Source organism: Silurus aristotelis (genome assembly GCF_946808225.1).
Source record: "Silurus aristotelis genome assembly, chromosome: 7".
NCBI classification, from domain to species: Eukaryota; Metazoa; Chordata; class Actinopteri; order Siluriformes; family Siluridae; genus Silurus; species Silurus aristotelis.
In genome coordinates, this window is record NC_139580.1 from 9,473,766 (window position 1) to 9,545,854 (window position 72,089).

Here is a 72,089-nt window from a genome sequence, read left to right on the forward strand (position 1 = left end):
AGAATTTTACAGGAGTCCAGGCAAACAGATGAAACAGGTGAAGCAGACAGATATACTTTACTGCAGTATTAGACACCTGTGCTTCCTCTATTTAAAACAAAACTCCCACCAGCTGCAACTGTTCTCATTATGGGAAACAAAAAAGTAATTATTACAGTCAGCCTCATAATTATTGGCAGTCTTGTCAATTGTATTATGTAAATAAACTTTTACACAAAATAATGAGTGGCATTTGAAAATTAATCTATGTGTATATAGAATAGGGGTGTAATGCAATGTTATTGTCTGTACATGTGTCTGTTCAGTTCCCCAAGATACACTTTCTGCTTTGATTTAACCCAAAAATCTGAGATGAAAATAAAAGATTTCACTTTGATCAGCAGCCTTTTACTGTATAATGAACCATGATCCTGACCAGGCAATTACTAAGAATGAATGAATGAACACTGTAAATACATCTTCTTCTTCTTCTTCTTCTTCTTCTTCTTCTTCTTTCAGCTTCTCCCATTAGGGGTCGCCACAGCGGATCATCCGTCTTCATACCCCTCTACATCTGCCTCTTTCAAACCAACTACCTGCATGTCTTCCCCTTACCACAACCATAAACTTCCTCCTTGGCCTTCCCCTTTGTCTCCTTCCTAGTGGCTTCATCTTCAGTATTCTTCTACCGATATACCCCATGTCTCTCCTCTGCACATGTCCAAACCATCTCAATCTTGTCCTCTCTCACTTTGTCTCCAAAGCGTCCTACATGCACCATCACTCTAATAAACTCGTTTTTAATCCTGTCCATCATCGTCACTCCCAACGAAAACCTCAAAATTTTCAGCTCTGCTACCTCCAGCTCCACCTGCTGTCTTTTACTCAATGCCACTGTCTCTAAACCAGACAACATCACAGGTCTCACCACAGTCCTATAAACTTTCACTTTCACTCTTGCAGATACCCTTCTATCACAAATCACTCCTGCCACTCTTCTCCACCCACTTCACCCTGCCTGCACTCTTTTTTTCATGAGTTGCCCAATCATCCAGCACCTCTTCACCACCACCGAGCCCCTTTCTGACCTTTCCCTGAACCTCACACTACAGTCTTCCTCCTTCAGTTTCCACCATCTTATTCTTCTTTCACTCTTCACTCTTCTCCTCTTCTTCTTCACCTCCAAAACCATCCTACAGACCACCATCTGATGCTGTCTAGCTACCTTACAGTTTTCAATCTTCTTCAGGTTGCACCTCCTGCGTAGAACATAGTCCACCTGTGTGCACCTTCCTCCACTCTTATACGTCACCCTATGCTCCTCCTTCTTCTTAAAAAAAGTATTTACCACTGCCTTTTCCATCCTTTTAGCAAAATCTACCACCATCTGCCCTTCTACATTCCTCTCCTTAAGGCCATACCTACCCATTAACTTCTGATCACCTCTGTTACCTTCACCAACATGCCCATTGAAATCTGCCCCAATCACTTACTCCCTTTCCACTTGGTCTCCTGAACACACAACATATCTACCTTTCTTTTCTTCATCATATCAGCTAACTCTCTCCTATTACCAGTCATAGTACCAACTTTTAAAGTACCAACCCGAACCTCCACTCTCCTACACTTCTCCTTTCCCTGCTGTTCAATTCAATTCAATTCATTTTTATTTGTATAGCGCTTTTAACAATGAACATTGTCTCAAAGCAGCTTTACACAGATAATGTGGTGATTAAACGTAAATATGTTCTTTGTAAGTATGTTTGTCCCTGATGAGCAACTGCGGCAAGGAAAACTCCCCGAGATGGCATAAGGAAGAAACCTTGAGAGGAACCAGACTCAAGAGGGAACCCATCCTCATCTGGGTTGCACCAAATGTCCATTTGAAGCAGATATACGATGCTGCGGGGTACAGTGATGACGATCAGAAGCAAACTGCATTTCGAAATCAGTGCAGCAGACCGCCGACACCAATTACAGTCCAATCCATCCTCAAAGCACCCGTTCTACTCCGGAATTACATGGAACCACCCAAGGTGTTGATGAGAGACCGTCCCAAGCTGCACAGAAGTGTGAAGTGAAGTGTGAGCATGTTTAACTCGACCGAGAGAGAGAGAGAGAGAGAGAGAGAGAGAGAGAGAGAGAGAGAAAGAGAGAGAGAGAGAGAGAGAGAGAGAGAGAGAGAGAGAGAGAGGGTGACAGGAAGAGAAGGATATGGATTATTAGGTGTCCCTATTGGTGTATGAAAGTTAATGTCACTGTGCAGTTTGGACTCCGGCAAGACTCGCTATGGCAGCATAACTAAAAGGAGGAACCAGAGGGTAACACAGACATGAGGGATCTCTGGGATAAGAGACGCCCCACCACACCACCGTCAACAAACCCGAGTGAACGTGTGAATGTGAGGGGACGACAGCATACAAATATACCAGTTCACCAAACACTCTATATCCATGCTCCCTCCAGATCTGCTCCTTTGCCTAAGAAAAATCTACTGATAAAAGGTTTGACTAAATAAATAAGTTTTCAAACTCGACTTGAACACTAAGACTGTGTCTGAGTCCCGAACACTGGTTGGAAGGCTGTTCCATAACTGTGGGGCTTTATAAAAAAAAAAAAGATCTGCCCCCTGCTGTAGTTTTTATTATTTGAGGAACCAACAGATAGCCAGCACCTTTTGATATAAGTAGGCGTGGAGGATCATATTGGTACAGAAGTTCACTCAGGTGCGAGACCGTTAAGTGCTTTATACGTCAGTAGCAATATTTTATAATCAATGCGAGATTTGATTGGGAGCCAGTGTAGACTGATTAAAACAGGGGTGATGTGGTCATATTTCCTAGATCTAGTGAGGACTCTTTAACGCTGCTGCATTCTGAACTAACTGAAGCTTATTTATACACTTACTCGCACACCCAGACAGTAAAGCATTACAGTAGTCTAATCTAGAAGTAACAAAAGCATGAACTAGTTTTTCTGCATCCTGTAACGACATCATATTTCTAATTTTAGCAATATTTCTAAGGTGAAATAAGGCGATCCTGGTAATATTATTCACGTGAGACTCAAAGGAAAGACTCGAGTCAATAATCACACCAAGGTCTTTGACAGCCGTACACGCTGAAACAGAAACACCATCCAGAGATGCTACGTAATCGGAAAGTTTACTTCTAGCTGCATGTGGTCCTAGTAAATGTACTTCCGTCTTATCTGAGTTGAGCAGAAGAAAGTTATTAAGCATCCACTGTCTAATGTCCTCTACACACTTCATTGTTAAGCTGATCTCGCTCATCTGGCTTTGCTGAAATATACAGCTGTGTGTCATCAGCATAGCAATGGAAGCGAATCCCATGTTTATGAATTATTTCACCAAGAGGCAGCATATATAAAGAGAAAAGCAGTGGCCCTAAGACAGATCCTTGAGGAACACCAAACTTTACCTCATAGAGTGTGGAGAACTCACCATTTACATCAACAAACTGATAGCGATCAGTCAAATAAGACCTGAGCCAAGAGAGAGCTGTTCCCTTTATTCCAACAACGTTCTCAAGTCTAGCAAGCAGTATAGTGTGATCAATGGTGTCAAAAGCTGCACTAAGGTCGAGCAAAACAAGTAAGGAGACAAAACCCTGATCAGAGGCCAATAACAGGTCATTTACCACCTTAACTAGCGCAGTCTCTGTGCTATGATGAGGCCGAAATCCTGACTGATACATTTAAAAAATGTTATTCATAAGTAGGTGTGAGCATAACTGCTGTGCTACAACCTTTTCTAAAATTTTGGATATAAAGGGGAGATTTGATATTGGTCTGTAGTTGGACAAATGACATGGGTCAAGGTCAGGTTTCTTAATAAGGGGGTGGATAACTGCCAGTTTGAAGGATTTTGGTACATAACCAGTGCTAATGGAAGAGTTAATTATTTTTAAAACAGGTTCAATCACCTCTGAAGCTATCTGTTTAAAGAAACTTGTAGGCAAGGGATCGAGAAAGCAGGTTGATGATTTTGATGAGGAGATTAATGAAATTAAGTCATACTCATGAATAGGAGTGAAGCTTTGTAGTTGATTGTCTGCTATAATTACACTGCTGTCTACAGGGTTACTTGTAAAATAATTTGGATTTATATTAACCGTCTGGATTTCTTGCCTGATGTTTTCAATTTTATTATTAAAAAAGTTCATGAAATCATTACTACCTAATGATGGTGTGCATGTTAGTGCAGTGCTTTTATTTCCTGTTAATTTTGCTACCGTGCTGAATAAAAATCTAGGATTATACTTGTTATTTTCTATGAGGGTGGAGAAATATGCTGATCTAGCAGCACTAAGAGATTTTCTATAATTTAAGAGGCTCTCCTTCCATGCTATTTGAAATACTGTTAATTTAGTTTGACGCCATTTACGTTTTAATTTTCGAGTGGTCTGTTTTAGGGTGCGCGTATGATCATTATACCATTATGCTAATTTTTTCTCCCTGATCATTTTGGTCTTAAGGGGAGCTACATCATCTAGAGTGTAACGTAACGTTGTTTCTAGATGTTCAGTGGCCCAGTGGAGCTCTGCGGGGTCTGACGGAGATCTATCTAATATCGTAATTTCTGGAAGATTATTAATAAAACACGCTGCTGTAGCTGACGTGAAAGTACGCTTAACACGGTAACTTGGTGAGGTAGAAATGCAATGACTGAGGCAAATTTTAAACGAGATTAGATAATGGTCTGAAATAGCGTCAGACTGTGGAATTATGACTAAGTTTTTTATTTTTAATCCAAATGTCCAAATCGAGAGTGTGTCCACCACTATGAGTGGGTCCTATAACTTTCTGATTAATTCCAACTGACTCTAGAATGGACACAACTGCTGCTCTTAAGGAGTCTTCCTGATTATCAAAATGAATATTAAAGTCACCAACAATTAATGCTTTGTCTAAAGAAGTAGCTAAATTTGTAATGAAATCTGCAAATTCTATCAGAAAATCAGAGTAGGGCCCTGGGGGTCTATAAATAATATTTAGTGGAATTAACTAGCTTGACCTGCTTTCAGACACTGAATATTTTATGTTGGTGTAAAGAACTTCAAATGTTTTTCATTTTTGTTTAGTCTTTTGTGTGACGTTTAGATTATTATTATAAATAGCTGCGACTCCACCTCCTCTGCCGTTTAGACGGGGTTGGTATATGTAACTATACCCAGGAGGACTCGCCTCATTTATTGCTACATTTTCATTCGATTTAATCCATGTTTCTGTCAAACACATTATATTAAACTCCTGGTCGGTAATAATTTCGTTTATAGTCAGCGCTTTTGGCGTGAGAGATCTAATATTCAACAATCCAATTTTTAGATCAGAGGTGCTGGCTGTGCATTCAGTCCTATTTAATTTAATGTTAATCAGGTTACTTAAACAGACTTTCTGATAATTCCTATATCTTGGTTTTGCTCGGGGGACAGACACAGTCTCAATATGGTGGATCCTGAGTGACGACTTTGTGCAGCCAGCAGACGGTCGGTTTAGCCTGTCTGTCTGCTCCCTGGCCTTGGCTCTAGACAGACACTTGTTAACTAGTGCTGTTCTGAGACTATTACCTATACGATAAGAAATGAGAGCAGCACCTTCCCGGGTGGGATGGATACCGTCCCGCCCTAACAGGCCAGCCTTGCCCTCAAAAATGCTCCAATTATTAATGAAGCCCACATTATTTTTGGAGCACCACTCGGACATCCAGTAGTTCAGCGACCATAACCTGCTGTAGGCTACATCGCCACGTCGCATTGGGATGGGGCCAGAGCATATTACAGCATCAGACATTGCCTTTGCTAATTTACACACGTCTATAATATTACTCTTAGTAACCTCTGACTGTCGAAGGCGTATATCATTAGCTCCTGTGTGAAAATCTTAGAGAACCTGTGCTTTCCTAAGAATCTAAGCTGACCTGCTATGTCCGGCGCCCTGGCTCCCGGTATACACATAAACTGTGCTGCTGGTGCCCCTAAAGGTCTAGCTAATTTCACGTGCCTTAGAATGGAGTCTCCTAAAACCAGAGCTCTTTCAGGTTTCTCAGCAGGTGCTTCACTGAGGGGAGCAAACCTGTTGGACACGCGAAGAGGAGAGGAATGGTGCTCCCGTGGGTGAGCCTTAGCGTTAGCTTTGGCTTTGCGAGTATGCCGCCGAGTCGTCACCCATTCGCCCCGCTGCGAGGGCTCTAATGCCGGAGTCGGGGGAATATTACCTTCACCTAGGGCATCCAGACTTTCCCCTGCAGAACCTGGACTGCTCTCACACTCACTACTTCTCTCTAGACTCTGGATGCGCTCCTCTAATGCTAAAATCTTCTCCGTCAAAGAGCAAACTAGCTTGCACTTCTCACAGATAAAATTATCGCTAACAACGGAGAAAGACTGACTAAACATGTCACACTTCACACACTGAGTGAACTGGATGTTCGCCATAGTAGAGAAATTACGTACCTTAATGTGTTTACTGTAGTGTGTGTTCGTAGTTCTGGTGAATGTCCTCCACTCACTGCTTTCAAACCCTCAAACAGGCTGTCTCTGTAGACGTCTTCCTGCTCTCCTTCTCCTCCTTCAGCCAACAGTAGCCCAGTTTCCACTGGTACCCTGTTGGCTAACGATACCTTTGGCGGTCGTTGGTAACCCAGTTCTCGACCGACACGGTATGAAATTCTAATTTGTGATCCGCATGTTTGATTTGGCACATGTTTTACGCTAGATGCCCTTCCTAACGAAACCCTCCTCATTTACTCGGGCTTGGGACCGGCACTAAGAGTGCACTGGCTTGTGCAACCCTAACATTGTAAATGCATTCATTTGTGCAAATACAGCATGCCCATGTTAATAAACTTTGTCTGTTTTGGCTGCATTAAATCAGTTAAAAAGAAAATGTATATATTAAGATTTCTGTCAAATCTTTAATTTCCTACATGAAATTACAATCTCTAATCTTTTTTCTTGTTGTATCCTGTGCTATCTCAATCTCAATGGACATGTCTACTCTCATTAGAAGCTCTATGAGCCTTTCTGGCAGGCTTTCCTACAAAAATGAATTGTATGCATATAACAGTTTGTATACTTGTCTGTATTTGTATCTGTTTAAAGCACAATATCTGCTCTTTCCGAATAATAAAATGCATTTTAATGTACAGTAATCCCCCGTTTATCGCGGTGGTCACGTTCCAAAACCGCCCATGATAAAGGAAAAAACGCGATAAAAAGGACGCCACCCCGAAAATGCTATTTTTATGAATACAGTACTGTAATGTATTAACATTTTTATTAATACATTTTTATTAATACATTTCCTTATTTTAACATAAAACTCGATAAAAACAATTCCCTATAAGTTTTTTGTTATATCGTGCTATCCACGAGAGACCGGGAAAATCAGCCAAACTAATTAGTTATGTGGCAAATGCAATTCCACGAAAAAAACGGGGGCCCCAGATTCGAACCAGGGTGAAGCGGGGGGGCTGTACTATTTAATTACTGTATTATTAGATTTTGAATGGTGAATAAATAAGAAGTGGAAGTTGCTTTAGTTGTTCTTCATTTATGATTTTTATATTAAAATAAAATTTAACTAAATTTAAAAGGCAGTAAAAACTTGCACTCATACCCAATTACATTTCTATTAAAATGTAATCACTTCTTTATCTTTCAAGTAGACCTGCTGAACAGAAATCTTAGTTACCATCAACTATTCTTGTCCTTGTTTTTCTCTGCACCACTTCTTTTGTTGTTAAAGCTAAATATGAAGGTCCCAATACCTTTTTCAGATTGTAATGTTTGCATTATATATTATGTATGTTATTTCAACAACTCGCCTTACATTATATACATTATTCACTCCTTTGTGAATGTTTTTCTTATTTCTATTTTCCCTTGGAAGAGGGAAATATGTTGAAAAGCTTGGGCACAGTAATTGTCCTTTTGCTATAGATGTAATTCATAGAGATTAGATCAAAAAATTATAAAAACTCTGGAGTATTCCTTTAATGGATGCTTACCTGCAGGTTTTGGCATCGCTGTATTCTGCAGTGTGAGGGCTCTCAGGAGAGAAGACCAGGAGGCGACTACTACTGCTGAGCTAAGAGAAAAAGGTGAGCCACATACAGTAGAAAGATTGCTGGAGTTCACTGCTCACCGTGGGGGAGGAAAAAGTGTGTGTGTGTATACATGTCTGTGTGTATGTGAGTGCTCTTGCTCTCTCACTGGTGCTGGAAGCTTATTGCTGTCAGAGGAGAAAATAGAGTGTCAGCACGGTGCAAGTACCGCAAGATCTGCTACTGTCAGCATCACAGATATGGAGCCAGATACACCTTTGACCCGCCCATTTATTGAAGCCTTCTCCTCTATTTTAGTCACACATGTGCATACATATGCACTCTGTCTTCTGTCTGTCTCTTTCTCTCTTTCTCCTTCTCTCTCTCTCTCTCTCTCTCTCTCTCTCTCTCTCTTTCTCTCTCTCTTTCTATCTCTCTCTCTCTCTCTCTCTCTCTCTCTCTCTCTCTCTCTCTCTCTCTTTCTAATTCAGACACATTCAAATTGATGTCATCCTGCAAACTTTTTCACTTCACCACAGGTTTTTTTCACTTTTTTATCAACCCCTTTTGTCTTCCAGTCTCTCTGAAACACTTGACAAGACCAATGAAAAGAGAAAAGAAGACAGACAGACCAGGGGGTTTCAGGGACACCCAAAAGAAACATAAGCCGGCAGAAAGACTCTAATTGGCTGCTGTTTTCGTTCATCCGAGAATAAAAAAAACTTCTGAAAAATGCTGAACCATGACCACCAGCAAGAACTCCAGCAAAGGCGGTACAAATACTGCTTTCTTAAATTAAACTGAAAAGGCAGACTGAACATTCAGTGGCATTCACAAGTCTTCAATTTTTTTTCAACTCCCACATCTCCTATCAATAGAGATTTGTCTACCCCAAACCTAATAATGTTCTATTGTGACGAAGGAACTGCAATAGGTAAGGATCTTCTCAAAGCCAGGGTGCAGTGACATAGCTAAAGCTAAAATTAATATCTTGCATAACCTGTTCCCTCTTCTCTTCGACTAGCATAGAACTTGTCACCCATGCGATATATCGGTTTTGACAAGCGCATGATTAAGGAAGCCTTTCTGTGAACACTAACTCTCGGCAGCCTGAAGCATAACCAAAGGAGGTGCAGAACTTTTATAGAATTGTTTCCATATTATATCTTTGAATTTATTTATTCGCTGCAAAGTGGTATTCAATTCATAGACTCTGGAGAATGGAAAGAGAGAGAAGGATGGTGCAAATGAGAGTAATATGTTAACGTCATCGTGTCTCCAACTCACAAGTCTCCAAGTTTACCCACACCTTCATTAAATCTCGATTTCTTCTAAGGTTTGCCAAAAGAAAGCCTTTTCTTTATCTAAAAACAAGTGTAAGCACCTGGCATTCACTAGACACACCGAGAAAATGTATAGTTAGATGAGATTAAAATAGAGCTTTTTGACCAATAATGGTTATACAGTTTTTTGGGTGATGAGTATGTTTTGTTCTCTAGGCAAGTAGTTACATTGCTTCATGGACACCATGAAATATCAGGAGATAAACTTTCTTTCCCATTAGGGGTCGCCAGAGCAGATCATCCGCATGTTTGATTTGGCACATGTTTTTACGCTGGATGCCCTTCCTAACGCAACCCTCCCCATTTATCTGGGTTTGGGACCGGCACTAAGGCTCGTGCAACCCTAATGGCTGGGGTTGGTTCCCTAACCGGGGATCAACCGAGGCCGCAGCGTTGAGAGCATCGCATCCTAACCACTAGACCACCAGGGAACCTATGAAATATCAGGAGATATGCGCTGAAAATCAGGTTGCCTCTGACAAGAACCTAAATTCTTATCTTCCAGTATGACAGTCATCCCAAATCTACATCCATATCCCACCAACAATAGTTACAAGACCAAGCATTTCAGATGGCCATCCCATCCCCCTGACCTACACCCCACTGAAATCCTGTATAAGCTGAAAAGCTGTAGAGTCCACAAGAGGGATTTAAGGACCTTTGCTCTGTAGTCTCCAATCTCATCAAGCCTTACAGGAGAAGACTCAGTGCTGTTATGCTGGCAAGAGAAGGTCACACAAACTGCTTTCAGATCTTTGCACAGACTTTCAGATCTTTAGACACTTGTCTACTTCCTGTCCCTTTTCTCTACTCAAGCATTAGTGCTTTTATTGTGGCTGGCCCTAAATTATGCAGTTCTCATACTTTTCTATGTCTGTATTTGCATTTTTTTACTTTTCCTGTTTACATTAGTACTATTATTATTATTATGATCCCTAGATAGATAGATAGATAGATAGATAGATAGATAGATAGATAGATAGATAGATAGATAGATAGACAGACAGACAGACAGACAGACAGACAGACAGACAGACAGACAGACAGACAGACAGACAGACAGACAGATAGATAGATAGATAGATAGATAGATAGATAGATAGATAGATCGCTATTTTTTATGTATTAAGCTAATTAAGCAAAAAGCCAATTTTCAGACCCTATAGCAATGGGTGTCAGTAATTCTAAAGCTGAGTATCTGTGAACCACAAATCTGTCCGAGGCAGTAAATTGGGTATTAGATTGAAAAAAAAAAAAGACTTAGGAGTTTCAGCAGGCAATTTGAGACTCTGGTATCAGCTCTGTTTCATCACTGTGCTCTGCTCACTGAAATTAGGAGCAGAGTCACTGGCAATTCATTCTAGACTGAACAGATCATGTGCCATTGATGCAGTCGACAGATTAGCAGCCAGTTCACAAGACCAAACTCCAAAGTTGATTTATGCTCTTGGCATCGATCAGTTCATACAGCACCTTCCACAATGATTGGCACTCCTGGTTAAGACATGCTTTTATAAATTCTTTTTTTTTTTTCAACTATATAGAACAACAATGCAAAAAAAAAATCCATCTTTCAATTGAAGTACAAGTCTCACATTAAAGAAAGATTATATGTTACATTAAATCATGCATGCCACAATTATTGCCACTCCTGATGTTAATACTTTGTACAAGCCCCTTTTGTTAACAAGACAGCAGATAACTTTCCTCCTATAACATTTCACAAGATTGGAGTATACAGAGAGTGATCTTTGACCATTCCTCTTTGCACAATCTTTCTAGATCATCCAGAGATCCTGGGTCCTCTCTCATGCACTCTTCTCTACAGCTCACCCTACAGGATTTTAAATGGGTTGTGGACTGGGGACTGAGCTGGCCATGGAAAGAGCTTGATTTTGTGTCTGCTGGACCGTTTTAGTATAGATTTCGCCACGTGTTTTGGGTCATTATCCTGCTGAAAGGACCCAATGACGACCCATCTTCAGCTTTCTGATAGAGGGCATAAGGTTTAGATTAAAAAAGTCCTGGTATTTCAAAGAGTCCATGATGCCATGCACCCTAACAAGGTTCCCAGAGCCTTTGGAAGAGAAACAGGCTGACAGAATCACAAATGGAGACCATACTTCACAGTTAGCATGAGGTGCTTTTCCACATACTCATCTTTTGTTTAACGCCAGACCCATTTAGAGTGTTTGTTGCCAGAAAGCACTATCTTAGTCTCATCTGACCAAAGCCCACAGTCCCAATTTAGCTTAAAAAAAACTCCAGCTGTTTACATTTGCAATTGTAGGTGAGAAAATACTTTTTCCTTGCATGCCTCCCAAACAGCTTGTTGGCATGTAGATAGCATCTTATGGTTGTTATGGAGACTTTTTGACCCCCAAGATGCCACTCTTTGATGCAGTTCTTTAATAGGGATCTATGGAGATTTTTTTTAGTTCTCTTACCATCCTCCTCACTGTGTGTGCTGGCAAGATATACTTGGGTCCTCGTCCAGCCTTGTTTGTCACAGTTCCAGTTGTTTTAAACTTCTTAATGATTCCTTTGACTGTAGAAATGGGCAAGTGGATATTTTCTTGTAGCTGTTGCCTGACATATGAAGATCAACACACATTTACATTACTTGACTGGGGTGTTCCCTCGGCCTCTGTGTCACATCATATTTATACCACAGGGATACAGCAAGTCAGGAATTATTAATTAGAAGGTTCTAGATACTCTGATCAACTTTAAAAACTACAGTAAAAATAAAAACATTTGTTAATTATTTTATAGGAATTGTTAGGGGTGCCAATAATTGTGGAACAGGTGATTTTATGAAAAACAATAATTTTTTAGTCATGGATTTTTATTTATTTATTTTTTATTTACTTTAGTTAAAGGTTCGATTCTTCTACAATTTTCAGTGTGAGATTATGCTACAGCAATAAAAAATAAATTATTAAGAAGCCTAACACATCTTAAACAGGGGTGCCAATAAATGTGGAAGGAGTATGTCAGGGATACTTGGCTGTCATTCAGGTTTATGGGATGAGACAGGAACGCATGGTGGGAGTAAGATATCAAGGCAGAGGATTCCTCTAATGCTGTTTGAAACATTCACTATGCATAATATATAACGTATGGCGGCAGAAATGAAATTTGCATAAACGTGAAGGTGAATTCAAAGGTGCAGCATCAGAATTCAAGTTAGGAATCCTCTGCTCAAGTATTTAATTCATAAATTATTCTTTAACATCTGAAACGGTGGCTGTTTACTTCCTGCTTCCTGTTCATGACACTAATTAGGCAGAGTGTTTACACCCTTTTTTTATCTTGTCTTCTTTTGTAGGTTGCTTTACACATTTTTAAGCTGGTCTTAAAACAACATGATGTTGAAAATCGTATTAGCTTTACATTAAAAAAATCTCACAACACAGGTTCTCATGTGGTAAATGCCACTAGTCGCCTCGGTATGAAAACAATGACAGTTTGAGCATTTAAAAAAAAGGCATTTTATTGCCTTTATTGGTATTTTTGTTTGCCTGTTTTTCTCTAAGTGAATGATTTAGACTCATAAAGCTCACCACCCACGTATACTAGTGATTACAGTTACTGGAGATATTGAGGATCTACTACACCATGCTCATCGTAGATTTTGTGCAATTAAACTAGGTGTCTAATCTAGGTAACTAGGTGTCTGGTTTTTATATAGTATCGTGACACTGCTAACATGAAGTCCGTCTCAATTATTTATTTATTTATTTATATTTACTGGGCATTGCTTACTATCTTTACTGCACAATTCACATGAGACATACCTCCTAATTTGCAGAAGCAAAACAATGCATAAAAGGCATTTCTTAAAGCCAAAGGGATGCTTAATAGGTAAATAAAATTGAAACACTTTTCAATTTACAGCACTAAAGTACACAGCGACGAAATTAACACATTCCCAGGACACAGATGTTTTAAAATGAAGCTTTCAAATAAAAACATTTTATAAACAAGAATCTATATTTAGGATTTTTCATTCATTCATGAATTCATTCATCACCTTCAGATTAATCAGGATTATGCTGGATCTGGATCTTATCCCTGGAATACTGTTAGTGAATGGGACTTCCGACTATTTGTTCAAAAGCAATTCACTTTCATACAGCATGTTTTTGGAACTAAACTGGAGGAAACTGGGGAATCTGGTTAAAACCCACACAGACATGTGGAGAATATGCAAAACTTCATGTAGACAGTATCTCTGGAGTTTAGAGGATGTATGCTTTTTACAATACAAACCTTTAACCAATGTACATGTAAGTTTAAGCACAAATATAAAAATGGTGATAACAGTAAAACTGTACTGATGTATACAGTATACATATGCCTGGGACTTTTTTAGCCTGGTTGCTTATCCCAAGTCATGTTTTGGCCATCTGTTTATTACCATTTTTATTTTACTATGAATATGAATTCCCCTCTGTTCACTCTGTTTGCCTTTGGTCCGACCTCTGCTGCAGTTCTGGGTATCTGAAATAAAGAGTATATATATTCTGTATATAAATCCTACCAAACTTTTACCGAGCATGTAAGATGAGTTGTTAGCGTACAAGTCTATTTATACCTCTATTGCTAGATTTTTTAGGTCATTTCAAGGTCAAAAAGGCCTCATATGTATAAATCCATATTCATCAGACTGACACACTTTTGGGTGTAGAAAAGTAAAAGCCTCTCGTTTTCTGTTGAAATACGGCGACACTGCAGAATCTCCTGAATATAAATAGTCATGTCTAAAAACGGTGTTGGTGATGCATGTATCTTTCGGCACGTTGAAAACTTAAAGCGCTGAAAACCGTGGAAGAAAACTGTATTGCAAATTGCAGCTCTGCAACCCCGCAGAAGAACCATGAAGCAGAGAAAAAGCTGCAGATCAACTTTAGTCTGGTTTTTAACAGATCCAAATACTGTCAGAATTGAGAGAGAGAGAGAGAGAGAGAGAGAGAGAGAGAGAGAGAGAGAGAGAGAGAGAGAGAGAGAGAGAGAGAGAGAGAGATTGAGAGAGAGAAAGAGAGAGAGAGAAAGAGAAAGAGAAAGAGATAGAAAGCGTGATTTTTTGGTTAGGTGCTGTTTTCCAATCCAGTGCATTTCTTGCTTCTTGATAAAAATAAACCAAATTGTCTAGTCGCTTGTTTCGTTTACGCCTAAAATCGAATTGAAAGATGTGCTGTTTCCAAATGCAATGTCTGTTGCACATTAGAACATCATGGAGATACGCAGCCAGTCAACATAAAAACAATTGCATTTAAACTCACTTCATTTAATAAATCATTGCACATTCACAATAAGGGATTCGTCATATACCCCCGAGGCAAAACCAGATCAGATACAATACAAATAATAATCTGGACAAAAATGTTCACGACGAGAAAACAATCTAGCAAATCTGTGCTGCTCTATTGTTTTAGATACATTTTCATTTAGATGTGATGGTTTATTTATTTATTTTTTCCCTAAACGTCAGCGTCAGCAAATAATGCAGGGCATAATAATATATAGCACTAGTCCATAGGAGGTGAGGCAATTACTCTATATTGCAATTGTAATGCCTGTAAAGCATGCACTGGGAACAGGGAATGTTGGTGATAAGCAAAATAAATTCTCAAAAGGGGAGAGCTTTGTTTTAAACATCCAATCCATCCACAAGTCTAACACCAAATTATTTTGTGCTTTTTTTTTTCTTTTCTCCGCGTTCACCCATTAAATCCTGTGCTCAAGACTACAAGAGAAGTGTCTGATTCGTGCAGTGCTCTGCGTGCGCTGCTAACATGTCGATTCGTGCTCATTTAATGCATGTCCAACCCATTCTACGGTGTTCTTTAAAAGGCTGGTTCATTTAGACACTGTGAAATTGATTTGCAGCTCAAGTAATTGTGCTTTGTAACAGAACCTGTGCAAGTCGCCCAAGGTTAACTGCATCTTTTGTGTGCATTATGCGACTTACTCAAAGATTAGAACGAGAAATTGTGCTCAAGTGAAGTGCAAATCAAAGTGAGATCTTAAGCACTGATAGGTAGATTGTGTTTCCTTCATTCTCCTTTCACCATCGTTCTTTCTTTCCCTTCGTTCATGCTTCACAGGTGATACTTCCTCAAGAGATCAGACTGCCACGTGTTCTTCCTGTCCGGGAAACGTTCAGGAATCCGAATGCGTCTGAAGTCCTGGATGCATTTCTGCAGCTCCTGCTCTGGCGTGAGCTTCTCCTTAGTGGGTTTCCTCTTGGACGGGGTCATGTGGTCACGGGGGCCTGTGGTGCGAGTGCGCAAAAGCTCCGTCCTCCGACGCGTCTCTGTCTGCATCGCTTGGGCCGGGCCTTTCTTTACAGTACGCTCCAGAGTCTGGATGTGGTGGTGTTGCTGGGAGATGGGACGAGCGATCACTGTCTCCTGTGGAGAACTGGCCTCTGATTGGGTCTCGGAACAGGAAGTGGACAGTTCGTTGAAGGACGTGCCACTCTCACCCTCTCGCTCACTCTTCTGGCTCTTGCAACAGCACTCACAATGAGAGGATGACCAAGCTGATGGTCCACCTGGAAAGCACACAGAAAAAAACAAAACGCTCTGGAGCAATCAAAGAGACGTTGGTTTGAGATATATCAGCAAATCAAGTCTATAATTACTGCATGGATATTATTAGCAAATCAAAGCCCATGAGGTGCAGATTTAGTGTTGTCTTGCAGAGGGCTCGTTCATAAGCGGATGTGTGCAACTCTATAACAAAGGTCACCGTGGTCAGGCAAAACACTGAAAGGTTTTATGACACCATTAGCAGACACTTACATTCCAGCTGGCGATGATGCATTTCATTACTGCTCGTTTCTGCCTTAATGGTGCACCATTCAAAATTCAGCATTTATCCTCTGACGAATAAATCTCATAAAACCCACGCCATTGACATTCAGCCAAACACATCAGCATGCAAACAGGGCGGTTAAACCAATCACTTAGCATTGAAAGGTTGCACCACACGTCTGACCTTATCAGTGACATTATATTGTGGGGAATCAAAGTTTAAATCACACTTTGAACTTTAATAGGATTGATTTTGTTTTGTGTTTTCTGGATAAAAGCTTAGGTCCATCTCAAAGAGTCTGAAGCTCGTCACTGCTAAGGGGGTCGCATCAGACACCTTTCGTGTTCTTCTCAACTGGTGTGTATGAGTGCGGAATAAACCTACAAACAGACGAGAAGCGATCCCTAATAGCAAAACACCAAATTCATTAATTTAGACTTTAATTTACTTAAAAGCCTTTTTGCCCCCAATGCTGATGAAGAACATATATATTTTTGTTTCACTCCGTGGCCTGATTTAGCCTATGGTTTCCATTAAACATTTTCCCAGCAAGATATAATGATTCTCAAAAGTCCGACGTGTTACACACATTAAGGATTCAATAAGCATTTAGTCAGTTGGATTATTGAATCTTTGAAATATTTGGCAGCGCTTTCTTGTTTCCTAGCAGACAGCATAAAGCTCAGGATCATTACGCACGATCAGATTTCAGATCCATTAAGTTCATTTAATGATTCTTAGAAATTAGATTATTGTCACGTCACCATCAGAATTCTGTAGTACTCTTTCAGCTTCCTACTTATGTTGTAGCATCGTCCATTGAGACGGTACACTTTTATTGCCTGAGCATTATTTTAATGCATACAATAATATTTTGTCGACTTATTAGATCTAGGGAGATTTCTATTCCGAGATTTTCCACTCACTGAACACATTAGACTCAAGTTGATGGTATTTATAGGCTACTTGTTTGGGAGTGTTTGAGGTCTGGAATAATTCCAGACAGTGTTTAATAACTAGAGAGCTATAAGAGAAATATGATAGCACATTTGATAATGGTAGGTTGCAACTTCCAACAATTTAAGAACATTTAACAGACCTCCTGGCTATAGTTTAGGGACCCCTTGTTTTTGTTAGGTTGTCCTACAGTGTGAGAAAGCAAATAAAATCATTACTGACTTATTACAATGCCTCGGATTACTTACACATTGGGAAAATGGGCTCTTGTGATGGCTAACATTTCTAACGTTCTAAAAATGGGCTATTTGTTCTGCTGTGCCACACAGAACCACAAAACAAAATAAGGTGTCCAATGGAATAATTTTAAGGGTGTATCTTGTGATACAAAACCATTTGAAAATGGCCGAAGCACAAACCACATTCTAATAACAGCACGATTCGATTTGTAGTATGGCTATCTCTAAAGCCATAACATATCCAGACGTCATACGCACACGCACAAAAAAGTGTGTGAACACACACTATATACATATATATATATATATATATATATATATATATATATATATATATATATATATATATATATATATATATATATATATATATATATATATATATATACAGTATATGGTGTGTGTGTGTGTGTGTGTGTGTGTGTGTGTGTGTGTGTGTGTGTGTGTGTGTGTGTGCTCTGCCCTTTTCTGGTTCACCCCTCATGAGTCCTCACTGAGTTTTAAAGAACACAAAGACCTTATCTCCTAGATAGAAGCTCAATAAAATAAATCTGATACACTCTCTCCAGGGGATTTTTTGTTTTCTCCTTTTCATGTTTCTGGGTTTGTCTCCCATTACACCGTGGCTGTGTCCTGTTACCAGTGCTGTGGCCTCGAAGATTATCTGCTGATTTGGCCCACAATTCATCAGTTGTCCTGTCGGAGCTCATAATAACCCAAGTTCAATCAAAAAGCATTGGAGTGTTGGATGGGGCAGTGCTCTCTTGGTACCGAGTGCAATAATGAGCTGAAAGACAGCTGTGTGATTGCCCAGGGCTGGAAAGAGTAGAAAGAGTAGAGGGAGAGGTAGAATCAGCTTCCTAATGGCTAATCTATAAGAGCAAGTGCAAAGGAAGCTGTGGAGCAATTTCACTTTGCAGAAATTAGATCAGCCTCCATTCCCTTCAATCTTTTACTATCTCCCTCGCTCACTACATACGTGTGAAGCCAGATGCTCTCAAACTTACTGAGTGGAGCGGTCTGCAGGAAAAGAACTCGGGCTTTGCGCATTGTTTCCGAGCAGTTGACGCAGCCCATAAGGGATTTCCAGTCTAGGACACAAGCCAAGCCCAGCGAAAATGATCATAAAACTTTCATTCTGCAGCGGGAAAATGAGCGCTGCATTGAACGACTTGACAATTCAGGCCTCTGCGAATAACTGGAGTACAGCAGAGTCTTCCTAGAGTCCTTTCATCCCCTCCCCACCCCAAGTGCGTCTTTTCCCAAAACCATTCACATACATCTCATACTGATAACAGAGTCTTTCTGCACCATATGCTGACAGCTGTGCATTTTTTCGCTGACTGCTATGCATCACATTATAGCTTCTAATATTGTTTCATTTACTATTTTATTAAATATGGAGGTTATTGTATCCTCCCAGGTACAATAAAAACTAGAACTTGGGTAATAACCGGGTAATCTAAAATATGCTTTCATACTGCAAATATACGGATTATCTAAACATGCTGTCATTCAGCAAATATTTAGGGGAGCTTCCTGGGTGTGTATGTTGAAAGTGCATTTATAGAATCAAGAGACTGCTGCAATATTTGAAAGTCCAATAATTGATTACATTCACTTTGTGTATTATGATGAGCTCTCTCTCTCTCTCTCTGTGTGTTTTGCTGACTCTTTGTCTCTCTCTGACTCAGCTCCGATCATATTGCAAACCCATTAGACCACGAGTTTGTCTCTGGGCCTAATTTAGTTCCCATATGCGAGCATTCAGAGGAATCAGTTAAAAGGCTGATGAGATGCATTAGGCAGAGAGATTGAGCTCAGACATTCGTGATGTAAATCACAACGTATTTGTTCTTATTCACAGCCCACCAACTCCAACTCCACCTCCACCTCTCTTTTATTCTTTCGGCATCCTCATGCACGCAAGCTGCTCTTAATGCCTCAAACACATTCGAACACAGAGCTGCATAAACACCTTGCTGAGATGAAAAAGCTCTCTTTATGTGGCACATAAAATCACTACAAAGAAGCTGGGTCTGTGTTTCTACTTCAAAACACATCAATGATATTCAGTCTAAATGGTAATGTTTAACCAGGACGGTAACTAATTAATGAACTGCAGGCAGAGAGGCGATATTCAAATATATAACGCCTTCTCATGTACAAATATAAATAAACTCAAATAGATGCAATAAAAATAAAAACAACAAAATACCTAAAATCATTGCGACTTTGAAGAATGCTTCTGCCCATTTGATACAATGCCATTGGCAGAAATATGGCACTGAATGTGAAATGTTTCCGATCAGCACTCTCACATGAATTGGTCATATATTACTAATATACTTTCGCAGCATTTGACAGATGGCCTTATCCGGAGCAATTTACATTTCTATCACTTACACAATGGAGAAGTTGAGGTTTAAGGGCCTTACTCAAGGGCCCTTCTGAAGTCCCACATCTGAGCTACTTCTACCTAATATAGTTCAGGGCCATAATCCTGACAGCTGTGATGTCGCAAATCTCTTAAAAGCATGTTTCTTGATTTTTATAACTATTTATTATGTATGTTATTACTATATGAAAAACTAGAGTGCAAACACAATAAAAAAACATTATTAAAAGTAAAATATGATATTTAAAAATATATAAAGTTTCATATTCAGGAATGACATGGTAGGGGTTCATTTCTATCCCTCAAGTACAGATATTTATTTTTCCTATAACAGTGCATAGTAATTGCTTTAATTCTTGTACATACTGTATATAAGTAGTAGTTAAAAACAGTAATAATAATTATTACATAATAAATATTTTTACAGAGTCAATCAAGTTCTATTTTTAACTACTGCTTATTTTTATCTGATTTTTTTTATTTATTTACAAAAATACCAGTAACAGGATGATCAATTATGAATCTCTCAAAAGGGGCTTTAGTTACTGGAAAAGCCCCTGCAATCAGATTAGAGGTGCTTGGTGATCGTTGTGGGATTATATTTGAATAAATGGAAATAGAGAATAGACAGGATGCAATTTGAAAACAAAAAAAAAATGTTTTAGACTTTGTCTTTGTCACTGGCTGCCATTTTGGTAAGGTCAGGATTCGACTGTATTGAAGAGCATTCTTTCTGAAAGCTGCCCACTCAGATCTTTGAACAATAAGATTTGTATTTTGTTGATTGAAAGTAGTTTTAAAGTAGAGAGACATTTTAGCATGAAGATGCTTCCATTAGAAAAACCTTCACAATGCAGTTGTTAGGAAGCCATTCCTATATTGTTCATTCAAGATTCAAGATTCTAGATTTTATTTGTCACAAACATAGTTCAACTTGCATTGAAATTGTAAACCTGATCAGCTGCTCAGAAAATTGAATAAATTGAATAAAATGAACTATAAATATATACTAACAACTGCATTGTGAAGGTTTTCTCATGGAAGCATCTTCATAGTAAACTAAGTGTTTTAATCTGAATTAGAATTGAAAACAAAGATAAAACACTAGATTCTATAAAAAAAAAGGAAATTTTCATAAGAATATCAGTATTCACCAGGCCAGTATTTATTTTAATATCTATAAATGTTTTCAAATTCGTTTAACTCTTTCTTTCCTATAAATGTTTGAGATTTAATGGGGCACCTTATCATTAAATTTCCAACTTTCAACATTCAACCACCTAATTCACCTCCTCAGTTGCAAAAAGCTGACTGCTTTCAGTATGACTTTAAACAGCTCACTTGGTATGGATCGTATATCTTCTCCTCCATACTGCCTTCATTCAGAGGCTATTAGCAGGAAGAAGAAAATAAAATCAATCAGACGATTACGACCCACTGGCTGATTAAAGAGACTTTTAGAATGCCAGCTACGAGTATAAGGTTGCTTTATATTCACAAAAGCCACAATACCAGACTGCATTTAGGTGTTGCATCTCTTTAAGTTTGTTCATTACCTAACATCAACCTCTGGCAAATCAATATAAACATGATCAAATGACCATGAGTAACGCATTCATCTGGGATTGTAGTCAAAACAAGCTGGCAGAAACTTGTCCTTCCTGGCATTCATGTAATTGCCATCTGGATTTTTGTAAAAAAGTGAAACTACATTTAGTCCACTTTTTGTCTCTATTTGCTCTTATAATAAATTTTAACCTCTCCTGGGAAGATGTTCCAAGATTTTGGAGTGTGCTTGCGGAGATTTGTGCTCATTCAGCCACAAGGGTGTGAGTAAAACCAGGCACTGACCTAGGGTGGAGAGGCCTGGGGTGCAGTCAGCGTTCCAATTCATCCCAAAGGTGTTTAATAGGGTTAACTTAAGAGTGTTATAGTAGACCACTAAAGATCAAACCATATAAACCAGACCTGGGCGTGAGGCCAATCATAAATTACAGGGATGCACCGAAAATTTTCGCCCGAAATACCTAAATCACCGAAACAACACAGCAGAAACACAATTGTAATGACGCAAAAAAAAAGCGCAGCAGCACACGGTTATCTGGATAAGAGCCATCATGTCTGCGGTGTGGACTTATTTCAATATTTCGGAGAAAATCCCACAGATAGCGATTTGCAAAACATGCAATGCTGAAATTAGCAAAATTTCACTGCAAAGAGTTTCTCCACGTCGGGTTTAATTTATCACCTGCAATCCAAACATCCCGAATGCCATTCTAAATATGAGAAGAACGCGGTGCAGAAAAGTAAAGTCAATCCGAGCATGCGCACTCCGTCTGTAGAGGACGTTTTTGAAAAGGCAAGAAAGTTTTCCAGTGATGGTGCCAAGGCAAAATGCATAACAAAAAAAAATTATGGATTTCATTGCCTTAGATCAGTGGTCGCCAGTGGATCGATGGATTGATCTTTAAAACATTCCCTGTGGATCCTGAAAATAATAATTATTATAATATAATATTATTTATTACACGGCTCTTCTTAATGCTGTAGATTAGAACGTTCCTTTCACTTGAATGGGCTTTCAAACGTTCGCCAGTCAATTATTTTCGTTTAACAGACCGTTGCTAATAATAATTGACCGCTGCCTGTCTGTCAATACTAAAAATAGTAACAAATAAATAACAATAATTTATAATAATAAATAAAAAACTTTTGTAATTGATTTATTCTTTGAACTGCAATGCATTGACTTTAGTGAGGTTAGTACACACTCATAGCCATAAATGCAATGGTTCTAATAATTGACAATATTTTCTTTCGGTGTTTCGGTTTTGGCCTTGGTTTCCTCATTTTTGGTTTTTGGTTTCGGAAAAGAATATGTCGTAGGTGTGGCCCTCTGACACAATTCAGGTTTCTCATGTGGCCCCTTGTAAAAATAAATTGCCCACCCCTGATATAAACCATATCTTTATGGAGCTCGCTCTGTGAACAGGGGCACTGTCATGCTGGAACAGGTTTGGGTCTACTAGTTCAAGTAAAGGGAACATGTAATGCTACTGCATCCAAAAATGTTCTATACAATTTTGTGTCTTCAACCTTGTAGTAACAGTTTGGGGAAGAACTACATAATGCTGAAAAAGTCAGGTGTCCCAATACTTTTTAGCATATAGTGTATATTGCTTAGAAACTACAATGTCTCTCTCCTTTAAAACTACTTTCAATCAACAAAATACAACTCAAAGATCAAAGATCTGAGTGGGCAGCTTTCCGAAAGAATGCTCTTTATTACAGTCGACTCCTGACCTTACCAAAATGGCAGCCAGTGACAAAGACAAAGTCTAAAAATATATATTTTTTTTTGTTTTTAAATTGTATCCTGTCTATTCTCTTTTTCCATTTATTTAAATATAATCCCACAACGATCACCAAGCACCTCTAATCTGATTGCAGGGGCTTTTCCAGTAACTAAAGCCTCCTGCCCTGTGCCTTTTGAGAAATTCTAAATTGATAATCTTGTTACTGGTATTTGGTTACTTCCCAGCTATGAGGGGAATAACATCCAGATCACACCAGCTCAACCTAAAAACAGTATTAGAGATGATCGAATATCCACAGCCCTCCCTAGATGTGGCTTCTGGCTTTCATTTCTGACAGGTCTACCAATCACGCCAGTCACAACGCTGCAGGCGTTTATGGAGCACAGCGAGTTTCTTCAGCCTAGGTCACACACACACACACACACACACACACACACACACACACACACACACACACACACACACACACACACACACACACACACTGGGTCTCTTTGCCTCTGTCTCCCCCCTGCAGGGAGAACACCCTGCCAATAACAACCATCAATTTTACTCAGATATAAATAGACGTTCTCCTTTCTGTGCTCTGCAGCTTTGATCCAGAGTGCTTTCAGAAAAAAACAAAGCAACAATATATTACAGAAGCAACCAGTTCAAACTGCATGCTCTTATTCATTATATATTTTTTTTTTATTAGTATTAATCGGTTTTTAAATTGCCATAATTATTACAATTATTACACCATAAATTAAACTCTTAATAACATTATTTTCACTTTCAGTGTGATTTTAAAGAAGTATAATCTAAACATTTTTCCAGTGAGTCTAAACCCCTGCCCAGGATTCATCACTTTGTTCCTGACAGGCTACAGGAAGATATGGCATTACATAACCTCTATAGCCAGGGTTTCCCTACAGTTTTGCACATTATATATCATACTGCAGTATATCATAACCACAGCTGAATTAAAAAAATATAAATAAAAGCAAAGTTATTACAATTATAAATGTATGGAGTAACATGATGAAATCTTTCGTGGACCAACAATGTGTTGATATGTCCAGCATACTAACACTGTATTTACTACCCCACTTGTGATCAATTTATATGAGAATAAATATTACAGGTACTGCATTGTTTATACAGGTAATCCTCTACTTACGATGGAGAAATGTTGCCACGACCCAATCGTGCTAAGTCCAAAATATTGTAAGTCGAAAATGGTACAACTTCATGCTGATTTATAATTTTAATTTCCTGCTCTAAACTGATGGCTTTCCTCTTCTTTTTTTACTACCAGCAGGAGACATACTTGGCGCTTGGAAGACATGCTTTTATCACAAAAATTGCTGTTTGAAACAGAAAAAATACACACTGAGACTTTACTCCATCGACCGCTAGCGAGAGTGGGGCTCCTAACAGGGTGAGAGATACACTCATCCCAGCTGTGCTTTCAACGTATTGTTCATCGTACACTGCTGCCTTTTGTGCAAAATTTAAAATATTTGTACAATTTTGTCGTATCGTCATCGTAAAATCGAAAAATACTCAATCCAGCTGATAGACAGGTGTTCAAATACTTATTTGCAGCTGTATCATACAAATAAATAGTAAAAAAAATAATACATTGTGATTTCTGGATTTTTTTTTTTAGATTATGTCTCTCACAGTGGACATGCACCTCCGATGACAATTTCAGACCCCTCCATGATTTCTAAGTGGGAGAACTTGCAAAATAGCAGTGTGTTCAAATACTTATTTTCCTCACTGTTTTATCCAAGGCATCTGCTGGGGGCCTAGAGCCTTTCCCCTGCTAATACATAATTCCTAAAACATAAGATACATAAGTCCTGAACTCTTCACTATTTGCATGGTTTTGGTTTACATAACATTATATCTGGTTAATATTTAACATGTTGGCCTGATTAGGATAGTATTTCATCAATGCCTGGTTCACTGATTGCACCCCCTTTCTTCTCCCAAACATCATATTTAAATAGTCGTACTGTGCAGTAGCCTACATTTCTATTTTCACTAGATACAGTGCATCCACTCTGAGTCTGAGCTCAAAGAATCCAAATGGGTAAAGTTCAAACGTTGAAAAATTACATTCACGAGAGATTTTAAGTTTCTAATTGGCTCAGTCTGAAAGCAGACTTCAAAACATGAATTCTGTAACCCAAGCCTGAATTCTAAGCCTAGGCATGGCCCAGTTTCCTGAAAACAAAACCAGAGTAATACAATAGAGAGAACGCTCATGATACTCTCCCTACAATATTTTTTTTTGCACTAGACAATAATGGATTTAGGAAACCAAGCCCAGATTTCTAGAACGGCCCTGGCGTGTTCCTGTTTTAGAAGACGGTGGAGAGGAGTTCCACTGTCGCGTGGAGAAAAAAAAGAAGCAACATGATGCAAGCAGCGCAGACAGCTAATGGTTTCAGGACACTAAAAGCTGGGTTGTTGAAAACAGCTTTGATGGATCTTGGCTGCGTGCGCTGTTCGACGCATAGCCAACAATCTGCAGATCAAATCAGCTCAAACATGCACACTGATACTGTATGCAATTAGCTTTTCTGTGCATGTGTTTCGCTTTCCACAGTTCGCACAGGTTATCCTTAAATTCCTGTCTCATTATTCATGTGTTTGTTTTTTTAAAACACATTAATTCCTGGTAAGGTATGCAATTACAAGTGAAGAATGTAAGTACGAAAGCTTAGAGTGTTATGATAAACCTGCCTACAGCAATGCTATTCTTTATCGTCAGGTTAGTGCCAAAATTAGGCCAGTCTGTCCTTGGAGAAGGAGGTGCACCACTGATAACTCTCACGCTTACCGAAACAGAAACCCTACTGCAGCGAGCGTTGAGGTCCACCATGACCCCCGAGTAGCATCGTGATCACAATTCAGGCTGTTCAGCATATTGATAGGATGAATTTTAAAGAGTGATTCAAATTACAGCCTTCTGTTCCTTCAATCATATTTCTAATCAAGTGTAATAATATGAAAAGAACCATTGACAAGGTTTTAAAAAAGAAGGCGGACAAAAAGATCCAGTCGGTTCGGGCTTAATAAGCACTCATTGTCCTAGTAGAAAGACCAGTCTCTCCTGACATTTTCCCCTCTGTGATCATTTCATAATGATTATAAGAATTGTGACCATCTCTTGGGAATGAATATGACCAGCACAGGGACAGATTTGAGAGTTCAGATTGTCACCTAATAGTCGCGACACTTCGCAAAATGCTGATGAAGTGTAATAGGACATCCAGGCTGACGAGACAGCCTGCAGAGCTGCGGTCATCATCATAATAAATTCTAAGAAGAGATAGAATGCTTGACACTCTGCAATCAAGGAACAATATGAAGACAGTGAAGTGGATAGAGGAAGCACATTGGCACTCTAATATAAGAAATTGAGGAAATGAATTCTTTCTAGTAGTCAGGTCTAACCTTTCTAAACCCTTTGTAAGGTTTTACCTTACAAGCCATGGATATATCCTCTTTTACCGTAGTAATTTGCCAGCAATGAAAAGTTAAAGCTTTTAACTCATTATTTAGCATGATTAATAATTTTCGAAGATTATTGCCATGCAAAACTGGTTGAATGCATTTGATAAAAATCTTTTTGGTAGGTATTTTATATATAGTTTGTTATATAAGATTAATTTATTTGAATAGATTTTATTAATAATAATATTAAATAATAATAATAATAATAAAGCTGTTGGTGTCACTTTGGCGCCATTTTATGATTCCTTATTTTAGCATTATTTTCTAATTTTCATCAAAACTCATCCTGGTCTATTTATTACAATAACCTATTTTATTATATGAGTTAAATGGCATGCAAAAAACACACTCATCCAGAAATGTTCACAAAAGATGTCTCACACTGTGATGTGTATGTGACTGTGATTGTATGTTACTATGGTTACAGTTGTTTCTAAGGTAGCACATTAGTATACAACAGTGGGTAAATTGACTGGAACTACCTACCTAATATAAAGTATTGAATGCGGACAGTAACAGTGAGGACTGCAGATATAGTGATGAGAATTACAGCTACAATTTTCGAGTTTAACTGAACATCCATCATTACATGATTGTCAGAAACACTTTGTCTAAATCGATGACTAAATACAGCATGAGGTAACAACCAAAGTAAGAATCTTTGTTTTTTTACCCACACCTGCCAGTGAAATCACGGATGATTACACAGATGAGACTAAAACGATCCAATCACTTCTGAGTTGTTGAAAAACATAAGGTAATTCAGACTGGTATTTTCTAAGAGGAGGGAGAAAAACACAGACGTGGCCAGTCTGGATAAAAAAAGCACAGAGTTGCACCTGCAAATGATGTAATTACGCCAGTGATGCATTTCACTTCCACCAGAATCGGGTTTTTGATGTTAGAAGTAAGTTTGCTGGCTTCAAATGGGTGACACCAAAAAACCTGTACCAGTGCTGATAACAACAATTACACAACTACACAACTGTAGTAGCTGTAGTAAGTCATATTTGGTGCAAAAGTGATGCAAGCTGGGATTGTTTAATTTCATATTTTTACTCTTACCTCAGAATTCATCATCCTGCAGAATTTAGAACGTAAAGCAGGACTAGGTTAAGGCCATCAATTAACACAGACAGATAAAACCTACCTTTATATGATAGACATATGAAACTTTCTTTTCTTTCTTTTAAAGATTCTCCCTGACTGTGTTGAAAGATCGTCTCTAGGTTACGTATGTAACCCTAGTTCCCTGCATCGGAACGCTTTGGGAACGCGACTGCGTTGTCCATGCTCTGAGTTATGAGTCTAATCAGTCAAAATTGAAGACAGGCTGTCATGACATCACGACCAGGGAGTATAAAGCGCACCTGGAGAGAAGACTGCTTCTGCTTCTGTAACCATGAAGGAAGCGCTTAAGGGTACCAGAGGTGTGGCTAGAGATGCAGCATCTCGGTACCTCAGGGAACTAGGGTTACATACTTAACCTAGAGAAGTTCCCTTTCAGGAACTCGAGCTGCGTCGGTACGCTTTGGGAACGAGAGTCCAAAAACACCACACTGACCAGTTCTTAACTAGTGTGAATGAGCACAACTGAGTCAAAAGACAGAGGTGTCAGGAGTGGCACAGAGGTCACGGTTGTAAAACCTGGTAAAGGTGAGTGTAGCATCACAGAGCAGCGTCACAGAGGTCTTGGAGGGACACTCCAGAGGACCAAGCCTTAGACTCTGGGCTCAACTCTGGGTTGAGTGAGCTCTGACCCCGAATGGAATGGGGAGACCAGAGGACCCGTAAAAAGATGCTATAGCGTCAATAACCCACCTGCTGAGCGTCTGCTTATGAGCAGGAAGGCCTCTCCTCGGAGGGCCGTAGCAGATGAAAAGTTGTTCCCATTTTTTAGAGGGACTCGTACGGTGGACATAAAAGTCCAGTGCTCGGACCAGGCACAGACAGTTCAACCTCTCCTGGTCTGGGACCTGACAGGTCGTGGGACAACCGAGGACGTAACCCGCTCTAGGGTGCAGGAAAGCACCGGTAATGCCTGGAGTAAACGAAAAAGGGGGCCACAGAGAGGGCCTTTAAATCACCTAAGAAAGCAAAAGCATTCTTGATGGACAAGTACCTCTACAAAGTCTCGGCCAAAGGCTCGAAGGGGGGCTCGGATAGAGCCTTCAACACTATGGCCAGGTCCCATCCAGGCACTCTGGAATTTTCCATGGATGCTGTTCAAGGAGGGTCACCAGATCTATGAATCACAGACGGCCCGGCCACCGCGGAGCTACCAGGAGTGGTGATGGGGAGAAAGGTGTAAAGACACAGCCTCGGCCATGCTTGCACCATAGCATCTAGTCCTAATGAGGCTGATGAATATAGAGAGAACCCAAATCTGCTCCACCACCTGAGGGTGGAGGCGCCACTCCCCGGGCTTGGACCCCTGTCTCAACAGGGTGTCTGCTGCCTAGTTCAAGCGGCCAAGGATATAAGCTGCTCTTAAGAAGAGGAGCTTCCCCTGGGCCCACAAGAGGATCTGGCACACAAGCTTGTAAAGGGGGCCAGAAGCACGGGCAGCATTTCTAGGCAATTGATGTGCCACCTCGGATGGACACTGTCCCATAGACCTTGTGCAAAGCAGCGACTCATGTCTGCTCCCCATCCCATGAGGGATGCATCCGTCGTAAGCACAATGCAACGACTGGGAACTCCCCACACAGGGCCTTGGTGTAGGAACCCGGGATCTCTCCACACTTGATCGTACAGAGGGGATTGCCTTTCCGGGAGAACCCCCGGGCAAGTGGAATGACACCGGACGCTGAAGCCATTAGCCCGAGCAGTCTCTGGAACTGCTTGACAGTGAATGGCTGCCCTTCTCTGACATTCCAAATGATGCCGAGATTGTGGTTCTCTGTGATGGAGAAAGCACACTCTTTCCGGTATTCAGCCGAAACCCGAGCTCCTTCATGTGAGCGAGAACGGCATCTTGATGCCGGACCGCTAACTGCTCTAATTGAGCTAATTTCAAAATCGCCAAAATAATCAAGGATACGGATGCCTTGAAGTATTGAAACTCAGGACCTTCCTGTGAGAAGGGAGGATGGGTACATGAAAGTAATCCACCGTCCTTTTTGGGAACTATGAAGTAACGGCTGTAGAACCAGGACTCTCTGTCTGACAGAGGGACCACCTTGAAGGCCTCCTTCCTCAAGAGATTATCTACTTCTCTTCCAGGACCAAAGCCTGCTCGCTTCTACAGTACACAGAACCCACAGGGACACCCTTCAGGCTGCCAGGTTCTCCCTTAAGGGTATCAGTCTCTTAAGAGTGACTTCCAGTGTGTCCAGAGCCGAAGCAGTGCCCAAACGCGGCTCTGGAAACAAGACCTCCTGGTCTGCAATGATGCCGGGTGAAACCGAGGGAGGGAGCTTGGTGGAGCTGGCCGTGAACTGAAGCACATTTCGTGGCAGGGTTAACGAACCAGGTCAATAAGGGGGTTGGGAGGAAACGAGCACTGAAAAAAGCGGTGCTACACCCCCCCCGTTAATCCCTTCACAGGTCAGGTCAGGACCATTTGGCTGAAGCCCTCTTCTTGGAGATGACAGTCTGCAGATCTGTCACCTAACGGGGCTTTGACCCAGGGTGGCGCTCTGTCTCTGCATTTGGTGGTACGAAGTGCTGGGTTGGGGTTGCCCCATTAAAGTGGTGTGGGAGAAAGTCTCTTGGCTTCCTGAAACCTGTCGACTACCGAATCAACGGCGTCGCCGAACAGGCCCAAAGAAGAGAGTGGGGCGTCCAGCAGCACGACCTTGTCCCTGTTCGGTATTTCGGACAGGGTAAGCCAGAGATGACTCTCAGTGGCTATTAGGGTGGCCATAGACTGGCCGATGGCCTTAGCGGTCTCCTTTTTGGCCCCCAGTGCTGGCAATCGGCTCTTGATTGAGCCAAAATTGCATGCTCCGCTTCCAAACAAGCCACACGTGCTGTGTGTATCCCTTCCTGAAATGAAACAAGGACAGGGAGAAGCACACAGCTGAAACGTGTGCTTGGCTTTCCTAGATGCCTACATTATTTGACAAACAGACAGACAAACATTAAATTTCACACAGAGTGCTTCATGAACAAACAGAAGCTGAACCAGTCGCTTTATACTCCCTGGTTGTGAGGTCACCCCGCTGGTGACAGCCTGTCTTCAATTTTGTCTGATTAGACTCATTACTCAGAGCATGGACAATGCAGTCTCGTTCCCAAAGCGTTCCAACGCAGCTCGAGTTCCTGAAAGGGAACCACAATTCAGATTTACTGCAGGATAAATTCCAAGCTGTACATATAAATCACAGTTTGTTTCATAGACCCCAAGTGGAGTTTGCAATCAAAATGCTCCAAACAAACTTTTTCTTACCATGCAAACTGCAGAGAATTTGATTGACATACCGTGTCTGAGGAGTGAACATTTTAAAACAAAGACACTGCATGCATCATAACAAAGAAGTCAAGTAGCAGATTTATCTGTTGAGTGTAAGACAGCTGTGCTGGCCTTGACTCAGTGGTTTTGTTTCTTATTGTGTTTTCATTAAAAAGACACGTTTGGAAATTATTGCTGTAATTAATGCTTATATATTATATTATATTATATTATATTATATTATATTATATTATATTATATTATATTATATTATATTATATTACTTTAATTAATAAATATCCACAAGAAAACTTGATTAAAAGCTAGGTTAAAAACCTAATGGTCCAATTATATATATATATATATATATATATATATATATATATATATATATATATATATATATATATATATATATATATATATATATATATATATATAAAAGACATATTATTCATTCATGCCCAGAGGCCCACTGAACTCCAGGCACAAGGTAGGTATAGACCCTTGGGGAGACTGCGGGCTCACACTCACACATATTCATACCTTGGGGCAACATAATCGACCTCAAGTCACGAGTCCACCAACCAGCATGGTTTTGGGATGTGGGAGGAATCTGGAGTATGTGAAGAAAACTCATGCAGACATGGGGAAAACATGACAAATTTCACATAAATAGTAACCTGAGCTCAGAATTAAATCAGAGGCTGTGGATCTGTGGGGTGGTAATGTTGCCATTGGCATAGTGGCACGGTGGCATAGTGTCATTGTGTTTACATCAATGGCTTTGTTTTTACTTAAAAAGCTTTGTTTTCCCTTGAATGCTATTATTTCTGCTTAAATAGCATTGCTTTTACTTGACTAGCAAGTCTGTGACCATCACTGTAAAACAATCAATCAAATTGGACACTAATATGATGTTCTCTAGATAACAACCTGGGTAAACAAAGCAGCTTTTGAAAACATTCCATAAAAAGGTTTTCTGAGATATGAATGCAAAAAGTTAATGCTGAGGACGGAGCTGCCAGGCAGGAGGAAAAGAGGAAGGCTAAGGGGGAGGTTTATGGGTGTGGTGAGGATAGACATACAGGTGGTTTTTGAAAGAAATTTGAAAGAGGCAGATGTAAAGCTGTGTGGCAGATGAGTGGTATAAGCAGCCAAAAGAAGAAGAAAATATTGCAAGGAGCTGTACTGTCTTTTAAATAACACAGTATGTTGGGTAAAATACAATGTTGGTTTTTTTATATATATATTTGGCAACTAATTATATAAATGACAGAGCTAATGAATGTTTGCGCACATGTTGGTTGACGGTCTTGCACTTAATGCAATATTCAAGGTAACATCACAACTGCTGGTTTCCCAAAATACAGGTTCAGTCACCATTGTTCCCCAAAACAAATCTTTGATCACCATTGTTCTCAAAGACCAATTACCATTGTTCTTAAGGAATAATTTGCTTCCAAAAACTAGTCACACATCAACATTGACCCCAAGATGAGTCACTGATCACTATTGCTCCCAACAACCAATCACTGATCATTGCTCCCAATAAACAATTACTAATCACCCCCGCTCCCACAAAAACAATTACTGATTACCACTGTTTCCAAAGACCAATTAATTACTGATCACCACTGCTCCCAAAGACCTATTATTTACTGATCACCACTGCTCCCAAATACCAATTACTGATCACCACTGCTCCCAAAGAGCAATTACTAATCACCACTGCTCCCAAAGAGCAATTACTAAACACCACTGCTCCCAAAGATTAATTAATAAACACCACTGCTCCCAAAGACCAATTACTAATTACCACTGCTCCCCAAAGAGGAATTACTGATCACCATTTTTCCCAAAGTCAAATTCCTAATCACAGCTGTGGTTGTGTCAACTACCGAACACCATTGTTCCCACTAACCAAATACTAAACACTGTTGTTCACAACGACCAATTACTGACCACCTTTGCTCATTAGGATCCCTCACTGATCACTATTGTTCCCAGCAACATTACGGATACACCCTTTATCCTAAAGACCAATCATTGATAACCATTTACTTTTTTTAACACCTTTTCTCAACATGTTTTAGACTCTTTACTTGTCAATACTTGTTTTCGTCTGTAACTATAACTTTTTTTTTTTTTTTTTTTACGTAACACAATGTTCTTGGCAATTTCACAAACATTCACATTCACTGGTGACTTCTTCAGCGTGCTTTAGCTACATTTCTCTGACAAGACTTGGCAACATGAATAAAATGTTAACAAAACCGCATTTGTCTGTGGTGTGCCACATCAGATCTCTAATACCCGATGTGAGGAGTTGCCAAAAGAAATTTGTAGTGTGAAGCCAATTAAACCCATTATGGTTCTGACACTAAGCCTAGTCACAAAACTTACATCACTGCCAACACACTGTCGCATTTGTCAGAGCAGCAGCAGATTTGCAAAGGGGTTTGAAGCGCGGATACTATTAACATGCTGAGGGAGGTTGTGTGCTTTATCTGCTTTTCTGCTATGTTGTTATCCCGGTTAACCAGCGATGGCCCAAGCCGCATGCTATTTACTTCACACCATCCACCTCCAGTCCTGCCTTAGTCCCTATTTCACTGATAGGATTGATTTTCTCCAACCAGCCAGCTGTCGCCGCCTTGTTTGCTGTTGCACAGACTCCATTATGGCTGCAAATCACTGCATTCGTGGCTATAATGAAAACTGTGATTCTGCATTAAATCTCGGAGTGGAAGTAGCCAGTGCAATCTATTTCACTCTTTCTTTCTATTTTTTTCCTTTCAATCCATGTCTCCTAATTTCCATCTCCCTTTCTCAGTCTTGGCATGCATTGTATATTGACAAGCCTCGCTGCACTGGTTTTTGTGTGTGTGTGTGTGTGTGTTTTTTTTGTTTTTTTTTCTAAAAGCGAAAATGGATTCAGTGATGCGGTCCTAATTTGCTGTTCCCTAACTACTTTCCTCACTGCACTAGTGTGGAAACAGTGTGATAGTGACTGCTTTGACATTCCTGTCACATGAAAAGAACATTGGACAAGGATGCTGGGGTTTGGTGAAGATATTCTGCAAACTCTTCACACTTTCTGGATGATTTCCTTGCACTTTACAAGAATAAATGTAAGCTATGTACATGCTTTACTGGTTGCATGCACTAAATCCTGCAATTTTTAGCTGGAAAAGAAAAAATAATTACCTAAAGGTGGTCAGCAACAAAATAACAGTAAATTTAATACAGCAAATTTTCTAACTGAACATTTAATCTGTTCTTACAAAACGGGAGTATAGTGAAGCATAGAGATACACTTTGCTGGTATTTATAACAAAAGGGACAGTATTCTAGTGAGCTAGCTAAGCTGCCTCATAATCAATATCTTGCTAGCATTTTACACACTGTTATCATTGTAAAGAACAGTTTGACACTAAGAGGGTTTACATTTCAGAATGAGACATTGCAAGCCAATGATCAGTGGCTTCTGTCCTGTTATTTAGTGCTAGCAGAAAGCTGCTGGTTAAGCTTAAATGTTTTAATTATCTTGCAGAATCATTTCTGGAGCTAGTTCGCTAATGATGCTTGGTGTCTCTGTTACAAAGATATTTCGACTTATTTCGACTTATGTAATTATATGTATTGATTGAATGGTTTGAAAAATCCTTAATGATCCCACATCAGTTTAGTGGCTGGCAAAAGCTTTGCCTGATCAAATCAATCTATGTTTCTGCTTTATGACCCAAAATGTGTCATTGATTATCATTTTTGAATCCTGTGGTGCATTAAAGTGAAAGTAACATTCATAATCATCTGATAGGGTTTTAATTAGAGAGCATTCAAGCAGACCCACAAGATAATTAGCTATAAGGCTCCAGTCTTTATTGAGTAAAGAAATCAGGTTAAGCTCATTTATCACAGCAATGTATAATGCCAACTGATATTAAAAAGCCTCCTAGGGGTAATTGTCTACAAACCAGGAACAGTTTCAGGTCTCAGTTTTCATTGGCCTATAAAGGACATATAAATAGACCAAACAGGTTTTATTATATCAACAATTTAATCAGAGGAAGTGGACAGAATGTGTATACTAATTTACATGGAGGTAGGAACAAGAAGCAACACCTGCTGAGCACCGAAATTGCCTCAGGTCTTGCTCATGGATTGTGCTCAGATGAAAAGCAAAAGCATTAATACCTGCAGCCTTTCAAATCTAATTTAATATTTTTGTATTGATTTATACCCTGAGTCACTGAGCTGCTCAGCCCCAAAGTTATAGTTTAGTTTACCTAATTTATACCAAAAGCCACATGCTTACAAACCAACTGCTTCTTTATTATCTTGGAGCAAATACATATTTTGCTAACATGTTTATTTTAAATAGGGTGGGTTCTTTAATACAAAAATGAAGCATGATGCATGGGTGTGGGTATGAGATGTATTGATGAACCAATTGACTCGTATGCAAAGCACTCTGCTTCTCATAAAAAAAATAACAGACTGTGTTTAATTTTTCAAGTACTAATCCTGTCTGGTCATTAATTCTGCATCAAAACCTTAACTCAATTGTCGGTCAAATGCATGTAAATAATAGAAGAAAATGTCAAGCATGACCTGCAGCAAATCCTTCCATGAGGAGAAAGAGAGAGAGAGAAAGAGAGAGAGAGAGAGAGAGAGAGAGAGAGAGAGAGAGAGAGAGAGAGAAAGAGAGAGAGAGAGAGAGAGAGAGAGTGTGTGAGCCAGATGACAGCATGGACATTAAGAATAAGAACAAAAGACTGCTTTAAAGATTTCTGGAGAATGCCAGGTAGCATTTTAGATTAGAAAAAAAAAAAAAAAAAAAAAAACATACTTACTTATATACCTGATACTGACATCATTACAATTACTGAGCCAAGCCTTTATTGCCAACTAAAGCAAAATGCCATACATATGATGACGACATTCATTAAACATCAAGCTGGCCATCACTATCAATCAGCAGAAAGACAAAATAGATTTTGTCACTCCCAATGAAAATCACAGCATTTATTTTGATACTCTTGGATTAAAAACCTGAACAGATTTGATATATTTTCCAATCCGCTAATGTATGTGATGTTATCTGACAAAACACAGATCAGCATGTGACATTTCACATAACTGAACAATCTTTTGTTGAATGTCAGTACTAAAACAGTATCATCCGATATAGGAATCTTCTTCTTCTTTCAGCTGCTCCCATTAGGGGTCACCACAGCGGATCATCCGTCTCCATACCCCCCTGTTCCGTATATCTGCCTCTTTCAACACAACTGCCTGCATGTCTTCTCTCACCACATCCATAAACCGTCTCCTTGTTCTTCCTCATCTCCCCCTTCCTGGTGGCTCAATCCTCAGCATTCTCCTATCAATAAACCCCATGTCCCTCCTCTGCACATGTCCAAACCATCTCGATCTCGCCTCCCTCACCTTGTCTCCAAAACGTCCTACATGCGCTGTCCCTCTAATAAACTAATTTCTAATCCTGTCCATCGTCGTCACTCCCAACGAGAACCTCAACATCTTCAGCTCTGCTACCTTCAGCTACGCCTCCTGTCTTTTACTCAATGCCACAGTCTCTAAACCATACAACATCACAGGTCTCACCACAGTCCTATAATCTTTCCCTTTCACTCTTGCAGATACTCTTCTATCACAAATCACTCCTGCTATCACTCTTCTCCACCCAATCCACCCTACCTGCACTCTTTTCTTCACTTCTCTAACACCCTCTCCATTACTTTGCACTGTTGACCCCAGGTACCTGAACTCCTTCACCTTCTCCACCTCTTCTCTCTGCAATCCGACACTCTCAACTGCCCTTCCTCTCATTCACACACATGTACTCTGTTTTTCTCCTACTGACTTTTATTCCCCTTCTCTCCAGCACATACCTCTACCTCTCCAGGCTCTTCTCAACCTGCTCCCTACTCTCACCATAAATAACAATATCCTCCGCAAACATCATTGTCCATGGAGACTCCTGTCTGACCTCGTCCGTCAACTTGCTCATCACCACTGCAAACAGGAAAGGGCTCAGAGCTGATCCTTGATGCAGTCCAACCTCCACCTTTAACAAGTCTGTCGTTCCTACTGCACACTTCACTGCTGTCAAACTGTCCTCATACATGTCCTGCACATACTTCTCTGACACACCTGACTTCCTCATACAATACCACAACTCCTCTCTCTGCACCCTTTCGTACGCTTTTTCTAAATCCACAAACACACAATGCAACTCCTTCTGACCCTCTCTATGCTTCTCCATCAACATTCTCAAAGCAAATAATGCATCTGTGGTGCTCCTCCTCGGCATAAGAGCACCATATCATAATATTAAAAATAGTTTTATGCTTGCTGACCTGTCTTCAAACATTGTTTAATATTTACCTACACTATATTGACAAACGTTTTGGGATGCCTGACGTTTTCAGCTATATGTGGTTCTACCTATAAAGTTCTGTTACCATAAAGTTGCAAGCTCATACTTGTATAAGGTGTCTTTAAAATGCAGTAACATTACATTTTCCCTACATTTTAACCACGAGACACAAAGCTGTTCCAGCATGACAACCATACTGAACACCTTTGGGATGAATTGGAATGCTGACTGCACCCCAGGCCTCCTCCTGATACATTAGTACTAGACTTTACTTACATTCTTGTGGCTGAAGGAGCATAAATCTGCCCAATACACTCCAAAATCTAGTGGAATAAGTGCTTAGAGGAGTTAAGGGTACACACACACACACACACACACACACACACACACACACACACACACACACACACACACACAAATATACATGTATTTGTACCAGAATTTTTTGGTACAGGGCTTTCGGTTCAGTATACACGTGTGTATTTTAACTCTGAGTTCCCTCAAGAACGTATTAAGTGGCAGACCGGCAGTTTGTTAGGTTCCAAATCTTATTTCTGATACGATGTGTGTAGCCAGAGTGAGTTTCTTTTTCTAGTTTCTTTCTTGATTTTTTTTTTTTTTTTTTTTTTTTTTTTTTTATTATTATACTTACGCAACAATACCAAAAAAAAAATCTTTTTTCCATATTGTATATGTGCCAATATGTACGTGTACACAGGAAAGCAATAATATTGACCAATAATATTATGCCATGCACTTCCCCTCCTGCAGCAAAAAGCTATTCCTTAGCAAGAACATAGAGTCACTTACTTCCAGAACACTTCAGACAAGTTGACTTTTCAATGACAGGTTTCCTGTATATGGAAAATATTACACAAATTCAAGGCATAAAATGTTATTAGATCAAATCAGAATAAATGTAAGAACCGGTACTTATTAACTAGTATAGGGCAATAAGCCCATAAATTCAGATTAGATCGATTAATTTTCTATCTTAACTATAGTTGTTATTGCACTGCCTGTATAGTCTCAGTGTAGTCTCTATGTATAGACTGTATAGACTCTAGAGAATCTCAGTACAATCTCTCAGTCTGAACTCTGTATATAGACCTACTGGATAGATGTGTATATAAACTGTATTTATCGAATTTGTATAGATTTTCTCTATAGAATCTGAGTAGACTTTCTGTATAGACTCTAAATAGACATTGTACAGTATATACTACCTCTCTATAGACTCTACACAGACAGATACTGTACAGGCTCTCTTTATTGGCACTGTAAATACTCTCTGAACAAGCACCCTATGAAGAAATTGTATAGACCCAATAGAATCTGCAGACTCTGTAGAATGTGTAAAGGTTCTCTATATGGACTTTCAATTTGACTACTGGTGTAAAAGTTCTATATGGACACTGTGCATAGGATGTAATGCTGGATCATATTCACGATTGATTTGGTCAACTCAAATTACTGTCTTAATGTGATTTTTGAATTATTTCATAAAAAAAAGTTTACCAATGCTACTTAGAATATTAACTAATACAAAGGAAAAGACAAGTCATCTGAAATGGATAAATGGCACCTCCTACAGCCTGTGCTACTCTCAAACAGTGTGTGCTTAGATTAAATAAATAAATAAATAAATAAATAAATAAATAAATAAATAAATAAATAAATAAATAAATAAACAGCAATATAGAGACAAGAAGCACTTCGCTGAGAATTAAGGATGAGCATTCCTTTCTATTTCTAATAGTACCTTTGGATAAACTGTATCAATACTTAGTATGGATGTATGGATTTGTATATAAATAGAACTATATATATGCTTTGTATAGATCCTTTGTGTCTCTACTGGACTTTCAGTATAGACAATTTGTATATTCTGTATTGGTTCTCTGTATGGATTTTGTATCGGCTTGTGCATAGACTTTGTATAGATTCTCTGTACTGACACTTTGCATAGACTTGGCATATGGACTCTGTGTTAAATCTATGTATATATGCTTTGTATAAGTAATCAAATGCTTGCATAAGTATGGACTCTGTATAGTCTCTGTATATCTTTATACATTCTCTGTATCAAATCTTTATATTGATTGTAGATTCTCTTCCTGGAGTCTATGTAGAGAATTTCTGTAGAGACTCTATAGACTCTATAGATACTCACTGTATAGACTCCCTACATACACTCTCACTTTTGGCTCTCCCCTGACCCCCCCAACTAAGCCACAATAAGACTTTAATGCCATATTAGTTTCAAATCTCACAAATGAGCTCACAATTCTTGAGACAGCAGCAGCTAATTGTCATCAAAACCTGGCTCGTTTTACTTTTCCCTAAAAATATGGACTTTCTGCAGTATTTAGCAAGATATATTCAGTTCTAATTACATGCTGACTGAGAGTATTTGCCAGGCTGGATTTCCCAGGTTTTCTATTTAAGAATCCTGATACTTTGTTTACCGCAGTAATTAAACTGAGTACACAGTTTAAGTCATTAACCAGCCATATGTCCTTCGACTACCTGGTCATGCAATCCAACTTTTTTTCATCATAATTATCAAGGGGACCCATTCACAATTACCTACAAAATGCTTTTTAATTGGCCATATGCCACAACGTCGCTCAGCTAAAACAGAGACAAGCCAGATTAGCCACTAATGAAGGCAGGTGATGGTGCATCACTACTCTGTGTGTGTCCATGAAACACAAATACATCTAATGCCTCGTTTAGAGAAAGCTCAGTCTCGGGAAACAAATAAATAGACAGCGGGAAAAGGGAGGCAAACTGTTAAAACTGTCTGATTCCCTAACCGAAAAAGTAATTACAGGTTTTTTCAGCATCTGCATCTACTTTGTGCTTGCCAGTTTTTTTCCCCAGGATTGCCAACACCAAAAAAATAAAAAATAAAAAATAAAAATAAAAATTGTATGATTTAAACTTTGTATTAACTTTATATCTAAACTTATTCATCTTATTTAAAACACTGAACACTCCAAAAATGTATATTATTTTATCACAGACATCAATGGCCTCGGGCAGGGCAAACTCCTAAAAAGAGTGTGCGGATTATAACAGTGTGCCCCCCAGTGGTCTAAACTAACAGCACTTTCAAACACTTCAACACCAATCAGCACTCGCCCAAAGCTTTTGCTTCTCCACATCAGTGGTTCCCAATCCCAGCCCTGGAGACAGCAAGCTCTGCACGTTTATGGATTTCCCTAGTTCATGCACACACACACACACACACACACACACACACACACACACACACACACACACACACACACACCTGCCTCATTTGCTGAAAGGCTTGATAATTAGATCAGAAGTTGAATCAGATGTGGTTGTATACAAAATAACCAAAAAAGAAAAGAAAAAAAAATTAGGCACAAAAATTGACCCAAATCTCTTTATATGTGTTCAATTACATATTCATTGGTTGAACACACCTGCACTGCCATAGTCATTAAAGCTGAGCCTAATTAGATCACAGGCTGAATAAGATGTGTTGCTGTAGTGGAAATACAAAGGCATATGAATAACATGGCGTTTCCAGGACTGTGATTTTGGAAAATGTTCTGCTACGAATCATATAAGTTTAGAGATGGTGTTGCCAGATTCCTGCCTAAAGTGGAATATTTCTGATTTACTCATGAATTAAAAAAAAAAAAAAAAAAAAAACTTTGCTTAGTGGATGAAGATCAGAATTTGTTTAAGATACTTTAAGATATGACATATAAGAGCATTATGGTTAGGGTTAGGGTTAAGGTTAGGGTTGGGGTTGGGGTTGGGGTTAGAGTTAGGGGTAGGGGTTAGGGGTAGGGGTTAGGGGTAGGGGTAGGGGTAGGGGTTAGGGGTAGGGGTAGGGTTTGGGGTGGGGTTCCCAAGCTCAAAGGCATTTTTCAGTATATGAGAATACATATTCCCCTGACCTGAATGGACCAAAAAAACACAAGTCTTAATGTCAAAACCGACTGTATCCCTTAGCTTATTATTAATGTTATTAATCTTAAAGAATATCCTTCAGAATCTACAGCAACCTCATAAAAACCCTAGAAATGTGTTTATGAGAGGAAGCAGTGTGAGCCTGGACCTGCTGATGGGGATGGATCCTTGGAGATTAACCAATAACAACGTGCTTTTTTACGGGCCAGTGTGAATTATGGCTCAATAATGGATAAACATTTCTGGTCGGTCGGCACTTAGGGGTTAGGGGTCATGCCTCTTCTTATGATTAAGACCATTTTTATTTTTATGTTTTTTTTTTTTTTTTTTTTGGGGGGGGGGGGGGTAAAGAAAAAGGCAGAGACAACACTTTGTCACAGGCAAATGAACCCAGGTTGGATGGGCTATTGTTTGGGAAATTTGTAGGTTTTAACGGATTGGGAGCATGCAATGCATATTTGCAAACTCTGGATGGACGATGGGCTTGATGATGATGATGATGATGATGATGATGATGATGATGATGATGATGATGATGATGATGAGGATGATGATGAGGATGATGAGGATGATGAAACAAATGCTTAAAAATGTTTTGCATTAAAACCTCCCCTGCCCAGAGACTTACGGTAGAAGACGTACTCTGTGCACTTGCACCACTGCCTGTCGTCGGTCTGCGCCGCGTAAAGCGGAGCGGTGAGCGCCGAGCTGCACGCCAGCAGTCGGAAGCCGCTCTCCGCGAGCAGGTCGAACGCCCTCTCCGCGTGGACGAAAGTGAGGACGAAGCGGGACGTGTAGCGCTCCGGAGGTCTCCCGGGATCCCTGCTTTCCTTCAGCGCCTCCCCGAACACTTCTTTAGCCAGTGCGATCCTGCCGCAGACGAAAAGTTTCGGCGCTCGTGCGCCCTTCGCGTCGGGGACGCAGGCGTCGCGCGCCGACGCGACCGTGATGAAGCCGTAGCGCCGGTGGGATGCCGGCGGGTACGACCTCTGATCGCTGCCCTGGGACACGTCGTCCAGATCACTGTGCGGATACTCGTCATAGTTTGCCCGCTTGCCTTCATCCGGGGTGAGGATCTTCACCAGCTCGGGAAGCTGGAAGTATTCAGCCTCGCGCTTGAGCCGCCCTCGTTCCGGGAAGTGGTCTGGAAGGACGACGTGTCTGTCTCGCAGGTAGTCCAGCACGTATCGGAACAAAAAACCGTCCCTGTCAATGAAGCATCGTCCTCTCGTGTCTCGAGACATGTCTCCTGGCGGCTCCTTTTTGGATGCAAACATTTTGGCCAGTAATGAGTTGGGCATGCTGGTCAGGGTGGCGCGCCGGGTGTAGTACACCTGTCCACCCACGTTCAGCTCGATCACATCGGAAGTTTGGCTCGAGTCTTTGGGAGCCTGATAAATCCGACAGTTCTCGGTCAGTGCCATGATGTGGAGCTGTGATGCGCAAAAGTCACAAAGTTTGCGCTTGTATCGGTTTATGGAAGGAGAAGCGCAAACCGGCGCAGTGCGAACGCGGCATCACAGTAACCTGGAAACTCTTAAAAGCCCTGCATACTTACAGTCCAGAACACACACACACACACACACACACACACACACACACACACACACACACACACACACACACACAGAGACAGCAAGGTACCTCTATCTTCAGCTTTTCAGAAAAAAAAGTCTTCTGAAGTCCAACTGGGAACGATGCCACTCAATATCCAACTTGTTACAATATGCGCCTTTCAGTCTACAGATATTAAAACATCTGGTGTGGAGCACATCTGCTGCAGGATGTGTGCATGTGTGCCGTCAGTTCCGTTAGAAATGAGTCCGTGTGTGTGTGTGTGTGTGTGTGTGTGTGTTTGTGTGTGTGTGTTGGAGGATGCAGTTAGAAGTTGAGCTCAGTCGACTGTGCATGATCAGTGCGCTCGCCCCGGGGACTGGATGGATGATGATGTTGCTACAGCAGTGCAGGGAGGGAGAACGTTCTCAGGGAGTGAAGCCTTACATCATCTTAAAGGAGAATGACAGCGCGGGCGATGTGCGCATGGGCAACCCTTCAGCCTCAAGAACTGCTATTGCAGGTTGTGTAAGCAAATCAAAGAGCAAATCCATTTCTTTCAGAAAAAAACATATAATAAATAACACACTGAGGCAGCCTTGAAAAAGGGTTGATGCCTCATAGTACCTTTATTTGATCCTAAACCTCTGAAGGGGTTTCAAATGTTCTCCCCATGTTGGCGATGGGTTCTTCCACATTCTTTGGTTTTCTTGGACATACTAAAATCATCGATTGGTGATCCTAAATGGCCCCTAGTTGTGCATAGGTGTATGAATTTATGTATGTAGGTTGTCCTTCGAATCTCATTTTTTGACCCAATGTTTGAAGGAAAGGCTATGGAGCCACTGAGATCCAAGATGAATGAATAAACGCGTGTAATAAACTTATCACTTTTGAGTTTAATGAGTCACGACTGGTAAATTTTACAATAGTTTTTTGGAAAATCATGCGTTCAAATCCCAGAACCTCCAAACTGCCACTGCTGGGCCTTTAATCAAGGCCCTAAACCCTCGATTGTCCAGCTATATAACTAAGTATTTCTGAATAAGGGCGTAAATTTCATAAATGGTTTGCATTTTTACATTTCGCATTAGCCTCTGCACTTCACCTAACCATCTCACGTGATTCTCTTTGCCCCCTGATTCATATTCAGTTACTGTTCACATGTATTCAGTCTCACCATGTTGTCTCACTTTTATCGTTCAGGGTCTTCATTTGGGTTTGGTTCAGGTTATGGTTCTTGGTTTATTATCTTGTTAGTTTGTTTTGATTTCTTCACTTTTATTTTGTATGTTGGTGCTGTAAATTTTAAAAATAGCTGCACTTGCAATCGCCTCTGCTTCTTTGACACCTAGACATTAAACAAGGACTGTGACCTCTGCAAGAACTTGGGAGGTGGAGCTTAATAAATTCACACGTGCTGTCAAATTGCATCTTTGTGACTGTCTTTCCAACATTAGCAGTAGAACAACAAAAATCAGTGTTTTGTACAGGTCAGTTCCAGCACTTCTAACCTTTCTCTCGCTCCTTTACACTCAAAGCACTTTCAGCAGACTGGCATTAGCTTTAGCAAGGTTCTTCAGTCTGGGCTTCACCTGTAACAAGGCCAGTTGTGGCATCTTGTCTAATCCCAGTCAAGTATTTTTGCTTAAATATCTACTATCTGAGGTGCAATAAAAACACAGAGAGAACTGTTTTAATTTTTGATTATCCAACTTTAATAAAAAAAACAAAAAACAACAACAACTATGAAGTCAGTCTAAGGTAGTAGTTTTAATGCATTTATTACCATTTTTGCACATGTGGCTGTAGTTTCCAATCCCTTCATCTCCTTTTTTCCTCGAAGCAGGCATCATTTTCTACACCTTGTAATCCAATAGTAGTATTCAGATATGCTGACTTTTCCATTTTCTTCAAAGCCTTTAGATAAACCTTTATTCTGGAGCTCTGGCTCATAGTCACGGTGCTTTTTATGTCGTATTTGGCACATTCTTTTCACCTTCCAGTAGCTGTCAATAAAATATCTGCTTAGAGGAGAAACTCTGGTCTCTGTCACCTCAGATTCTGTGAGCAGGCTGAACTACACCAGAAATGTTGACTTCACAAAGTAACATATATTCCAGGAAAGCATTTGACAAATCATCCCATCAGCTAAATACAGCAAACTGCCAAATTGATCTTTATAATGAACATATGACATCCATGATTAATTTTGTAATGAGTGTCTGCTGATATTGTTACCGATGGGGTTTAGCTCTTATTACATATGTACAATAAAAGAGCATTGCAGTTGCAATATGGTATTTGATTCTGCCCATCTCTCTCATCCTCTGATCAAACAGATCAGCTTCCAGAGCATCAGCTTTCATGCTAATACTGTCGTCAGCAACATCACACTCGTCATATATCATATATTTGTTGCTTGCCAAATGGAAACTGTGCTGTGTAGCTGCGTTGGATTTAGGAAATCCAATGTTTGTCACACTAATTCTGCATTCGATTTCTCATTATTAGTCAAGTCAAGTCAAGTCAAGTCAAGTCAAGTGTATTTCTATAGCGCTTTTCACAACAGACATTGTCTCAAAGCAGCTTTACAGAATTTTAAGAGTTAAAGGGGAATGATGTGTGTATTTATCCTGATGAGCAGCCTGTGACAAGGAAAAACTCCCTTAGATGTTATGAGGAAGAAACCTTGAGAGGAAGCAGACTCAAAACGGGAACCCATCCTCATATGGGTGACAACACAATTCTGTATTTGACACTGTTTTAACACCGTTTTGGACACTGTTTTAAAATTGTCAGTGAGAAAAGAAGCCCTTCTGTATATTTGTGGAAAGCTTTGTAGACCTCACAGTGAAACCTGCCCATTAATCGTCTTTTCTCTTTCAAAATGCCATCAAATCTGCACTAACAAACATCTCCAAGGGACATCACCGAGACACACACTCTTAGGAATGATGAAAATACAGCATCAGTTTGTGAATTGGCACTGGAATCACCAAGCTCTTTGGCATGTATTCAAATGTAAACATAGTTCATGTGTTTCATGGTGAAGGTTTTCTTTTAACAAGACCTATTCTGGTGTATTAGAAGAGATCCCACACAAATCTGTGTGTAATAGGGCAGTTGCCTGTCAGAAGCCTAAACACCCAAATTAAAGTGATTCTGCAGTAAGCATTTGGCTTTTGAGCATTTCTGAGCATTGGCTTTGAGCTTACGGTCATGCTTTCTCTGCTAATCACAGACATTGTGCTGAACGAGTGTTGCTAAGCACCAGTGACGAGACACACAGTGGGATCCAAATGGTAAATGGTAAAATGTACTGCGGGTTCATTTTTCTTATGACAAACATTTATTTTTTTGTCTATCTGATGTCTTAAAACTCAAACCAACATCCGAGTGCTAAAAATGCACAGTCCCTGGAGAAATTGAGTCATTTTGAATGTATTTTGCTTTATATAAACACAATAAGACAATATGAGCTGGAGTTTGTCGTGCTCTGCCTATGCAGTCTTCTTTTAAAAGCAGCCCTTTTTTCTGTTTTTGTTTTTTTTACAGTGGCCAGTGTAAGTGCACATGAATAATTAAAATTTGAATGAAACTAAACGAGTTTGTGTCATGCAAAATAAAAAAAACACACACACACACACACACACACACACACACACACACACACACACACACACACACAAACATACACACAAAAGATAGTCATGGCTGCATGGCTTTGCAGCTATTGGCATTACAAACCTTGCATTATACAGCCCCAGTGCTCTTCCTCCTCCTCCTCTTTTTCCTCCTCCTCCTCCTCCTCCTCCTCCTCCTCCTCCTCCTCCTCCACAAAGGTATGTATGGAGGAGGATCTGCAATCAAGTGTAATTCTGATCACAGTCAAGTGGAAAATTGTATGCTGTTGATCTGCATCTTTTGTATTGCATATAAATATATATATATATATATATATATATATATATATATATATATATATATATATATATATATATATATATATATATATATATATATATATATATATATATATATATATATTTATATATGAGTTCATTCTTTAGGTCCTGTGTTGTATGGGTTTTTTTTTTACATGTAGGAATAAAACAGGCACTTCAGAAAAAGGAGCTGCTATCACCACCATGCAGCAATCCATTGACCTAGATTTTCTGGATTTCAGCCACTCTTGTAACACAGATAGTGCAGGAGCTGCTTTTTATGGATTTGGATGGTCCTGGGTGTGAAGATTTGTTGAAGCTACTCATAAAACAAAACGTCATTATTGCAGGATGGATCTTGTTTGTAATTTTTAGTTACATGGCTTTAAGAAACAGGACAAAGGGTCAAACATATGATTAATTATTTGATTACTTTACATTACTACCTAATTTCTTCATCTTCCTATTTTTCTTCTTAATTATATTATTATGATTAAGATGATTATGATGATGCTTATTATCATTATTATTATTATTATTATTATTAATTATTATTATATGCAGTATCTATTGGTAATAGAGGTTAGACTGTATACTCTGGAGCCATTATATACTATGTGGCACGCAGAAAAATTCATCTTTTTTATTATCTAAACTATATGAATAGTGCAATTATCCAGAGCCACATTTGGTGCTATTCACTTGGCCTGCTATAGCTAAAGCATTCACCCATTCAAGCCATTCAACCATTAAATCGTTCCTGTACAGGGGGGAAATCAATAATAAACCAATAGTAGTAATTTTCTTTTGATCTATATTTGATACATGTCAGCTAGTGAAAGCAAAAATAATCATTTTTATTTACTCTGATTGTATTGAAAGCCTTGTGTTTCTGATTAAAAGATAAAGCCATTTTCCATACATGTTATATAATAAATAAAAATCTGAAGTATTATTCTATAGGCCTACATAGCAGCATTGTGAAAGAAAATAAAACCTTTTTTATAAAAAATCCAGTTGTTATGTTAAACATGGAAAGAGTCACAAGGTGGCACTATTCAGTAAAACACTTCAACCCCAGGATGGTGCTTCATATGCCAAAGCTGTCTACTTTCATTCTTTATTCAAATTTTTATATATATATAAACACAGAGTCCTTGGTTCCACATTTGGGTAATACTGGGTTACTCTGCAGGGTTTTGCATCCTGTGGGGTTTTGACTGGTTTACAAAACCTGATCTGTAGGTGAACTATCCATTGTAAAATGAATGTTAGACTGGAAAAAATACCCTGCAATTTATAACATTTACACTGTAATGTTAACAGCATGTTGTATTGTTTTATTAAAAACAGTGGTGAGGGAAGTGATTTTCAGATTAGGGTTCATTAAGCAAAGCCAGGACGCCTGTGATATATATTTTTTTTGCATTCATAAAAATATCATCAGTTATAATCAAAGTGATTATAGTTATAATTCTGCTTGACTGCACAATTGAAATAAATGTGGCAAAGATAACAAGAACAAATCAGGATATAAATAATGTCAGCTTGGGCCTAATGAGTTCTGTCGGTTGAAAAATTCAGGAAAAGCTCCACGCATCTAATATATAACCATTGTATTAATGCACACGTCCAATAATGAGCCTGATATTTAAATTGCTGGATTATGTTTATAAAATCAATCTTTGCTGAGGGCATTTGTGAAGTTTATTTAACAGTTCAACACAGAGTTTAAAAAGGAGTTAAAAAATCATTGTTTTACACTTATACAGTAATTTGAACCTTTTTATTGCCAAGTACACAGGACCCCAAATTAATTATCTACAGTAATAAGCTTTATTTTTATGCAATTATTTCATTGCCAAGTAGATAGCTAGCTAACTCTGATAGTTAATTACTTTTTAATTATGTTTGTGTCAGACGAGGCTAGCTATATTAGCTGTTTTCTTTTAATTAATGTCTAGGTAGGAGGAGGTAAAATTGTAGCTTTTGTTTTGAACACGTCTGTTTATTTCATTTATGTTCATGCAGCATGCATTAAAACTAGCAGGGTTTTTGGTTATTAGCTAGCAAACTCAAGCTTGTTATGCTAGCAGGACTTTTGCGTTTATCGTTTATCCAGTTTTATCCAACACTGAAACAGAATTGAATATTGAATAATTGAAAAAGCCATATATACAGGGACTCTTAGCTGCTTTAATGCTTTTGGTGCCTAGTTTTTTGTTTTTTTTGTAATGTTAATATTAGATCTTCTTCTTTCGGCTTCTCCCATTAGGAGTCTCCACATTAGATAATCGGTCTCCTTACCCCCTGTCCTCTACATCTGCCTCTTTCAACCCAACTACCTGCATGTCTTCCCTCACCACATCTATAAAACTCCTCCTTGGCCGTCCTCTTTTCCTCTTTCATGGTGGCTCCATCCTTAGCATTATTCTGCCGATATACCCCATGTCCCTCCTCTGCACATGTTAAAACCATCTCAATCGCACCTCCCTCACCTTGTCTCCAAAACATTATACATGCGCTGTCCCTCTAATAAACTCATTTCTAATCGTGTCCATCGTCGTCACTCCCAACGAAAACCTCAACATCTTCAGCTCTGCTACCTCCAGCGCCACCTCCTGTCTTTTAGTCAGTGCCACTGTCTCTAATCCATACAACATCTCAGGTCTTATCACAGTCCTATAAACTTTCACTTTCACTCTTGCAGATACTCTTCTATCACAAATCACTCCTGCTATCACTCTTCTCCACCAAATTCACCCTGCCTGCACTCTTTTCTTCACTTCTCTAACACACTCTCCATTACATTGCACTGTTGACCCCAGGTACCTGAACTCCTCCACCTTCTCCACCTCTTCTCCCTGCAACTGCACCACTCCACTGCTCTCCCTCTCATTCACACACATGTACTCTGTCTTACTCCTACTGACTTCCATTCCCCTTCTCTCCAGCGTCTACCTCCACCTCTCCAGGCTCTTCTCAACCCATATAGGTTTTATTTACAATTTAGACATATTGTTATTTCTATAAGCATAATGTAAGATCTTTTAATGATCTGTCAGTACTGGAAATATTCTTCCATTGCATCAGCTGGACTGGATCTACTGTAAGTGTAAGCCAGATTCAAAGCATTATGGTGGGAGGTGAGTGAGATTGTTCATGTGTAATGTCAGGTAATGGATCTGTGTCCTTGTTGACTAACAGTGCCCCAAATGATTTAGTGACAGGCCCTGAGCGCTCACAGCCCAGAGTTTAATCCATTCATATGGTCAATGAATGTGTCCCAAATGTCATGTTAGAAACTTGATATGACTTGACTTGAAAAACTAAGAGCCTATCTGTGTAAGTATGCTTGACTACTGTATGAGTAAATGAATGTATCTCATACAGCTTTATTAATGTAATTTAAGTTGTAACAAGTATTTCTTTCGTTTTTGGCAGAATGGAACATGTCATTTATAGCTTAGATATACACTGATTGTTTACCTTTTTCAGGCACACCTGTAAATGTGCCAATTGAGGCATTTAAAATCATGCAGATAAAATTTAAGCATTTCAGATATTTTTATATCAGTTATCAGAATGGGGGAAATGTAATCTCTGTGACTTTAATCTGTGGTGACAAATGGGCTGATTTGAGCATTTCAGAAACTTCCTTCACACACACAGAAATCTTTATAGTTTACACAAAATAGTGTGGGGAAAAAATGTAGTGCACGGAGCGTCTGCAAGATGAAACACCCTGTTGATAAGAAAGGTCAGATAAAGATTGCCAGATTGGTTTGTGAGTAGAAAAAAATCTCAGTATACACAACACATTGAAAATGATTATTACATCTGCAGAAGATCACATCTAAAGCTATCATGGGCACTCATGTATCTATCCAGTCTTCTAACACGCTACAATCCATCACGCTCCTTAAAATCAGAAAAACTCCGGCCTTCTAGTAGTTCCTAGAATAGCAAAGTCCACTAAAGGTGGTAGAGCATTTTCACATTTAGCTCCTAAACTTTAGAATAGTCTTCCTGACAGTGTTCGGGGCTCAGACACACTCTCCCAGTTTAAGTGTAGATTAAAAATGTATCTTTTTAGCAAAGCCTACACATAACACACATCACATCATAATCTTGTGCTCCAGAACATCTGATCACATGCACATTATCAACTTCTGCTTGTTAATTTCATGAACAGCAGCTACGCTAATTCCTCTCCACTGCTTCTCTTTCTCTACCCATCCCGAGGCATCCTGAGGTTGCTCCAGCCCCAGTCACGTCCCACCTCATGAAGATTGTGGACCTTTAAAGAACTAGATGCTGACCCCGCAAACATCCCAAACCATTTAGAGACGTACCAGCGCTATTTGGATCCCACTTCATGTGGAGTTTTGACATTGGACCTCTTTGAGTGTTTAAAGGCTCTGGCATGGAGAAGCTGGTGTTGGATCTGTGATGATCTCAAATGTTGAGCTATTTTATGAAATGCTCAGTAGCGCCTGGTTCCACATATCAAGTGACAGTAGAAAGGACATTACTCATAATCTTACACTCCGGTACTCATGTTAGTTCTCACTCTCCAGTGTTTAAAGACTATAATCACACTCTTGATATCACCCAAATGAGGATGGGTTCCCCTTTTTGAGTCTGGTTCCTCTCAACATTTATTCCTCGTAACATCTATGTGAGCTTTTCCTTGTCACGATCTCCCAGGCTGCTCATCAGGTATAAATACACATCATTCCCTTTTATTCTTACATCTTTAAAGCTGGCTTCAGACAATGTCCATTGTGAAAAGCAATAATAGAAATAAACTTGACTTGACTTGACTTGACTTAACTTGACTCATTCAAACTGGACAGTTAAAGTCTGGGGAAAAAAACTAATATTTGCAGACGACCTTATCCAGAGTGACAATTGTCTTATTCAGAGGTTAAGAAACTTGCTCCACTGCCCAGGAGTCACAGCTTGACAGTCCTTGAATTTGAACTTACAATCTTTTGACCAGAAAACCAACTTCTCAACTACGACTTCCCCAAGTGATCATTTTCTCATCTTCAACTGTCCAATTTGGATGATCATGTACTCATGGTTGCCTCAAATTAACAGTAGTGGAGTCCAGTGTAGATTTCTGTTATTTTAGTCCATTAACTTTAATGTGTGTTCTGTGCTACAAAGTGATCATTTGAGTTATTATATCTTTCCTGGCAGCTTGAACTAATCTGGCCAAACTTTTCTCTGACCTCTTTTATCTAAAAGACATTTCCACCCACAGAACTGTTGTTCACTCAGTGTTTTTTCACATTCACCATTCTGTGTAAACTCGAGAGACAGTTTTGAGTGTGAAAAATCTAAGGAGTTTATGAAATATTTATTTACTCAAACCAGACCATCTGGTAGTGGTGTTCATGCCACAATCACTTTTTTTTTTTTTCTTCAATGCTGATGCTAAATGTAAAAATTCATTGAAGCACTTGGACCTGCATCTGCATGACAGGTGTTTCTAATAAAGTGGATAGTGAAGGCACATTACTATCTACACCATGTACTGTATAGTTTAGCAAAAAAGCAAGTACTAGATTCCTTTTTTCTGTATGCAAGAATTGCTATGACAACTCTTTTAAAGGGTAAACGTATTGGCTAATAACCTTTTTACATTTTATAAGGGATAACACTAAAACACATGGAAGGCAGTGGTAAATGATTCATATCCTGCAAGCTCACTCATTAATCTGGCCTGTGGTCATCAGCAGAAACATATGTGAGTGTAATCAATAATGTCTCGGCTCTCTACTGAAACATTCATCATCACAGCCACCTTGTCTACAACTGTTTCTGCTTTTTGCAGGACTGTCGGGCCGTCGTGGGAAATACATTGAGGAAGTAATTAAACCACAGACCTAGGATTTGTACCTAATCGGAATCTTCCAATGATAGGAATAGCAGACACGCTTTGTGGCTGGTGCACATGAGGAAAATGACAAAAGGTTATGGTAAAAACTCTGAAATTATTATTGAAGATGAGGTTTGGTGCAACATAGCATTTAAAAACTGCAAATGAGACACGCGTGTGTGTGTGTGTGTGTGTGTGTGTGTGTGTGTGTGTGTGTGTGTGTGTGTGTGTGTGTGTGTGTACTGCATATGTATGTGTGTTACATTCTTATTTAATTCACAACTCTGCAACAGAACATACTATAGGCAACAAAGTGTATCATTTGTGTAAAGCAAGACAAAGCAGTGGCTTTGTATATGTAAAAAAAAAAAACATTTCCATGCTAAATTAACATTTTCAAATGATCACAAATTACAAAATAAAATGTATCATATTATAATAAAAAAATCTGAATCTCTATTTACGAGCAAGTTGGTGCATGTTCTGCAGTAATATGACAGTTTTAAGGCATTAGTCAATTTATTGCTGCCTATTCTTTGTATGTGTGTGTGTGTGTGTGTGTGTGTATGTGTGTGCGTGTTAAGGACTGAGTGATGCATAACAGCAGCCTGTAAACTTTGTAATAATTACTTTGGACACCTATGAGAGGATGTGTGCGCAACCGGGAGCGGCATGGATTTAATTATAGTTATATCGTACATTATATATGTATTGCAATTATATTTGATTGTTTTGCAAATTACAATAAGTGACAATATGCTATGTCTGATTTATTTAAAGCGACTGTTAATTCTTTTTTAACATCACACTTACAGAGAAAATACTCGAACTATAATGTAAAAGTAATTTACAGTCATCTCTGTGTTACTTACACTTTATTTATGGCATCTTGCATACACCTTTATCCAGAGCAATTTACAGTTACTTCAGCTAATTATGCACTGAGTGAGTTGAAGATTAAGGGCCTTTCTCAAGAGCCCAACAGTGGCAGCTTGGGGGTGCTGAGATTTAAACTCACAAGCTTCCAATTGGAAATCTACCATCTTAACCACAGAGCTACCACTTCCCTGCTACCCTGCGACCACTTCGCATGTCAGGAGCGTTATATGCTCAGATACAGCATACATCCTCTAAAAGAGATTAAAAGAAGAGTTACACTTTTTATACTGTGTAAAATGTAAATACAAACAGAATTTAATGATTTGCAACTCCTATAAACCTATATTTTATTCACAATAAAACACAGAAAACACATCAAATGTTTACAATAAGGACATTTTTAAATTGATTGCCCCAATGCATCTCAAACAATTTTGGACAGGGCCATGTTTATTACTATGTAGCGTCCCCTCTTCCTTTTACAACAGGCTGTATACCTCTGTGTACCTCTCATTTGTGTCTAATTCCAGCTGCTCAACAGTCCTGTGTCTTCTTTGTTATATTTTTGTTTTTTAATGCACCAAATGTAGGCAGGCCGGTTTTGCACCTGGACACATTTCAGCAATCATGGTGCCTGTCTAGATGATGCCTTTAATGGTGCTTTCTAGATGTGAAAGCTGGCCTATACTTAAGCACTAATGCACCTCCATACCATCAGAGATGCAGGCTTTTGAACTGATAACAAGTCAGATGGTTCCTCTCCTGTTTAGTCTGGAGGACATGTTGTCCATGGTTTCCAAAAAGAATTTTAGATTTCAATTTGTCTGACCAAAAGACAGTTGTGTTCAGAAACCAGAGATTTCTGGAGGTGTTTCTGAGCCCATGCAGTGATTTACAGAATTTTACAGAATTTACAGAACAGATCAGATTTACAGAATTATGCCTGTTTAAAATGAAGTGCCACCTAAAATCATAAAGATCACGGTCATGCAATTTCTCTTCATTCTTGGAAAGTTTCAGTATTTTGTATTGTAGATGAGATATTCATAGATTTTATTTTGAGTAAATTGTCCACAATTTTGGAGATGCTTTATTTTGGGAGATTGGTGAAACTCTGTTTTTACTTTTGAGAGGTTCTTCCTCTCTAAGATACACTTTCAATAGCCAATCATGTTATTGGCCTGTTGCATTTGTAAAATGTTCCTCCAGCCGTTTCTATTTATTAACCCTTACTTTTCCAGCCTTTTGTTGCCCTGTTCCAAATTTTTTGAGACGTGTTGCAGCGATCAATTTCAAAATGACCTTATTCTTTTCCTGAAACTGGTACATTTCCTCAGTTAAAACATTTGATGTGTTGATGTGCTATTGTGAATGCAATATGGATTTAAAAGATTTGCATTCTGTTATTTTAGTTTAGTTACTTTTTGGGAATTGAGGTTGTATGAGGAAAATAGGATTGTGGACTGCTGAAGGTTATTATTAGTATTTTTATTACTGAGCAGATAGGCCATAGAATAGTGCTGTTTTTTGGTGGGAAGCTATTTGAATGATTGTTTTTTCATATTTCCTCATTTTGGAGGATATTACAACCCATATTTTGTGTCAAACCAATTGGGAAGTTGCGTAGAAACAGGACAGGTTTGTGTGTTTGTGTGTCTGTATTCTTGTATTTCAAACTCGGTTATATTGGGCGAGTGAGTCATCCGTAGTGTCTGTGTATATTTATTACTCTGTCTTCTTGGCAGCATGCTAAGACTATCCAAATCTTGCCTAATGCTCTGACAGGCTGGAAAACAAAATAAAATACAAATTAGATATTAAAATACTCAAGGATACAATTCCAGTAATAAAAATACAGATCATGGATATGACAAGTTTCAGTAAACTGTATTTTTAGTTAGTTATAGTGAACAGCCTTGTACATGCGAGGAAAGAGAAAGAGGGGAGCCAACTACACCTGTCTCTTTCTTACTGTTGAACAATACCTAGTCGAGAGGGTTTAGTATAGAGTCTGGGAAAGCAGAAATTTCCAAGTGCACGGATTAAATGTTATTATTTATATTTTGAAATCATACTCCAAAGAATCCTTGTGAAGATTTTTCATAGCAAGATAATGTCACACTTTTGCTGACAAGTTCTAGGAAACATTTTAACAGTGTCATTGTTACTACTACTTCCTGTTAACGTGGGTGTTTTTTTTGGCAGTGTTTAGTAACAGAATGTACCAGACAAGTATTTAATAAGTTGTTAAAGTAAAAAAAAAAAAAAATTTAAACAAAACTTTGACAGCATTTTCTTCGACTTGTTATTTCACCCTACAACTTTCATATCGTGCTTCTGTTTTATATTGTATCTTATGTTATTTTTTCTGTTTGCCCTGTTATCACTTTAAATACTCAGCTGGAACAAGTAAGCATTCTCATGCACTTAGTGTACCTGGTTCCAAAAGTTATCTTGTTTTTGATCTTGACCTTGAAAATTAAATACAGAAATGGAACATGCAGTGAGATGGAAGCTAAAGAATGTACAGAGTCAAAATTAAGTACAGTATTTATATTACAGTAATACCTTCTTTACCGCGGTTTGAATCTGGCGCCCTCGGTTTATCCCGGAATCGCATTTGCCACATAACTAATTTGTTTGGCTGATTTTCTAGGCCTCTTGCGGATAGCACAATAGACCAAAAAACTTATTGGGAATTGTTTTTATGTTTGTATGTTAAATAAATGTTATAACATAACATTTATAAAATGAAGTACAATGTTAATACAGTAAAATAGCGTTTTTAGGGTGGCATCTGATTATCTTGATTTTTTTGTTTATCGCAAGCGGTTTTTGGAACATAACCGCCACGATAACCGGGGGATCACTGTATATCATTTCGCTATAAAACCATTAGTGAGATCATTAGTGGGATTGCTGTTGGAGGATGGGGTCTGGCATTCATCCAGTATTCAAGTTCATCTTAAAGGTGTTCAGTAGGGTTGTTGGTGTTTCTATTTCAGTGAAGGGAAATTGTAATTCTACAGCATACTAAAACGTCCTGTACTAAAACGTCCTGTGTGCTTCAAACTTTGTGGCAACAGTTTGGTGAAGAGCCAGACAAGTGTGATGGACAGGTCTCCACATGCTTTTGGCCAAATTCTATATATTGGCCAGTGTGAAATGTATAATATCTGCAGTATCTCACAAAAGAATAGCATATCTTTTAAAAGGATAATACTATAGAAAAGTAAAGTGGATATATTTTAAAGTTGTATTTAGAGGACAGTAAATCTATACTGCTATACAAGCTGCACATTGACTACTCTACAATATATCCAATTTTTATTTCTATATTATTGTCTCTTGTAATAAAATGGTTGCTGAAATTTGAGGGGTTTACTCATTTTTGTGAGATATTGTACATCTATACAGTCACTGTTGTTGTTCTAAATTCTTTACAGCATTCATATTTTTATAATAATATGCATATAATAATATTTATAATAAGTTTTATATATTGCACCAGTTACCATCCCAGTATTTCAGTTATAAATATAGCTCTTAAAGAGATGCAACTGATGATTTGTAAATATTTTTGCTAATTAAAGGCATTTTGTTTTTACTTCGGTTTTTTTAAATAGTCTAATTTTTTGTGGATTCATGACATTTAATTAAGAGTTTTTAAAATCTATTAATTTTGCAGGTGTAGAACTCCAAAATTGTGAAATGCTGGGGTGAATACATACTTTCATTAATTGACTTGATTAAAACATCAGCTATTTATTTAATAATAATAATAATAATAATAATAATAATAATAACATTAATAATAATAATAATAAGCACTGAAATGCCTTCAATAGAATTAACAATGTAATATCAGTATGCTGTATGAGAGTTAGCGGGAGGAAATGTGCTGTATGTAACAGTGGGTTTGATGAATAGGGCTATTGCTTGTTTGACCATGCAAGATGTGTGGCCATGCCTTCTGGCATGTGGTGAACAAAGGGTCGTAACAGTGAAATTACTGTTGGATAAATGCGGAACTATGGGATCAGTTTCACATTAGGGCTCCATTATTAGCTCCAGGGTCCACAGTTCAATCCTGATCTCATCTTACTGACTGTATGGAGCTTCTGTGCATGTTTTCCATTCTCCCTGTATTTGTGTGGGTTTTCTTCAGGTTGTCTTATTCCATCCCTGCTTTTAAATACCTGCTGGTCATTGTGTTTCAGGGTGTATTCTTGCATAATATTATATTCTTGTGTTGAGTTATTGTGAAATGAAATGATTGATTTATCTACAGTAAATAATTCAAATCTATAGTAAATCTACAGTATAAAAAAAAATAAAACTCAAGTGTTTAATATTTTCCAAGTTCTAAACATCCAGAATAAACCCATATGAAGTAGCAATGTTTATTTATAATCTGCACAATATGTCAAGACACACTATATGTACATTAAAATGCAAATGGAAACTTTAGTCAAAGTGTTAACACCTAACAGAAGGTGCTGAATGTAAAAAAAAGTCTGTGTTTTTCATTATACCAATTGCTATGCTTAAGCTGTTTTCAGCCAAAATCAGCTCTCAGAGTGTCCCTTGACAAATGGGGATTGCGTTAGGAAGGGCATCCAGCGTAAAACATGTGCCAAATCAAATATGCGGATCACGATTAAGAATTTCATACCGGATCGGTCAAGGCCCGGGTTAACAACGACCGCCACAGGTATCGTTAGCCAACAGGGTACCGGTGGAAATTGGGCTACTGTTGGCCGAAGGAGGAGAAGGAGAGGAGGAAGACGTCTACAGAGACGGCAGGGAAAGGAGAAGTGTAGGAGAGTGGAGGTTCGGGTTGGTACTTTAAATGTTGGCACTATGACTGGTAAAGGGAGAGAGGTAGCTGATATGATGGAGAGGAGAAAGGTAGATATGTTGTGTGTTCAGGAGACTAAGTGGAAAGGGAGTAAGGCCAGGAACATTGGAGGTGGGTTTAAACTGTTTTATCATGGTGTGGATGGAAAGAGAAATGGTGTAGGGGTGATTCTGAAGGAAGAGTACAGTAAGAGTGTAGTGGAGGTGAAGAGAGTTTCTGATAGGGTGTTGATCGTGAAGGTGGAAGTTGAAGGGATGATGATAAATGTCATCAGTGCCTATGCTCCACAAGTCGGCTGTGAGATGGAGGAGAAGGAAAGATTCTGGAGTGAATTAGATGAAGTGGTAGATGGTGTACCTAGAAATGAAAGATTGGTGATTGGGGCAGACTTTAATGGGCATGTAGGTGAAGAGAACAGAGGTGATGAGGAGGTGATGGGTAGGTATGGCCTAAAGGAGAGAAATGTGGAAGGGCAGATGGTGGTAGATTTTGCTAAAAAGATGGAAATGGCAGTGGTGAATACGTATTTTAAGAAGAAGGAGGATCATAGGGTGACCTATAAGAGTGAAGGAAGGTGCACACAGGTGGACTATGTTCTATGTAGGAGATGCAACCTGAAGGAGATTGGAGACTGTAAGGTGTTGGCAGGCGACAGTGTAGCTAGACAGCATCATATGGTGGTCTGTAGGATGGTTTTGGAGGCAAAGAAGAAGAGGAGGAGAGTGAGGACTGAAAGAAGAATAAGATGGTGGAAACTGAAGGAGGAAGACTGTAGTGTGAGGTTCAGGGAAGAGGTCAGACAGGGGCTTTGTGGGGGTGAAAAGGTGCTGGATGATTGGGAAACTACTGCAGGAGTAATGAGGGAGGCAGCTAGAAAGATACTTGGTATGACATCTGGAAATAGAAAGGAAGAGAAAGAGACGTGGTGGTGGAATGAGGAAGTGCAGGAGAGCATAAGGGGAAAGAGGTTAACAAAACAGAAGTGGGATCGACAGGGTGATGAGAAAAGTAGGCAGGAGTACAAGGAGATGCGGCAGCAGGTAAAGAGGGATGTGGCGAAAGCCAAGGAAAAGGCATATGAGGAGCTGTATGAGAGGTTGAACACTAAGGAAGGAGAAAAGGATTTATACCGATTGGCCAGGCAGAGAGATCGAGCTGGAAAGGATGTGTTTCAAGTTAGAGCAATAAAGGATGGAGATGGAAATGTGTTGACTAGTGAGGAGAGTGTGTTGGAGATGGAGGGAGTATTTTGAGCAGCTGATGAACGAGGAAAATGAGAGAGAGAGAAGGTTGGATGATGTGGAGTTAGTAAAGCAGGAAGTGGATAGGATTAGTAAGGAGGAAGTGAGAGCGGCGATTAAGAGGATGGAAAGAGTGGAAAGTCGGTTGGACCAGATGACATACCGGTAGAAGCATGGAGATGTTTAGGAGAGATGGCAGTGGAGTTTTTAACCAGATTGTTTAACAAGATTTTGGAAGATGAGAGGATGCCTGAGGAATGGAGAAGGAGTGTGCTGGTACCGATCTTTAAGCATAGGGGAGATGTGCAGACCTGCAGTAACTTCAGGGGAATTAAGTTGATTAGTCACACCATGAAGTTATGGGAAAGAGTAGTGGAAGCCAGGCTGAGAGAAGAGGTGACCATCTGTGAGCAACAGTATGTTTTCATGCCGAGGAAGAGCACCACAGATGCCTTATTTGCTTTGAGAACGTTGATGGAGAAGTATAGAGAAGGACAGAAGGAGCTGCATTGTGTATTTGTGGATTTAGAGAAAGCGTACGACAGAGTGCCAAGAGAGGAGCTGTGGTATTGTATAAGGAAGTCAGGTGTGTCAGAGAAGTATGTGAGGGTGGTGCAGGACATGTATGAGGACAGTGTGACAGCAGTGAAGTGTGCAGTAGGAATGACAGACTGGTTCAAGGTGAAGTGAAGGTGACTGCATCAAGGATCGGCCCTGAGCCCTTTCCTGTTTGCAGTGATGGACAGGTTGACGGACGAGGTCAGACAGGAGTCTCCCTGGACTATGATGTTTGCGGATGATATTGTGATTTGTGGTGAGAGTAGTGAGCAGGTTGAGAAAAGCCTGGAGAGGTGGAGGTACGCGCTGGAGAGAAGGGGAATGAAAGTCAGTAGGAGTAAGACAGAGTACATGTGTGTGAATGAGAGGGAGGGCAGTGGAGTGGTGCGGTTGCAGGGAGAAGAGGTGGAGAAGGTGGAGGAGTTCAGGTACCTGGGGTCAACAGTGCAAAGTAATGGAGAGTGTGTTAGGGAAGTAAAGAAAAGAGTGCAGGCAGGGTGGAGTGGGTGGAGAAGAGTGACAGGAGTGATTTGTGATAGTAGAGTATCTGCAAGAATGAAAGGAAAAGTTTATAGGGCTGTGGTGAGATCTGCGATGTTGTATGGTTTAGAGACAGTGGCATTGAGTAAAAGGCAGGAGGCAGAGCTGGAGGTAGCAGAGCTGAAGATGTTAAGGTTTTCGTTGGGAGTGACGACGATGGACAGGATTAAAAATGAGTTTATTAGAGGGACAGCGCATGTTGGACGTTTTGGTGACAAGGTGAGGGAGGCGAGATTGAGATGGTTTGGACATGTGCAGAGGAGGGACATGGGGTATATTGGTAGGAGAATGCTGAAAATGGAGGCACCAGGTAGGAGGAGAAGAGGAAGACCAAGAAAGAGGTTCATGGATGTGGTGAGAGAAGACATGCAGGTAGTTGGTGTAAAAGAGTCAGATGTAGAGGACAGGGTGGTATGGAGACGGATGATCCGCTGTGGCGACCCCTAATGGGAGCAGCCGAAAGAAAAAAAAGAAGAAGAGTGTCCCTTGACTTCCTTCAAACTTTCGAATAATTTTTCTTATCATTTTGCAAAAAACATTCTGTCCCATTGTTACAAACCGAATCTAGAGCTTTCTGTCAGAAGTCTGAAATGCCCATGAGACTGATGTGGCAATCCTATAGATCTATTGATAGCTTATCTTTTCTGTTCTTCACCTACCAACTCGAGCTGATTTGAACTGAGATCAGTTTGATTGTAAACTATGTTTATGTTTTACCCAAACTAAAAATTAGTCTAAAGTTCATCACTATTCTAGTAAGAAAAGAAAGGGTTTTTCATCAAGGAAAGGTAGATTTTGTGTTTCCCAAGGAAAGGCTGACGGCTGAACACAAAATAAAGGCTTTTTGAAACATCAGTACGCTTCACCATTGTCTGGTTGGGGTTAGCTACAAAACGTACTTTTGCTTCTTTTATAGTATACACTTTATAAAAAAACTCTACAATTGAACAATGATTAAAATAGTTGTGTAGTGTGATGTCACTCCATTTTTGTAGTCCATTTTAGGTTATATTTCAAATTTTTTCAGATACAGAACACACTCAAAAAATATATATATATATATAGTTTACTCATAATAATATTTAGTCAACTAGATTATCTTGTTTAGGTCCATGGTTTTGCTTTTCATTTACAACATTTTATGTTCAGACAGTCCTCCTTTGTAAAGCAAACTAAGCTACTCTTTGCCTTACATTATTTGCCACACCCCAGGCCACTTACACCTCTTTTATACAGGGTTTTCACTGTATAGTTTTTCAGTTTCCTACTTACATTGCCGTGTCTGGCCATTGTTTTTATTTCTAAGCCCAAACCCAAATCATTTGCTCTCAAAGTCCTGCCTTTTTGCGTGCCTTTTCATCTCTGTTTGTTTGGATTAGTTCAACAGTTTTAAATGTTTAAGAGTTTTTATTCCAGGTTGTAGACTGAATTAAATTCTATAAATAAATTGATTGATCAAGTAGAGGTGCCCAAACCTTTTTCCTATGAAGGGCCAAAGATCTAACTTTTTTAAAGACCGTGGGCCAAACGTAAAAAGTTGCACTTGACGTAAAGGTCACCATACTTTAAAAAGCTGAAGAATATTTACATGCCCATTAAAAGTCAAATTCAAGTATATTCTCAACACAGTTACAATTTAAATTTTTTTGCAACTTAGAAATCAAACCAAAAATATTATGTTGAGTTGGAAATGAAGCTCTGTGTCAATGGTATTTTTCCCCTGTTCTCGTAACTGGCATGGCGGGCCAAATCAAAGGTCACCACAGGCCAACTTTGGCCCATATATGTAAGTTATAATAATCTTCACTCTTTTGGAAAATTGTTCCACTAGATGTTGGACCGTGCTTGTCGAGGTTTGTGCTCATTCAGCTAGAAAGGGCCTGGGGCCTGGGAGGCCTAGGGTGCAGACAGCGTTCCATTTAAGGTGGTGCTTGTCACAGGTACTTTACAGCACAGTGAAATTCTTTCTTTGCATATTCCAGTGTTATTTAGCTGGGGTCAGAGCACTGGGTCAACCATGTTACAGCACCCCTGGAGCACTGAGGGCTTCATCTCAAAGGTGTTAAATTGGGTTGACATGGGGGAAATTTAATGCAAAAACATCATACAATTGTGTGCCTTCAATGAGCTATTCATTAGACTGGCGCAGTGCTGTGTTGTACAGTGGGACTGCTAGTGGAACATAATAAAATAATAATTAAAATAGCAATAAAAACCTTATAGCTCTCACCTCTTTTTCATGACATTAATCTACTTACTTCAGTACACTTCAGGCTTTGAAATTATGCTATTTCTCTGCTCCTATATCAGATATGGCAAAAGTACACACATCCTTTACTCAAGTAGAAGTACAGATACTAATGTTTTAAAAGACTCTAGTAAAAGTTTGTGTTTACTACACTTTTTCACTCAAGTTAAAGTTAAGAACTTTGGGCTCTGTACATAAGTAAAAAGTAGCCATTACTACTACCTGTTTTAGTGTCACTCTGGTAACTGAACCTCACATTATATTAATATATTAATACAAAAGTATAAAAAATGTGTTACCTCATGAATGTATTGAGGCTGAACAACCACCATATAGAACACAATCAGAGAAAAGAGATGATGATGATGATCAGGTGAACAGGAAATGTGTCTGTTCTCATCTACGTTAGCCAAAGTTTTTGTTGCCTTCTGCCTTGCTTCATTGTTGGCTTCGTAAACTAGTCTACGTCTGTTGTGCGTGAAAGCCAGGAAATCATACACCAGTGGTAGATTGAAAAAGCCACGCAATGACAAGAAATAGGTTGATGGTCTGAAAATGGCACGCAGTGAGTAGAAAAAATATCGGTCATGTCACCAAATAGATTCAAACTAAAGTAACGAGGCTGGTTTAAAAATGTAGGATGTAGAAAGTACAGATATTTGTGTAAAAATGTAATGAGTGAAAGTAAAAAGTTGTCAAATAAATAATTCATTACTTCCCATCTCTGTTTATTAGACAGGTAGCTCGGTGGATAAGATTTTGGACTTCTAATTGGAAGTCCCACAATCACCAAGCTGCCACTGCTGGGCCCTTGAGCAAGGCCCTTAATCTTCAATTGTTCAGCTGTATAACTGATAATGTAAGTGATGAATATAAGTCGCTTTGGATAAGGGTGTCTGTCAAGGAGGACAGAGGAACAGAGGAAGCCCACATGGCCATGGGAAGAATATGTACAACTTCACGCAAACTCATAATTAAACCAGGAACACTAAAGCCTTCACATTTTTAAAAAAAAGCAGATGTTATATGGTGAATCATCAGATTCTCTGGGAATTTTCCCCTTTGTCTACTCACTTTAGAATAAAATAAGGCTCTATAAGGGTGAAGGGAAGCATGAAGACTGAAAGTCATATCACCCTATGACTGGGGTACTTTAAAGATCTACACTTAAGCCACACATTTTCTTATCATACACAATATTGAAGGATGCACTTATCTAGACTTTAAGATTATTCTCCCATTTCTAAACTGATGGCACTCAATTTGGTGTGTAATTTCCCTGGAGCACAATTTGCACTTTACATGGCTCACTCACATCACAGCCTTGTTGAAGGATCACCATCTCCGGCTCAACAGACTACAACCGATGTCCTTGTTATCCTGTCAAGGGCTGTTGTTCAATACATCACTATCAAGCTCAGGAAATATCTGCTGTTGTCACAAGATTTACTGGCTAATATTTGTTTTTGGGTTTGTTTGTTTTTTTCAAGGCTACCAAAGCTAAACATTTGAACTCACAACCTTGTAATTAGTAGGCCAAATCCTTAATGAGGCACTTTATCCCAAAACACCACTAATTTGATGCTTAATTGTCAATTCTGTCAGCATGAATTATTAAATGCTGCAAATGATGCAAAATTTGGCAGCATGTTTGGCCTTCAACCAACCAAAATGTGCATTATATCCTTCATCTCACAATAAGGTTTTGCTGTTTTTGCCCACAATTCAGCCCAAGACACTCATCCTAGATTACAAAAAATAAAAAAACATACGTGCAAATGCGTGCCTTTTGACACCACCACAGCAAGTTCCAAAACTAAACTGGTGCTTCATTTCCTCCCCAGATTTTCTTTTGTGACTTTCAGGAAACACTCATCCATAAATATTGATGCGGTAACACCTTCATCTCAGTTTAGCTGAGTGTGTTTGTTTATTACTTCCACTGACATAAAATCAATGAAGTACATAAATTGTTTTCCCTATGAAACACTCTTTAAATCTTGTTTAATCAGTGTGAGCAGTTCAATACTTGTTTGGACTCTTGTCCATAATCCAGGCAATTAAAAGTTGCTACATTGCAAAAGAATTCAAATGTTTATCATATTATCATATTATCATATTATCATGTATTATGGCTGGGCAACAGAACTTGTTGGCTTCATGGGGCACAGGTTTGCCTCACATGTTCTCCTTGTACTTTGGGGGCTTACTCTGGTACTCTTGTTTTCACACGAGTCCAAAGGCATGTTTTTTAGGCTAATATTTTCAAATTGTCTTGTGAAGGGTCCTTGGTGGTCTAGTGGTTAGGATGCGGCGCTCTCAACGCTGCGGCCCGGGTTTGAGCCCCGGTCAGGGAACCAACCCCAGCCACTCTTAGTGCCGGTCCCAAGCCCGGAAAAATGGGGAGGGTTGTGTAAAAACATGTGCCACAACAAACATGCGGAGGATCTGCTGTGGAGACCCCAAATGGGAGAAGCCGAAAGAAAGTTTATTTTTAAGGGTGCAATTGTGCCCTGTGATGGTTTGGCACTCTGTCCAGGGTGTACCCTAATTTACCTGGCATCTGCTTCATGTTGTATATAGATGGACGTATTATTGGTTGTTAAGCATTTTATCATGTTGTAGAATAAGAAAGCAAAGTTTTTAATAGTTTACACCTTAGCTGAATTATAGTATTATAATTATACTAAATACTTTTACTTTATACTTGTTTTAGATAGCTACTTTAATTTTGTCCTTATATTCTATTACTATTTTTCATGTTTACATGTTGGACAGTCGCAAAAAGCATTTCACTGCATGTCGTACTCTGTATGAATGTGTATAATTCAAAATAACTCAAAATAATTCAAAATAACATTTGAATTTGAATTTCAGCTTGTTTTCTTAGCTTAAATATATGAATATCAGAATAACGAGAAGATGATCACAATCACAATATGGTTGCAATACATTTTCTGAAGCACACTGAGCTCTATATTTTACTGAAATCCAGTTACTTATACAGCATCACCCAGCCAGTTTTTGCTTGCCACTGTTGTCTCTGACTGGTTATATTTAGGGAACCTGAAACTGCATTAAGTTTTAAGTAGCAATATTATAAAGAAAGACCCAAATAAATATTTATATGTATAATAAAAGATAACTAATGATACTGGAATTCACTCTGCTGAACTCGGGAGCTTTTTCCATTTCTGCCTCAAATCCTTCCAGCTACTGTTACAGGAACTTCTTCAAATGATTCTTGTACCTGTTGGCCATCAATCGATCACCTGAAACACAATGTACAATGTATATTATCACAAAGCAGCTTTCCAGATAAATATCTGTTCTGGCTATACAATGTATATGTGAGTAGAAATAAATTTCTATCAAGATTTAAAAAAAAAACATTTTGAAGCAGCTTGTCATAATCACCATTATCATCCTTATCATCATCAAATCACAAACTAAAGGAAAATGATTTGGAGGAAGGATGTTCCAGAGTGTGGGGTGCATCAAATTAAAATAATGAAAAGCAGAACACCTATTACTGTAACCTTTTTCTATTTAAAAAAAAAAAGGTTCATTTTGACAGCTAGGTGATCAGGGATGTACTTTAGGTAATTAAGTTTGAAGCTCTACACACACAGTAACTGAAAAAACTGAAGTGCCGTTTCACCCATAACTTTGCTATATACTGTATAATGTACAAGCCACAACACAGAAGCAATGAACCCCCTCAGGGCTTTGCTGCTAGAATGTGGCTGTGATTTATAAATTTTAAGTAGCTTTTGGGAATCCCACAAAACAGCCATAACAAGCACAGAATTGTGGCTGTTATTTCATTATTCATCACTACATTATACAATATATGGACAAAATTTTTGGGACACCTGTCTTGAACTAGGAGACCCAAACCTATTCCAGCCCCAATAAGAAAAGCCAGCTCCATGAAGATATGGATTACATGGGTTGGACTGGAAGATATTGAGCTCTGGTCTCAACCCTATTGAACACCTTTGGGATGAATTGGAACACTGACTGCACCCCAGACCTCCTCACCACACCATCAGTACATGACTTTACTAAAAAAAAAAAGAAAAATTATATGTATGTATATATAAAATCTCCCCCCCCCTCTCTCTCTCTCTCTCTCTCTCTCTCTCTCTCTCTCTCTCTCTCTCTCTCTCTCTCTCTCTATATATATATATATATATATATATATATATATATATATATATATATATATATATATATATATATATACAGTATATACTGCATACATACACATTCTATACCTTACTGCTGTTTAATATTAATTTTCATTTGTTTGTATTTTTGGTTTCTATGGTAACAACTCCTATGGCGATGACGCTCTACAAAATCTAATAATAAGACTAATAATAAAGAGCGGAATAATATATTATGATTAAATTCTTTCTTTGCATATCCTATCAATGTAAGGATGCTGGGGTAACTCGTGATATAGCAAACCTGGACCACAATTTAATTTATTTTTATTTGTATAGCTCTTTTAACAATGGACATTGACTCAAAGTAGCTTTACACAGATAAAGCAGTTATAAAAGCATAAAGGGATAAGGACCTTGATCAGGGGCCAAAAAGTGGCAGTGACATTCTGCATATTAAATGCATGTGTGGAAGGTTGTAGCTCAGTGGTTAAGACATTTGACTTTGAATCAGAAGGTCATAATATCAAATCCCACCACCAACAACCTGCCCCTGCTGGGCCCTTGAGCAAAACCCTTAACCCTCCCCTGCTTAATTATAAGTCGCTCTGGATAAGGGCATCTGCCAAATGCCATAAATTAGGGAATAATAGAGGACACTTTGTGTTTATAATAGAATAAAACACTTTGTGATATCTTGACATTTGAAAACAACCATTATGATCAGTGCTTATCTTCCTATAATGGCATGGCACATTGTAATGTATTCAGTTCCTCAAAAATACAGAACAGATTGTATAAGATTGTGAGCAAGTGACTAGCAAAATACTGTCATTGAAATCATCCAAGATACAAAGATGCAATTTCCTGTGTGGAAATTCAACATTTCCAGACATAAAAATAATCGCAAGAATTCATGCGGTTGTAGCGATTAAAATCCCAATAATGTGCACTGTTTTGTCATTTATCGTCTGTTTAGGGAACCATAACCCCACTTCCTCTTGCAAAAGCTTTAGTAAATTAGAAAGTAAGTGCCACTTTAGAGCTCAATGATCCTGAACCTAACCTGCCCCCGAAGAAGATTAGGTATGCAGTATACATTACCATAGTGACGTAACCAGATTAAAGATGATCCATGTGAAACTGAGACAGTAAATCTAATTAAGCTCAAGGGTAGCTAGCTAAACTGATCAGTTAATCAGTGACAAAATGGAGTTGACTGTGTGACGGACTGGATTCAAATGCTGTTCCAGAAATGGGAAAGAGGCCATATAATATATACAAAGTACCAGAGAAGTGTTTGCGTCACTTTCAGAAAGAGAGACGCAAACTATCTGTCGAATTCAGGGTGTAATCTTGTCTCATGTCCAGTGTTTCCCAATGCACCACAATGAATAAATATTGAATGAACCATCAGTATTTTACAATACAGTACTTTATTTTAAAAATTCTGTATTCAAAAAATGCATTGTTTCTTTTTAAAATGCACCACTTTAAAGATTTAGCCTCTACTAAAGTCCCTGCTTTCTATCTGATAGGTCTGTTTTGTTTTTTCAGCCTTATGGTCGCTTCCTTTACTTGCATTGACACCACTATTGGTGGACCCCATAGTGATAGTTCCCATGAGCAGCTACTAAATGCAAATTCAGCTCTTGGAATCAACTAGTGATGTGTTATCTCTTTTTAATTTGTCTTGAATTAAAAAGAGGAAACACATCTGGGCATTAAACTACATATAACTTTAGAGCCTGTGAAATTGGAGGGACTGTCGGAAAAAAAAACTGTGGGTTTTTGAAATAGTTTTGTGAAATCCCTTGAATTAAAGCTGAACGTCCACACTTTAATTGCTTCATTTCAAACTTACCGTGGTTGTATATAAAGGCAAAAGAATGAACATTGTGTCACTGTCCAAATACTTATGAAACGGATTGTAATTGTGCAATTTTTTTGTCCTTGTGATAATGAAATGTGTTCAACTTTTGCACTCACGTGCAAATCAAAAAACTTGCTCTTTCTCAACAACAAAAAAAAAAACCTGTTTTTTTTATATGCAAGTATTTTTATTGCCTGAAATCGTCAGCTCTCACAGTTCAGCGCCGTGTCCTCTTTCCCGCACTCTTGTTCCAGTGTTCAGAGACTGCATGTCTGTACAGTTTATCAGTTTTTAGTTCGGATTCGATCCAGATTGCATTGCATGTTTGAGATGTCGACGATAACACACCGGAGAGAGCGTCTTCTAACCTCACACCACTGCTATTAGTTCAAGCAGAGGCATGTGTACAGATTTAAAAGAAAAGCTGTTTGCAGAAAATAGCAACCATCAGCCATATCTTAAAAGAAAATTCAAGATTAAAAGCTTGAGCATGAGTACATCATGTCCAGCTAAACAAAATGTGTTGACTGATATAAGTCATATATATATATGTATAATGCTTATAAAAACACAGACATAATTAGTTTAAAAATAAATAAGCCAATAAATAATGTAAAACAATTTGTGTGTGTGTGTGTGTGTGTGTGTGTGTGTGTGTGTGTGTGTGTGTGTGTGTGTGTGTGGTTGTGTGTGTGTGTGTGTGTGTGTGTGTGTGTGTGTGTGTGTGTGTGTGTGTGTGTGTGTGTGTATATATATATATATATATGGCATAAATTGAGTATAGAAATATAATAACTTGATTATTATATCGAAAAAATCTATTTTCATTTTTTCAACATTTACAAAAAATAAATCATCTCTATCCCTGCCCTGTTCCTCTTCAGCTTCTACATTATCTCACATCTCGCTTGAACTATACATAGGGGTTTTTTTGCCAAGGAAGGGGTTTTGTCTGGTGTGGGTTTTGATCTGTGAAGCTGCAGATAGACATCACTTTTCTCAGTGAGGGCAAAAGTGTAGACTAGAAGGGGAGAAAAAAAACATAAAACAATGTGTGATTTGACATATTCTACATCAAGCATGCTCTAAGCCTAAAGTGCACTATTGGTAACATTTCCTATACATATTATATGTATGTTTTATATATATATATACAGTGAGGAAAATAAGTATTTCAACACCCTGCTATTTTGCAAGTTCTCCCACTTAGAAATCATGGAGGGGTCTGAAATTGTCATCGTAGGTGCATGTCCACTGTGAGAGACATAATCTAAAAAAAAAAATCCAGAAATCACAATATATGATTTTTAAACTATTTGTTTGTATGATACAGCTGCAAATAAGTATTTGAACACCTGAGAAAGTCAATGTTAATATTTGGTACAGTAGCATTTGTTTGAGGTCAAACGTTTCCTGTAGTTTTTCACCAGGTTTGCACACACTGCAGGAGGGATTTTGACCCACTCCTCCACACAGATCTTCTCTAGATCAGTCAGGTTTCTGGCCTGTTGCTGAGAAACACAGAGTTTGAGCTCCCTCCAAAGATTCTCTATTGGGTTTAGGTCTGGAGACTGGCAAGGCCACGCCAGAACCTTGATATGCTTCTTACAGAGCCACTCCTTGGTTATCCTGGCTGTGTGCTTCGGGTCATTGTCATGTTGGAAGACCCAGCCTCGACCCATCTTCAATGCTTTAACTGAGGGAAGGAGGTTGTTCCCCAAAATCTCTCAATACATGGCCCCGGTCATTCTCTTCTTAATACAGTGCAGTCGCCCTGTCCCATGTGCAGAAAAACACCCCCAAAGCATGATGCTACCACCCCCATGCTTCACAGTAGGGATGGTGTTCTTGGGATGGTACTCATCATTCTTCTTCCTCCAAACACGTTTAGTGAAATTATGACCCAAAAGTTCTATTTTGGTCGCATCTGACCACATGACTTTCTCCCATGACTCCTCTGGATCATCCAAATGGTCATTGGCAAACTTAAGACGTGCCTGGACATATGGTGGTTTAAGCAGGGGAACCTTCCGTGCCATGCATGATTTCAAACCATAACATCTTAGTGTATTACCAACAGTAACCTTGGAAACGGTGGTCCCAGCTCATTTCAGGTCATTGACCAGCTCCTACCGTGTAGTTCTGGGTTGATTTCTCACCTTCCTTAGGATCATTGAGACCCCACGAGGTGAGATCTTGCATGGAGCCCCAGTCCGAGAGAGATTGACAGTCATGTTTAGCTTCTTCCATTTTCTAATGATTGCTCCAACACTGGATCTTTTTTCACCAAGCTGCTTGGCAATTTCCCCGTAGCCCTTTCCAGCCTTGTGGAGGTGTACAATTTTGTCTCTAGTGTCTTTGGACAGCTCTTTGGTCTTGGCCATGTTAGTAGTTGGATTCTTACTGATTGTATGGGGTGGACAGATGTTTTTATGCAGCTAACGACCTCAAACAGGTGCATCTAATTTAGGAAAATAAATGTAGTGGAGGTGGACATTTTAAAGGCAGACTAACAGGTCTTTGAGGGTCAGAATTCTAGCTGATAGACAGGTGTTCAAATACTTATTTGCAGCTGTATCATACAAATAAATAAATAGGTCCCCTGGTGGTCTAGTGGTTAAGATGCAGCGCTCCCACCGCTGCGACCCGGGTTCGATTCCCGGTCAGGGAACCATCCCCAGCCACTCTTAGTGCCGGTCCCAAGCCCGGATAAATTGGGGAGGGTTGCGTTAGGAAGGGCATCCAGCGTAAAACATGTGCCAAATCAAACGTGCGGAGGATCCGCTGTGGCGACCCCTAACGGGAGAAGCTGAAAAGAAAGTTTTTTATCATACAAATAAATAGTTTAAAAATCATATATTGTGATTTCTGTATTTTTTTTTTTTAGATTATGTCTCTCACAGTGGACATGCACCCACGATGACAATTTCAGAC

At 39.1% G+C, this 72,089-nt stretch overlaps 2 protein-coding genes across 2 annotated transcripts; one reads left to right on the forward strand and one right to left on the reverse strand.

The window, feature by feature from the left end:
- Positions 1–14,659: 14,659 nt before the first annotated feature.
- Positions 14,660–44,097, reverse strand: kctd16a (potassium channel tetramerization domain containing 16a). The gene is made up of 2 exons (XM_083547132.1): positions 42,021–44,097; positions 14,660–15,949 (listed from the first exon to the last, which is right to left on the reverse strand). Exons 1-2 carry the CDS (start codon positions 42,814–42,816, stop codon positions 15,495–15,497), a joined length of 1,251 nt encoding a protein of 416 aa, XP_083403258.1. The 5' UTR covers positions 42,817–44,097; the 3' UTR covers positions 14,660–15,494.
- Positions 44,098–58,271: 14,174 nt separating this feature from the next.
- Positions 58,272–60,440, forward strand: LOC310729091 (craniofacial development protein 2-like). The gene is made up of 2 exons (XM_083547115.1): positions 58,272–60,107; positions 60,323–60,440. Exon 1 carries the CDS (start codon positions 58,310–58,312, stop codon positions 59,774–59,776), a length of 1,467 nt encoding a protein of 488 aa, XP_083403241.1. The 5' UTR covers positions 58,272–58,309; the 3' UTR covers positions 59,777–60,107; positions 60,323–60,440.
- Positions 60,441–72,089: the final 11,649 nt, after the last annotated feature.

What these genes read in the sequence shown, in the direction of transcription:
- kctd16a (XM_083547132.1), bottom strand. Translation starts at nt 42,816, where the DNA reads ATGGCACTGACCGAGAACTGTCGGATTTATCAGGCTCCCAAAGACTCG. An exon ending in CACAGAGTACGTCTTCTACC is followed by an intron (nt 15,950 to 42,020) that starts GTAAGTCTCTGG and finishes TGTGCTTTCCAG; the next exon opens with GTGGACCATCAGCTTGGTCA.
- LOC310729091 (XM_083547115.1), top strand. Translation starts at nt 58,310, where the DNA reads ATGCGGATCACGATTAAGAATTTCATACCGGATCGGTCAAGGCCCGGG.